General features: G+C 42.0%; 7 protein-coding genes across 8 annotated transcripts in view; 6 read left to right on the plus strand and 1 right to left on the minus strand.

Annotated features, from left to right (window-relative positions):
• The first annotated feature begins 388 nt into the window (after nt 1-388).
• On the plus strand, nt 389-6,212 carry metrnlb (meteorin like, glial cell differentiation regulator b). Its single transcript, XM_030417403.1, has 5 exons — nt 389-798; nt 2,245-2,428; nt 2,539-2,764; nt 4,849-4,908; nt 5,363-6,212. The coding sequence occupies exons 1-5, from the start codon at nt 710-712 to the stop codon at nt 5,677-5,679; spliced, it is 876 nt and encodes a 291-aa protein (XP_030273263.1). The 5' UTR covers nt 389-709; the 3' UTR covers nt 5,680-6,212.
• Nucleotides 6,213-11,324: 5,112 nt separating this feature from the next.
• LOC115593659 (polymeric immunoglobulin receptor-like) lies at nt 11,325-18,363 on the plus strand. Of its 2 annotated transcripts, none has more exons than XM_030437284.1 (9): nt 11,325-11,477; nt 12,316-12,362; nt 12,559-12,885; nt 13,676-13,996; nt 14,171-14,467; nt 15,122-15,220; nt 15,469-15,576; nt 17,110-17,180; nt 17,918-18,363. In XM_030437284.1, the coding sequence occupies exons 1-9, from the start codon at nt 11,422-11,424 to the stop codon at nt 18,056-18,058; spliced, it is 1,467 nt and encodes a 488-aa protein (XP_030293144.1). In that variant the 5' UTR covers nt 11,325-11,421; the 3' UTR covers nt 18,059-18,363. The 2 variants fall into 2 exon arrangements, with proteins under 2 accessions (XP_030293144.1, XP_030293208.1); XM_030437348.1 differs by having other exon boundaries at nt 11,434-11,477; nt 12,319-12,362.
• A 3,447-nt stretch (nt 18,364-21,810) lies between these two features.
• Nucleotides 21,811-26,170, plus strand: LOC115591262 (polymeric immunoglobulin receptor-like). The gene is made up of 7 exons (XM_030433104.1): nt 21,811-21,820; nt 22,052-22,384; nt 22,509-22,808; nt 22,900-22,983; nt 23,957-24,055; nt 24,150-24,220; nt 24,819-26,170. Exons 1-7 carry the CDS (start codon nt 21,811-21,813, stop codon nt 24,957-24,959), a joined length of 1,038 nt encoding a protein of 345 aa, XP_030288964.1. The 3' UTR covers nt 24,960-26,170.
• A 1,997-nt stretch (nt 26,171-28,167) lies between these two features.
• On the plus strand, nt 28,168-31,846 carry tekt4 (tektin 4). Its single transcript, XM_030411900.1, has 7 exons — nt 28,168-28,827; nt 29,856-29,926; nt 30,017-30,160; nt 30,237-30,323; nt 30,436-30,571; nt 31,258-31,412; nt 31,487-31,846. The coding sequence occupies exons 1-7, from the start codon at nt 28,300-28,302 to the stop codon at nt 31,698-31,700; spliced, it is 1,335 nt and encodes a 444-aa protein (XP_030267760.1). The 5' UTR covers nt 28,168-28,299; the 3' UTR covers nt 31,701-31,846.
• Nucleotides 31,847-36,216: 4,370 nt separating this feature from the next.
• On the plus strand, nt 36,217-57,029 carry LOC115592352 (lysyl oxidase homolog 4-like). Its single transcript, XM_030434982.1, has 15 exons — nt 36,217-36,343; nt 37,215-37,483; nt 37,561-38,216; nt 38,933-39,138; nt 46,160-46,198; nt 46,335-46,542; nt 48,104-48,284; nt 49,701-49,855; nt 49,945-50,112; nt 50,663-50,825; nt 50,905-51,148; nt 52,050-52,165; nt 52,505-52,641; nt 55,802-55,913; nt 56,013-57,029. The coding sequence occupies exons 2-15, from the start codon at nt 37,216-37,218 to the stop codon at nt 56,081-56,083; spliced, it is 2,724 nt and encodes a 907-aa protein (XP_030290842.1). The 5' UTR covers nt 36,217-36,343; nt 37,215; the 3' UTR covers nt 56,084-57,029.
• Nucleotides 57,030-60,539: 3,510 nt separating this feature from the next.
• On the minus strand, nt 60,540-65,928 carry r3hcc1l (R3H domain and coiled-coil containing 1-like). The gene is made up of 7 exons (XM_030415371.1): nt 65,775-65,928; nt 64,613-65,104; nt 64,270-64,457; nt 63,978-64,048; nt 63,523-63,618; nt 63,281-63,421; nt 60,540-61,902 (listed from the first exon to the last, which is right to left on the minus strand). Exons 2-7 carry the CDS (start codon nt 65,081-65,083, stop codon nt 61,850-61,852), a joined length of 1,020 nt encoding a protein of 339 aa, XP_030271231.1. The 5' UTR covers nt 65,084-65,104; nt 65,775-65,928; the 3' UTR covers nt 60,540-61,849.
• Nucleotides 65,929-66,038: 110 nt separating this feature from the next.
• Nucleotides 66,039-69,506, plus strand: part of crtac1a (cartilage acidic protein 1a) — a 6,083-nt gene continuing 2,615 nt past the window's right edge. Inside the window, exons 1-9 of the mRNA XM_030415361.1 lie at nt 66,039-66,283; nt 66,917-67,122; nt 67,217-67,413; nt 67,508-67,644; nt 67,714-67,870; nt 67,947-68,081; nt 68,906-69,042; nt 69,147-69,283; nt 69,386-69,468. Coding sequence (XP_030271221.1) covers nt 66,926-67,122; nt 67,217-67,413; nt 67,508-67,644; nt 67,714-67,870; nt 67,947-68,081; nt 68,906-69,042; nt 69,147-69,283; nt 69,386-69,468 — 1,180 coding nt within the window. The 5' untranslated portion in view covers nt 66,039-66,283; nt 66,917-66,925. The remainder of the gene's footprint in view (nt 66,284-66,916; nt 67,123-67,216; nt 67,414-67,507; nt 67,645-67,713; nt 67,871-67,946; nt 68,082-68,905; nt 69,043-69,146; nt 69,284-69,385; nt 69,469-69,506) is intronic.

Consider the following 69,506-nt stretch of genomic DNA (forward strand, 5'->3'; position numbering starts at 1 on the left):
CAGGCTCATACTGTTTGTCTCTGGCACTGGGAGCGGATTTAACTGAACACAAGGAGCTGATGGGCCGAATGGAAGGGAATCAAAACTATAAAAGTTGACCGTTTGTGTGATTTTTTTAATTTGTTGATTGTATTTTCTCTCTCCATCTCTTTATTGTGAACGTTTCAAACACTGCTCTAATTATTGATTATCACTGTCTCGGGCTCTGGTGGGTGCTCTCTACCATTCCATAGTCCGATTTCACGTGCGTAAAAGTTTGATGGCACTTTTTAAGTCTGAAATGAGAAGCTCGAGGGCGTTCTCTCTCTCTCCACACACACACACACACACACACACACATCTTTCAGTGGGAACATGTGGGGGTGGTTTGGAGCGGCCGCTCGCGTGTCACTCAAGTCAACTCCGCTTCTGGCACGCGCCCCCGGTGACGTGACGCAGAGCGCACGCAGCAGAAGTGTTTTTAACAGTCTCTAGTCCTGCAGTGCGCGCACACACACGGCTCCGTCTTTCAGACATCTCTTGTTTAAATGTTTTCCTGCCTCGGACGCGTCGTTTGCCTCGGCTGAACCCGCCATGTAGTCCGCGCGCGCCGAACGGATCTCGCGGGGGATATCTCGCGGCTGGATATTGCGGTTCGGGAGTTGCAGAGCGCGCGGGATCGCTGGTCTGCTGTGCGGGATCCGGGGACCGCCGGTGCGGACGGGCCACTATGCCGTGGGCTGCGCACTGGATCACCGCTGCGCTCCTGTGCGGGGCGGTGGCGCAGTACTCCAGCGACCAGTGCAGCTGGCGGGGAAGGTGAGGATGAGTTCAGGAGCAGATAACAAGCAACCGATGAGAGAAGGAGAGTGTACTGTTATCACTGGAGACAAAGAAAACACACCTATAGCGCGCGATTCAGGAATGTTATCAGCACGTTAGAGTCATTTTCTTCAGAAATAACAAAATCGTAAGGTTTTTCTGTGAAGTGGTCTTGCACTTTGATATACTTTGAACTCTCATCTGTGGATATTAAATTGTGTGGGAGTCATGAGAGGAGCTTCAGCTGTGTGTGAGAGGGAGGCTGCGTCTTTGAACCGGTTCTGTTGTGCATTACAGGGGATCTCAGCGGGCTCAAAGGGGTAATTAGACGCATGGGTGTTTGATTAAGATTTCCATATAACCCTCGGGAAGGGCAGTGGAAGGTCAGAGTAGAATGAGTGACTCACATCCTCCTGCAGATCTGCAGTGAAAGGCGGCGGAGGATGCTATTGGCCGCTTTGTGCCACTGCTTGTGGTTACTACTCTAGAAATCTTATGACGTCATATATCCGTAAATTCATGTGAGCATTTGTATTAAAGTCCTTTCTACTAAATCCGTATGTGAAAAGAACTGGTGAAAACAATTAAATGTAGACAGGAAGCACCTTTATTAAACCGTTTTGACAAGATTCTCCACTTTAAAGGGGCACTGTGTAGTTTTGGAGAAGAAATTCAACTCAGCATTGTAATAATTACAAGTGAGGTAATGATACAAACTCAACAGGATAAACAAGGAAGGAAAAATAAGGTCCCAGAACACTGTCTGAAGCTAGAAAGGCGGCAGGGTCCGCCACATATAAACAAAGTAAACAGTATGAATTTGTGTTGTCCTTTATGGTCAGTCTGTTTATTCAGGCATGAAAACAAAGAGAGTTTGATTATTTAGGTTGTTTAGGTATAAAAAAAAATGTAAAAACACAATCTACAATCCAAAACTACGTGCTGCACCTTTAAGATTATGGAACTGTCCTTGTGATCAGAGGAATGTCTCTGCTCCGGTTCCTATCTTGAGTAAATATGGCTATATGGGGCCTTTGATCACTCCTCCAAGTCCCCAAGTCATAAAAAATGACTTCGCACTGTGTGTTGTAAAGTTTCCCGGCCGCTGACTTCTAACGACTTAATAGCCCAATCAGTTCCTGGTGTTGAGGTAGCTTATGCACATCAGAGACGAGCGACCGCATCCGTCCAAATTGAGAGATTTTTTGGCAGGCAGCTGCGCCAGAGTTTCTCTTAATGAGTGTTGCAGTATCATTAAATCCCTTGCACGTGTTTCCATAACTCTGGCATTATAGATTTTTATGCAGGAACATTTTTTAGGGCTCCTGGTTCCAAGTTTCCTTATTGTTGGTTGCTTGATGGTTTTAGGCATTCGATCCAAATCTCCAGAGAGCAAACTGTTGTTAAAAAATGCGAAAATATAATCTGCCCTCTCGTCTGCAGCGGTTTGAGCCACGAGTCTCACCGTAGAGATGTGGAGCAGATCTACCTACGCTGCTCTCAGGGGTCTCTGGAGTGGCTCTACCCCACAGGAGCCATCATTGTCAACCTGCGGCCGAACACAGAGCCCTCATCTGGACACATGGCAGGTCTCCATGTGTGCATCAAACCCCACACGTACTCCCAGGTACATTATGACGCCAAGCACAGGAAATGAATGTTCAGAATATAACCACTGCAGTATGATGTATCAGATGGATGGAGCTCATAAGTGCGCCCCTGGTCCTTGGTGTTCAGGGTTCTCATGTGTATCTGGAGCGTGCCGGGGATCTGACGCTGCTGCTGGCAGAGAAGGACCACGCTCAGGGCACGGTGCACTGCTTCAGCCTGGCAGAGGGAGCTCTCTTTGTGGAGGCCATCCCTCAGACAGACATCAGCCGGAGGATCACGGCTTTCCAGTACGAGCTGGTGCCCAGTCAGGGGCCCGGGACACACATGTATCCATACCTGCACCCCGGTTTAGGTAAGAGAATTCATTATTGTTATTATTATTATTATTAGTAGTAGTAGTAGTAGTAGTAGTAGGAGTAGGAGGAGGAGGAGGAGTATTACATTATATCATTATTATTCATTATTCATATTTGGCCCTGGTTCTGTGTTGTTGGCTTTTATAGGCACTGAGACTTGTTCCACCAGGAAAAGTCACGTGGCATGTGATTTTTTCATGCGAACAGTGACAGTGAATGTTGGTATCTACTTGCCTAAATCTGTTTTTTGAAAGTTCAAGTCAGAGTTTCACCCATCACAAGTTCAAACACAAAGCATAATAAGAATTTGTATTTTCCCTCGACAGATCTCACAAAATGTTGCTTTATGTTGGGAACAGAAACTGTTTTCACTATCCTCTTCATGGAAAAATCACATACACAAGGCAAAGTACGAGCAAATGAGGTTGTTATGAAGAACAAGTTTTGAAAAACTAGCTAAGTGCATTTACTTAAGTATTACTTAAGTGCAACTTTAAGATACTTGTACTTCATTTTAATATTAGCCTACCATGTGTGCTACATCTTACCTCTACATGTCAGTGGGACCCCCCGCACAGGATTTGCTATTGTGAAGAATGGATACTACTATATACTCTCGTAATTATTTGTATTTATTTTTTATTTATTTATATTTTATTTGACAGGGACAGTACATATTAATAAACATTTCTGTAAATATACCAGATTTAGCCAGAAGGCTAGTTTTCATCTGCAGTCCCTGGCCAGATGTAACAATAGGCTCCCTAAAAGGCAAATAACAAGAAGGGTTTAAAAAAAACAACACATTAACTAAGATAAGAACAACACTTTCTGATAAAACATTAATCATAACCACATATCCTGTAAGTATTCAATAGTTCACGGCATAAAATACATAAAGCATGCAGGACAAACAACGGTCAGTATCAGACAAATTCAAATAAAGGTAAATAGAGAGAAATACAGAGAGGCATGCGCATCACATACAGGCAGTATCCCACCAGAGCAGACAGTACATGCACACAACAGGACAACATACAGCAACATTGCATAAAAACAAAAACAAAAAAGAAAACAACAACATGTCTATCAGTCATAAACAAACAAAAACAAAACAAAACAAACAAACAAACAAAACTAACCAAACCAAAAAAAAAACAGCACATAAGAACAAACTACATAGACGACCTAAGCAAGCAGGACAAAATCACAGACACACTGATAGTTATTCTTGATATACTGTTTGAATGAATTTAAACACACCAAAACCCAAATGTTTCCAACACCGCTCATTCTCCCAACTCCACCAGAAGAACTACAAACATCGGACAAAAGTCTAAAAAACCACTGCAGTAGATGAACTGCCTCAAGTGAGACTGCGTTTACTTGAAGTTGTTTTTCATACTGTCTGTTTATGAAAGAGTCGATTCAACTGGTTAAACTCCTCAGACCTGACACTGGCCGTCTTCTCGCTGACATGAAGTGAAGGTGACAAAAGGCCACGTTTCTGTTTCACCCCAGTTTCTTCATCTCACCTACATGCTCCAACACCCATACCTCCCCCACTTCCTCACTCCCACTCTCCCTTGTCACAGACAGACTTATGAAAACAAGCAGACCAATCCAAAGGTCACGTTAGGGGCAAGCAAAAGGGTTAGCCAATCGTCTCTCAACTGTCAATCAAGAACAGACTCCCCCCCCCCCCCCCCTAGAAAAAACCAAGACCCATATGAGTCAAGCGCTCTCCTAATGAGACAGAAGAAAGCCTGTGTGTGTGTGTGTGTCTGTGTGTCTGTGTGTCTGGACGGTTTATAGCTGTTTTTATAGCTGACGGGGTCAAGGGGTAATTCTGTGATTACGTCTACTCCCTCACCTGCTGTTCTCATTCACATGCTCTCTTGATGTCTCTCTTTGGTCTCGTAAGCAAAGAGAAAGAGAGAACAGGAAGCAGAGTAAGCGTGGCAAAAGTCACAGGATGATACAAACGCGACTGGTCAAAGAAAATGAATCATGGAAAAAAGAAAAAATGTGTTTTTTTCTTTTGTGAAAGTACTGAACGTTTTCATGTTTTCCATTTTAGTCACCTGCAAACCGTGCTCTGATGAGGAGGTCCTTATGGCTGTGTGCACCAGTGACTTTGGTAAATACACAAACACAGTCACGCATGTACACAACGAAGGAACAGTTTTTTTGGGAAACACACTTTTTCCATTTCTTGTGGCGAGTTGGATGAGGAGATCGTTAGCGCTCGCACGTCCCTGCGATATTGATAAAGCTCGAGCCAGAACCATGTTAGCTTAGCATAAAGCCTGGAAACAGTGGGAAACTAGAGTAATATTGTAATATTGAAACTGATAACAACATTAATGCACGTGATACTGAATGTTAGTAGAGTAGTATTGCACATGATATTGAGAGGTAGTGGTAATAGCGTAATAGCACGATATTGGTTTTATTGTTGTCAGTGTCTTTTGTTTCAGAAGTTTCAGTTACATAGGCACACACTTTCCTTGATTGATTGATTGATTGATTGATTGATTGATTGATTGATTGATTAAATCTCCTCTTTATCTCTCCTGTTGCTGTCTCTGTAGCCGGCAGTGGCACGTTTCAACGAGTGGCGCCGGGCACTAACGACCACGCTGCTGCCGTGGTGACTCTGAGTCGGCTGTTCCGACAGAAGAGCAGGGTGTTTGCCTGGAGTGGAGCCAGAGGAAGGCGCTGGAGTGGACACATCAATGTTCCAGCACAGTGTGGTGTGCATCCTGGACGGGATGAGTACCTTTTGACTGGCTCTGTTCATTTTGGCGAAGCCTGGCTTGGCTGCGCGCCTCGATACAAGGACTTCCTGAAGCTGTATGTAAGAGCGCAGAAAGCGGGAAAAAACCCTTGTCAGATAGACACGGACTGAGAGATCTCTTCATGGCTCTGGGTGACACAGGGTGGAGAGCCTCTTAAAAAAAAGTCAGCGAAAAAAAGACACTAAGCGGAACAGAGGAATAAACAGAAAATGGCCCTCTGGCCGTCATTCTGCAGCGTCATGAAACTTATTGTTGCCTTGCAGAAGAAAAGACAGTCTGAACATTTCAGTAGCCAATGTGCTGCCTGTGCTTTTTGTGTAAATGTGGTTGTGCAGGAGTGAGACAGTGGATGAATGAATGAATGAATGAATGTTTGAATGAACGAATGAATGAACGATGAGCTTAAATTAATTTTGTGCCTTACCGGTTTCTGTTTTTATTCTCGTGACGATACCGCTTGTGTGATCATTCTTGAAATGAAAGTTTGCTTTGTAAAAAGCTTTCTGTAAAGTTTAGGAGTCTTCTGACAGAAGTGAACAGTGTGCAGCTCTGTGAGTCTTCATGTACTAAGTGTATGTCTGTGTGTTTTGCTAATGAGTTCAAAGGGTCTATATATTTCCAGAAAATAAAAAGCCATCCTTCAGCTTGTCTTTCTGTTTAATTCACAAAAGGTGTATACAGTATGTTTGATTTTTCATTTCATTTAGGGGCCTTTCCTTATATTCTGTTAGCAACCCTGTCTCGTCACACACACTCTTTGGCACGGTGAGGCTCAGTGTGGTCGAGCTGCATATAATTAAAAGGGGACTGAAGTTAATAGTAGGGCCAAAAAAATGAAGCATCAAAAGTTACCAGCCTCTCAGTCGGTCCACATGGCCACAGACAAAGACGTATTGTCCACCTAACCACCCTAAAGAAAAAACCATTATGAGTGTTCGGTGACCAGAAGCTGGCAGGAGAGCAGCAGTGCGTCACTGCTGGCGTAGCTACCCCCATGGAGCTTTGACGAGCCACTGTTCTTGTTGGCATCCTCTAGCCTGTGTGTGTGTGTGTGTGTGTGTGTGTTCATGTATTCATAGCTGAGAGTGAGAGTAAAAGCAAGAGAGGCGATTATTTTTTCCACGTAGACGATCAGGTCGAGTTTAGTCGCTAATGTTTTTTCCCCTTGAGTTTCATGAGAGCCCACTCTTGAGGCCTGAAATATCGCACACAAAATGTAAGCAGAAATATAAGTCAGACTAACAAGAAGTTACAGGACAGTGATGTCGCCTGACAGCAGCCGAAACTCTCCTGTCAAAATGAAAACCACTGTCAGATGGATGGACGGCTGAGACTATGAGAGCTTGATGGGTGGAGAGCTGAAAGAAGAGGCGGATGTGTGAATGACCTTAGAGGGGTGTATGCCCACCTCTCCCTCCCACTGCTGTCAGCAGTTGTGTGTGTGTGACACTTTCCTCTTTCCTCAGGAAGAGTAAGAATGTGTGGAATGTCCCCTCCCACGCGCACACACACTTCCCTTTGCAGTGGCAAACGGTACTACAGAATAAAATCACCCTTAACCTTCCACTGTGTTATTCCTTATTTCCTGGTGTGCATAATTGTCAACATGGAGGTGAGTGAAAGCGGAGTTTCTGTGTGGTGTAAGTCTGCAGTAATGTTAGCCAGCATTTGCTAGCTAAGGTTGCTAATGTTAACTAATGTCGACGTTAACTAGCATTAGCAACGTTGGCGCGTGCACAAACCTGCAGCCACTTGGGGCGCTGTTTAGCTCAGTTGGTGGAGCGGGCGTCCCATGTGCAGGGGCTTTGTCCTCGCTGAGGCCCCGGGTTCGAGTCCGGGCCTGGGAGCCCTTTGCTGGTGTCTCTCTCCCCTCTCTCTCATCCCGTTTCCTGTCATATCTTCAGCTGTACTATCAATAAAGCCTATAAAAGGCCTAATAAATATAAAAAAAAAATAAAAAATCCTGCAGCCACTTGAGGGGGCAGGTGATTCGAAAAACAGTGGTGTTGTGACGTGAATGTGAGGGGGGGGTGGAATGGTGCATGAAGTGGCTGAATGGTATTAATAACACCTTTAAAGGGCCACTCCAAAGTATTGCACTTCATGAAGTTGATTATATAAAGAATGGCCAAAATCAAGGCAGCGGGCTGAGTCATCCTGACTTGTGCGTTCAGACAGAAAGCAAAGCGAGTTTTGGTTGCGGCGAGATTGCACACAGTGCAAACTGAGAGATGAATTCACCCGAGGGCAACAGGGATTGACACAACAGGGATTGACACAAAGTCCATGCAAGTAAAAAATGGTAGAAACTGAATTGCTGAATTTTGCAAAAGAAATCATAGCCATAGATGTAGCAGTCAGTTCTGACTGAAGTTAACTGACTTCCTCTGATGTGAGTAAAGTGTGTGAGAGTGAAGTCAAGAGAGTAAGACATAGAGGGAGACATGGCACATAGCTTTAAGGTTTAAGATAGGCCCTAAAGACTTGAGAGGGTCGCCTATATATAACAGTCCCCTCCCCTGTGTGTGTGTGTGTGTGTGTGTGTGTCTGTGTGTGTGTGTGTGTGTGTCTGTGTGTTTGTCTGTCTTGGGTTGTAGCTTGAGAAGACCACAACACACGCGTCCTGCACACTGCCGACATGCAAACAGGCCACACTGCAGAAACCCAACCCAAGGTACAACACCCAAAACCCCCCTTGGCAACCCAACCTGGCAACAGCTCAGCTCGCCTTGGCATCCTCGCTAATTCGGGACGCACTTACCCCTCTGCACAGGGGTCCTAATGTTAACCTTTCAGTGGTAGGGTGTGCGAGATATGGAAACAGTTTGTGCCGCAGTATGCAAGAGGCACAGCTGAGCGGTCAGCTGGAGTCAAGGGAATGGCTGAGCTCAGGGAAAATACACACATGCTTTCACCCACATATACCGCCACTGGCATTTTATAATGCACTGGCCAGGGTGGGGTCAGTGGTTGTAGCTGTGGCACAACATTTCAGGCTGTGAATATGTCTGGTTTCTACAGGGGGTCCGAGCTAATTGTGACATCTCATGAAGCTGTCCTCACAGAGACGGATTTAGCCCTGAAGATCTTCTTATTTAAACAAAACGTATTTTAACTGCAGATCTTACACTGCTTTTACTGCTAGAATAACAACTGCGATGATTCTTGACATTTTCAGTGTTTCTGTCTGAGGAGCTAAATGATTTTTGGTGATGTTTAGAATTCAGTGCTCAAGCAACGTCCGAGACACAATTCAAAACATCCTGCGTTAATAAATTGCTAAATGGATTTCTAAAATGATTTTTTTTTATATGTGATTTGTGATGTGATAGATTTTATATGAATTGGTTTTGTTGCCACATAAGAAGATCAAGAATTCCTACTCACACTGTGAAAACAGTTGTCTTGCAGTTTAAGCTTTAAGCTCTGATGAAAAAGCATGATGTCATAGTGATGCAACCTGTTTGATGACAGCCAGCGAGTAGCTGTCACCACAATTGGCTGCACCCTTAAAGTTCCTGTGAGGTTGAAATCGCTGTTTAACCCCTTAAGGAACACCGTTCCAACATAGGAACACCCTTCACTAAACGAACACCCTTCATAAAAACTAATAGTTTTTTTGCTAATAGTTTTAAGCATCAGATCTTAACAGTATATAATCACTGTTTGAAAGCTGAGACTGTCGTGAATTTCCAGACCATGTAATAGCCTTCTAAACTCACCATGACACAACATTAGAAAGAGCCCTCTACCGCAAGAAGCAAGTATGCCTACATACCTTCAGAGTGTTCCCTTTTTCCACAGCTACAACGTCATGCAACAATTTTTTTTCATAGTTCACCAAGAGTCCATAGAATGGGAATATCCATATAATTTTACCCAAAACTAGCTACAAGTGTCGAACAAGCAAGAAACCCCAGTGTCTTAGCTTTCATTTGAGACCAAGATTATGTTTCTAGGTAAAGGGGTTCTCAAGTTATAAGCCTTTGAATCTCAGTAGGCGCTCTTGGAAAAATAGGACCCAAGCAAAACGCACAGACATGCTTTTAGAAAAAAATTTTTATTAAGAGGTAAAGTGTTTTTATCACGTATGTCTTGCTCCATATCTCACCTATACACCAGTATCAGCCGCAACGGTGGCAAAAAGGCTGTCGTGAGGGTATTTTTTATGCTATTTTTGAGTCTGTAACTTCCTGAAAAATCATTTCAAATGTGGATGACTCATACTGCACTCAGGGGCATATGTCAATCTATTTTTGTTCTGTCCAATAAACAGTTTATTTATTTTATGCACTGTGATGAATGTATAATTAAAAAACAACTTTTTAACTTTATTCAGTGTTTTGGTGTTTTGGGTCTTGGTCATGTTCAATGCTGGTTTCCCTCTGCTGACCGCGGGCGGCTTTGTACAGATTGCTTACCTTGTTGCTAAAGTAACTGCAAGTTACTGTTAGCTGTTTGCAAGTAACTGTTTGCAAGTAACTGCAAACAGCTAACAGTAACTGATAACCAGCTGCCTGTCAATAAACAGCTCCAGGCCATACACAGCCTTCAAGAATGATGATGGAGGCAGAACCAAGCAGCTCCGGTGTAAAGACACACCAGCGTGTAATTCACACAGAAATCCTAAAGTGGCGTGCCGGTACACGTCATGATGCTGACGTCTGTGTGTTTTTTCAAGGTGTTTTCCCCAATGTCCTCCTTTTATTTTAAACACCTACCCGCTGACTGTTTATAATTATATGGATGCTGTTATATCCTGTTGCTGTTGTGATTGAGATCCTGACCCACCAAAACATCCTGGAAAGTTGTTTTTCGCTCTTAATTTCATAATTACATAATCATCATCAGTAAACTGGACGCTGTCTGACACACACTCAGAGGGAGGGAGGCTGTTTTCTGGGGGAAAGTTCACTGAAGTCTGGGTCAGGGGGGCTGACCTGATTTTTTCAAGACAGTAACTACAACAACAAAATAGTGGAGGGAGACAAACACATGGTGGGTCAAAGTTTTTGTCTATGAAATGTGACGAAGAGTCGGTGGGACAGACAGGATGACAGACACTTCTCCATGTTTAACTGTGCTTTCTTTTCCTCATATAAGTTACCAAAGACACAACCAGTTACTACGTTTCTGTTGTTTAGTCCAGTAACGTTGCTTTGTGGGACTTTTTTATTTTGTATTTTGTTGAGTGAACAATCTGTTTAGTTATCACACTGTGCGCCCTTGCTCCAGCATCAGAGCCACAGTGAAATTTCACCCCTCACTCCTTCTGAAACATTCACACAGAGGAGAATGCAGGGATTTCGGACAGGATCCCCATACTCAAAGGGCAGTGTGGATGGGGCTACAGATACCTGTAGCTTTGCTGCCAAAGCACTTACTGCTGTTATCTGCTGTTAGCTTGGCAAGTGGTTCTTGAGCCCGGGGTTGCCTGTCTCCCCAAACCTGGCAAAAAAACACCCCAGTGCCGTATTCCCTTGGCAAGTTAGCCATCGTCTTCTACTTGTTCTTCCATCCTGGGCAGATGGTGTCCACTGGGAACTTGTCTGGGGAGAGTCAGCATCGGTAACTCGTAACTCGTAACTCCCGAGTCAGTAAAAAGAATCTCGAGTTTTGAGCAATTCGTTCATGAATCGCACATCACTACCACACATGTGTGTTTCTCCTGTAAACTTGGGTGTTTTAACTTTGTGGGTCTGAATTTGAAGCCTGCCATTAGAAGAACTGCAGATATTGGTTATCTTCAGTCAGGGGCAGGCTCAGGAAGTGCGAGGGGCAGGGTGTTAAGCAGCATACAATATGTGTGATGTTAAGTGACATTTAATAGCTCCTAGCTGTTGACTTCATGAATGAGAGGTGTACAGCCCTCAACAAGGATGTTGCCGCCACAAAATAACAAATACAGGTTGGTAATAGTGATTATGTGTTTCATGTGGTCTGCTTTTAATGTATGTATATCTTCTTAAAAGACAACAACTACTGTGAAATACAGTATTTCTTTGAACCTGTAGTATTTCATTATAAAACCTCTGAAAGGTTAATTTGAAAGCCAGATGGTTACTACTTTATTCTTGCGTATTATGATTCAGACATGTTCATGTGCGAACTCGTAATTTGAAAGTGAAAGTGAAGAGTTCTGAGCACTCTGAAAATATTTCTGTCAAACAAGACAAAATATTGAATTATGTCCAGCAGATACCATGTTATGATTAATATTCCATGAGGACTAAAGTTCATTTACAAGCTTTATTTATGTACGATTTATTGTGTCAGTGTATGAATATATAGGGTTGGGTATAGTGCCCCTCTGTGGCAGCAGTGTGAACACTTGATTGGACTTAAAGGAACTGTTTGTACTTCAGATGTTAACAAGGATGCCATAAAATCAATGAATGCAGATACTAATTACCACTCCTCTGACTGGAATGAAGAGGAGCTTGTTTCCTCTGTGCCACGCAGTCATGTATACATATATATATATATATATATATATATATATATATATATATATATATATATATATATATATGTATATGTATATGTATATATACATACATGTATATATATGTACACACGCACATGTATATATATATGTGTGTGTTTGTGTATATATATAGATGTACCTATGTGACTGGTCAAGGTTGGTGATCAGAATGAGGAAGTGAGAGTTTGCAACACACATTGCCACCACCCTAACCCACAATGGCATTTTTAATATTAGATGTGTTTCTGTTTCTTCGCAGTAGAATGAGGATGTGGAGCCTTCAGAGCCTGCTGATCACCCTCTGCGGTACGTTCCATTACAGCAACTCGTGTTTCTGTCTATGATAAGATAGAAGATGACATGACAACAGATTCAAATGTACAGACTTTATATGTCCAGTGATAAATTGACAAGAGGCTGCTTAAACCTAAAATGAGAACATAACACAATTTTCAAGTGGTTTGTTTGTTTTGATGAATTCCATCTTGTCTACTCCTTGCAGTTGCTCTGAGCTGTGTGACCAGAGCAGCAGGTTTGATTCGTGTCTATGGATATGAAGGGAGAGAGGTTGATGTTCCTTGTCCCTATGGAGGGGGATATGAATCTTATGTGAAGTACCTGTGCAAGAACGACTGTGCCGACAAAGATGTTGTCGTCAAGACAGATAGAGCAGAGAAGAGTAAATATTCCATCAGAGATAACAGAACAAGTCGAGTGTTCACAGCGACCGTCTCTCAGTTGAGTCGTGCAGATGCTGGCAAGTACTGGTGTGTGGTGGAAAAGAATGGAAAGGATATCTACACTGAAGTAAAGCTGGAAGTAGAACAAGGTAAGTAAATTAAAATATAAAAAATACAATTAAATATGCTATTTTACCAGTATTGTATAGAGTACTTGGAGGTTGTATTTAAATAAAAGCGAATATATTGTTTTAAAATATTACTTTGGTAAGAATGAAAGTCATCCATACAAATAGTACTACAGTAAAAGTCGGAAAGTGTCTGATATTAACTGTACTGTAAGTCTCAATAGTAATTTCTGGCAATAAATGCACTTCCGTATCAAAAGTACAAGTACAAGCAATACAATCAGACGGCCCATAGTATAAAAGTGCATATTTACATATGCACATAGGTCGTCTGATTGTTTATCTGGCCAATTATTGTGTCTGATATTCAGCATATTTTCATGTTTTTTTTTTTGTTTTTTTTATTGGAATCTGTGTTTTTGTTGCACTTTCTATCCGATTGTGAATTAAGTACATGAATTTTAAAACATTCTAATTTGGCTCTGATGACGCCTGTAATCTACAAAGTAACTAGTAACTAAAGTTATCAGATAAATGTAATGGAATAAAAGCACAGTACATTCCGTCAAAATGTGGTGGAGTGAAAGTATCAAGTAGCAGAAACTGGAAATTGGAAATTTGAAGCTGCATCAAATCTAATGAATTGTTTCCAGTGATGTCACTCAGTGGCATTTTACGCATTTCACTTCAGTACGCTTTTTTTTTCCTTCTTATTTTACATTGTGACTTTGCTTCTTTTACTCCAATAAAGAACCGGAATATTTACATCTGTACTTGTGACAGTCTGTGATGTTGTTTATTTTACTGGCAGACACCTGCTGTGACCAATCCATCAAAGTTGAAGATCACGAGGAAGCTACAGTGTCCTTTGATTGTCCATATGAGTCTGGGGACCAGAACAACCAGAAGTACTTCTGCAGAGGCAACCTGCGCTCCACATGTCTGCAGCAGGCGTTATTTACCTCTACCAGCCAGCAAAGCGGAAGGTTCAGGCTTCAAGATGACACGAGGGTGAAGGCATTCAAAGCGACGATTATCAACCTAACCCAAGCAGATTCTGGGCAGTACCTGTGTGGTGTCCACAGAGACACCGGCCTGGATGTTTTCACTGCTGTTGACCTGCAAGTCAAAGGTGAGAAAAAATGGTTCTACCTCATCCTACAGGAGTAAACCATTACTCTACACGTGTTAAATATTTGAAAGAAAAGTCGAGCCATGCACGTCATTTCTAATCCGACATACAAAGAGGCTGCAGTGTTGTTAGATTCTTTAAAAAAATTATTGCTCTCATGTCCTGTTCTAACAGAGTGGTGCTGTGTAAAGTCACAGGAACTGAGCGGCACCGTGGGAGGTCAAGTAACTATGAGGTGTCCCTATCCACCACAGCACAGCAATTACAGGAAGTACCTCTGTAAGGGTGACCACCGAAAAAGATGTAGAGACATGATCAGTCAAAGCAGGTTCACAACGCAAGATCACCTCTCTTCAGGCTTTTTCTCGGTGACAATAAAAGCGCTGAAAACAAGCGATGCTGGGACATACTTGTGTGTGTCAGACCCACTGTGGAGACCCGCTAACTACACCAAGATTCAACTGTCAGTAGGTAAGATTATTAAAAAGAGACACTGATGGAGAACACAGCTCAATATATGACGGTGAAGTTGAATGTAGCTCTAAGTTGCATACAGGTTGGATGCCAGTGGCATTGATGCCTGAGGTTCAGTTGGCATCATGTCACCACGACATAATGGATTTAATCCCTCCTCCTTTCTCCTGGACTCCTAAAACTATGCACTATTAATCATCACGTAGACCAACATGCTTTCGCTGTAATTCAGTTACTTTCTTTCATCAAAACTCTTCATCACATTAAAGAAGAGAATCATAGTTTAGTATTCAAACATTCGCTACTTAGCAATAAACGCAAAGTTAAAGTATGCTGATCTTGCAGGCACTTGGTCGTAAAACAAACGTCCGAGCGAAATGAAAATGTGATCTGATCATGACAACAGATAAAAAGTCAAGGAATCTTTAAAATTATACATTCACTCAGTCATTCATCCAACAATTGTTGATATATTTCATGAAAAAGGTTTGTCACGATACTGACAATAACGTTGATATTTACAAATGAAATATTGATATAAAAACCTCCAGGGGCTGTAAATATCTGTACAAAATGCTGTGCCCTGCAGCTAACATGGCTAAAGATCAGAATATTTGTTGAGAGCATTAACAGGCTTTTTTCTTCTGCCAGATTCTCACATGCCGGGCAGCACTATGATCCCTCCCAACACTGTGGAGGAGACTGCAGGATCACAATCAACACTCGGCATCCCTGGCACACCTCCCAAAGGTGTGTGTGTGTGTGTGTGGGTGTGTGTGTGGGTGTGTGTGCACGTGTGTGTGTGTGTGTGTGTGTATGCGGGGACACATGGAGTACACATTCTGAATACATTAAATTATATGACACCACAGTTTCCAATTTTGGTGCTACTTCCCCTGTTATTTTTCAAAGACTGTGATAAGATTAGTGAGATGTTTGCTTCACAGTGCTGTGTTTTCAGAGGGTGTAAATTTTACTCTGTTCTTTTTTTGTTGCAGATGCAAAGAACACCCACCTTGTGGTTTTCATCGTGCCCGCTGTGCTGCTCGTACTGATGCTTGCTGTCCTCGTCTTCATTTGTAAATTCAAATGTCACAAAGTGCAAGGTATGTGGTCTAAATTATAGTGAATGCAGGCACAGAACCCGTGCACACATACACACAGGCATACACACATGTTCACAATAGCAAATGTTACTGTCCCCAAGCCTAGGGGTACCTGGGCCAGAAGCTCTTTTGCTGCACAGTCGTGGGTGGCTGTGCAGCTGTGAAGCAGTAAGGAACAGAGACAAGTTATCTGTCTGCGATCAACTGAGCGCCGTGTTTATTCTGCCTGTTGCATGGCAACAATACATTACAAAAATATTCTTCAGCTTTCTTATCATTAACCAAAACCTATTTCTGTGTCGAAAATAAGCACTTGAACTCATCAAATATAGTGTATCCTCACTAACAATAACAGTTATATCCCAGTCATAAAATGCGAATGTCACTAACCACTCAAAGTGGCCTGAAGTACTCAGTAGTGCAGTTTACTGTCCTCCCAAGTGAAAGGAAATGATCTAAGTTCCAGTATTGTAGCAATGGGTATACTTGCATGAAAACAATTAAACAGAACAGTTAAATAACAATAAAATCATACCACATGTATTTCCCTTTTACTATAGAGCTTCTTCAGTCCGTTTACAGAGAGCAAAATCCGGTGGTGTCCGTCTAAACAACAACTGACCGGGCCACAAAACTGCTACAAATTTACCATATTTTACAGAAATATATTTTACAACCAACATTGCCCCCAGTAGACCTCACTGTGCACTGTGCAATACAAACTCTATACACAACTCATTTCTCATTATCTGGTCAATTTTTTAATCCCCATGTTTGTTATTTGTAAATAACAATACACTACCACACTGTTTATAATCATATGTTCATATTGTATAACATTATTTTTATATGCATTTACAAGTCTATTCTATTTCTTAACTCTTTTTTTTCGTTTGCGGGACAATAAAGGAATTCTGATTCTGATTCTAAAAACTCATGAACTCCAAATTGAATAGTTTTTACCAAAATGTGGTTAGGAATTCACTACTCACCACCTTTTTAATCTCGACATATGTGTCCAACAAACATAAAGTATTGTTTTCACACAGTTAAGATGTAGCCATTTAAAGCTGGGCAGGTTAAAACAGTTGGAGCTACCTTGAGAAAATAATACACTGTACATCAAACAATATTCCAACACGGTCTCTGAGTGCCTACATCAGCCATAAAACCGTCTGAATATGTATCTAACATCCATGAAGTGTGATGGCTCATTTTAAGTTGCTTTAACCACATCTAACATGAGGCAGTAAGGAACAGAGACATGTTATCCGCTTGCAATCAGCTGGAGCGCCATGTTTATTCAGCCTGTGGCATGGCAACACGGGCTTGAGTGGTCCGTCCTCTATCTAGCCTTACAGCGACACCTACTGTGACGGGAAAATAACAGCAACAGTTCTCATCTATGTAAATAATACATGAAGAAAATAAGGGGGTGTCAGTTTTTCTTTCGCTTTAAATAGAGGCTATTTTTCCACCCTTCTACACAAGCAAACAAACAGTGTTACCATTTCTTCTGCTATGTGTCTCCAGAAGCCGGAGTCGTGGACAGCGGCAACAAAACCAAGGCAGTGCGAGCAGAGAAAGTGATCGATGTAGACGACGTAAGTAAACAAAGGATTGCTGGTAGACAAAAGAGGCTGCGGCGTTCATGGTGACGCCAAATACATGAAAGGTCTTTCTCTGGTGGCCATGAATGTCTACCGCAAAATAATGCTGTTTTCTTTTCTTTTTTTTTTTATGTTTTTTTATTGAAACATTTGTTGTCATGCAAGTGGCGTCACTTTAGGCTGTGATAATGTCGACCTGTCAGTTGGTCCACCTCTGTGGTCCGGACTTAAATATCCCAACTTTTAGATGAACTGCCCTAACTTTTTGTGCATTCATGATCTCAAGAGGATGAGTCCTAATAACTTTTCATCTAGAATTTTTATCTGTCCAAAACTTTGGTTTATCACCAAATACCGAAACTATCAAAACTTATGACATACCCACCAGCCTTAGCTGTACTTATGTTTAGTTCTAACTGGGGAATTGCGAATATGGTAAAAAAAAATACAATAAATTAAATATAGCTCACATAAGTACCTCACTCTGGTTTTTCTGTCAGTGGTTCTAGATTAAAGGTCTGAAGGTTGTTTGTGACTATCAGGAAGCATTTTTATGTACCAAGTACTGAACACAAAAACATAAAGCTGATCATTAGACCATTTTAAGTGGTGGATATTGTGGTGCATGTTGTTAAAATGTGTGCATACTATCTTGATTTCACTTCTGTGTAACACCACCCTCTTATCTGTTTAGTGATGGGCGATATTTTCTTTGCTTTTTGCTTTTTTAGATTTATGCAAATCAAGACGTAGTGTGCAAGACGCAGGGCACCTCCTATGATCACTATGACGATGCAGGTGATGAGTCTGTGTACCAAAACACAGCAGATGATGTCTACTGTAACCAGTTTCCAATGAAAGCCAAGAGATGAACAGCACACAAACCTGAGAGGAAACATCCAAATTTAGGACATACTTGGACACGTACGATCCTGTTTGTTTGGTCTCAACAGCTGGACAACACATACTCACACCTTGTTTAAATTTCTGAATGAAAGCTTAAGTAATCTGATTATTTGCACTTAATTTCTCTTTACCTTTACACTCGTTAAGATTGCTTTTTGTCAATGTATCAAACTGTCAAGCACACCTGCACTCCTTGTCAGAAAACCCTTTCAGCTTAATATAACATGTATATATGTATTTTATGTTTAAGTGAATAAATAAATAAAACCAAGAAAGTCTTTGTACAGCAGTTATTATTGGAGTGACTGATCAGTAAAGTTTTTTGCACCATATAAACAGGATATAAAAGCAATACTGTCACATTGTCAGTGACTGTCAGTTCGAGACGTGATGAACTGAAAATACAGTGGAGGAAAGTGCACTTATTCAAGTACTGCACTTTTTGTATTCAAATGGCTGACTTTGAGTCTTCTTTGCGTCACGGTATCAAGAGACTTTTTCTTAAACCCATGAAATACATACATTTCCACCGCGTTTGAATTTTGTGCAAGGTTTCATAAGTTTTTGAGTATGTTTAGCCTCTCAAAAACGCTCTTTACTTTGGCATAGAAATAATTCAGGTGTACCTGAGGTGTTAGCAGTTCTATCAAAGAGACATTTCCTTCTAAATTTATCAGATGGTTTTATTTGAATTACAATTTGAGACACGAATCACGTTATCCATAATCAGTCAAAAATATGGATAAGCATCTGTGTACTTGAACCTTTTCCTCTTTCCTCTTCCATTAATCATGTGAAGACCCCTCAAATTAATCTTTCAGGGCCCGACCCCCATGTTGGAAACTACTGAACTGAACTACTGAACTCTATATAACTGGCACTGTGTCATGTTACTGTATCTTCCACTGGGGCCATCAAAGTTATAGGTCTGCTGTGCATCAGACCAGTCCAACTCTAATGTCTCTGAGGCCGTATTGTTCATCCTGACGCACACGCAAAAAGACACACACACAGTCCAGAAGATTATTATATAGTTTTCTCAAGTAGTAGAATTAGAAACTGACTAACAACCTGAGCTGTAGTTCTCTGCAAAGGAGCCACATCCAGTCCCTCCAAAACACACACACACACACACACACACATTATTGTGTGTCTGCATGTGCCCTCTGCTGGTGCCCTTTATCATTACACTGAATCCAGTATAAGATCGTTGATCTACAGAATGAAGAATCAATAGGATATTTTCCAGATAGCACATTAATAACTAACAATCAGCCCACACTTTTTCCCTTGCAGGACCCAAACTGAATCTTACTAGTGGATCATTGCCCAAAAGCAAGCATGGTATTGTGTTAAGGGGCAAAATACTAATATACAGATGCCCTGAGGGAAAAGTGAGAAAAAAGATGGAGTAGTCCATTTTCTACGATCTTAACATGTGAAGATACTGCATAAACGTTTGTTTGAAGCTATGTTCATGTTTGACCACAATAAAAGTTGGAGGGAGGGAGTTAATAATACAAACTCAGAAATATTAATTTTTTCCCTCACTGAATAAACAAGCTGGTCCCAGAATACTGTTTGAAGTTAGAAAGGTGGCAGGGTCCGCCAGTAAAACAGTATGACATTTGGTTGTCCTTTATGGTCAGTTTTGTTCATTCAGTCATGAAAACAAAGAGATTTTGTTTATTTAGTTTGTTAAGGCATAAAAAAGATCTTTCTCTTCTGATCAAAATATCTTCCCCAAGACTGCACTGTGCAAAACATTTTGTACCTTAGTGGTGCTGTGCTCTGTGAATGTGGTCAGCGCTGCATCATGGCTCGATTTGTCACACACAGACGTGGTGACATTTCTCATGTAAACTTCACACGTCAAACAACTATCTTTCATATGAGCACCACAATGACCGAGGTGATAGAGAGCAGAAAGCTGCATGTAGGCTCAGGTTACTTAATTAAACACATATCATGCACTAAGATGGTTAGCTACACCTGCTTGCCTTTTACTGTCAAGAGTCAGGCCTGCAAACTCAGTGTGATGGAAATCTGCAGTCGTCCATTTTAGTTGCCTTAAAGGAAAAGTCTGACATTTTAGTAAATATGCTTGTTTGTTTTCATGTAGGCCAGGAGATGTTAGCTTTGTTTACCATGGCTATTGAAAGCAGGTTTGACAGAGCTAGCCCAAAAGTCCAAAAGTGAAAAAAGTTGGTGAGGCTTTACACTCATGTCCTTGTAATAAGCCCAATAAGCTTGAAAAGAGTTAATAAGTAATCAGCCCTTAGGAGGATGTATTATTTTTAAAAATCTCATAATCTTAATAAAGCAACAAAAATAACACAGGTTTAAAGGTGCAATATGTAAAAAGTTTTGTTTAGTGCATTCAAAGATTTTCTAAAAGAATCAACAGAAAGTGGAGAAATTACAGTTTCAGGTTTTGTCAAAGAAATCTATGTGTTGAAGAGGTAGCTAACAAAGTTAGCATGCAAACTAGCTAGCTCTAAGGCACTTTGTACTAGTCCAACAGTAAACAACAACACCACGTCTCCTGTGCACTGAGCTCCTAGTCCAGGCACAGCCAGATAACCCGACCGCTTGCTGCATGGTTAACTGAGCTTACACACCAAAGGTAGCTACATTTAGCTACAGTTAGCAACAGTTAGCAACAGTTAGCAACAGTTAGCGGTTTCTCTGGTGATACGCTGCCCCCCATTTGTTGAGAGTATTAATTTGACAGGTGGCAAGTTCTTTCATATTGTACCTTTAATAATGACAGAATAGGTGTTCAGTAAATGTGACTGCAAAGAAATTACAAACAACATAAGAAACTCATTAATGCTCTTAAGCTGTATATAAACTGTTTACAAGTTTCTTATAAGTTATAAGAGTTTATAGTTGATTATTCCTACCATAAGCAGTATCATGCTTTATTTACACCTATGTAGTCTTACTAACTCATAATGTTTATAACTATCTTTTAAGGACTGATAAGGCTGCTTAAATGATATTTTCTTCATTAAAATAAGTGTTTAATAGCTCTAAATTCCAACAGTAATCACTGTTATATAGTGTTGGGTCAGTAATCCATGTCCTTCCTACCCCTGCTCAACATCGTGAAATAAAGGCATGTTTGTATTTATTATTGATGACAGATTAAAGTAGGTTTATATGCCAGAGAAGGAAAAGACTGATACCATATTACGTTTGTACTTCAGCTCCCCGAAAAGTTTCGGGCCATATAAAGTAATAGTAAGTACAAGTGTGATAGCTGAGGCTGATAAAGTAGTTGGTCTGTAAGGTGAACGGAGAGATTTCAGTATTGATTTAATCTAAATGCATATAGTGTGATATTCACACATTTGAACACATGCAAGTTAAGCCCTAAAGACGTGAGAGAGTGGCCTAGATGGACCTCACCACAGTCCCCTCCCCTGTGTGTGTGTGTGTGTGTGCATGCGTGGGTGGGTGGGTGTGTGAGAGAGAATGACATCATAATCACACCTTCACAGCTACTTCAGCTTTAATTTCCTCCCTTCCTTGCATTATAATCAAGATGTGGAGCCTTCAAAACCTGCTTTTCATCCTCTGCAGTAAGTTCCGCAAATTACACGATGACCTTTGATGGACTTGTCAGAAATGTATTTTTAACATGCTCTTTTATGAGAATACACCAGGTATTTATGTCTATAGGACAATACGTACATCATACCGAGGCTGAAACATGCACAACTGTGAGATTTAAATGATGTTTAGTAATTTAAGCAGAACACTCATTTAGAGTGAAGAAGTGTAGAAAAACTCAAAAGTAGCCACACACTGCTATCTAGTTCTTAGTTCTTCAGTTTTCCAAACCTGGGTTAGATTTTCTTCTTTTTTATTGGTTTTTCTTTTCTTCTTTATTTAAGTGATTAAAATCAAGACCTGTATCAAGACTTCTATTTCCTTTTGCCTTCTCTTCGCAGTTCCTCTGAGCTGTGTGACACTCGCAGCAAAGACACTCCAAGTGTCTGGATATGAAGGGACAATAGTCACAGTGTCCTGTCCCTATGAAAGGGGATATATGTCTCATATGAAGTACCTGTGCAGGAATAACTGCGGCAGTGACAGTGATGTTCTGATTAGAACGACGGAAGCGAAGGGGAACAAATACTCCATCCACGATGACAAAGAGAAACAAGTCTTCACAGTGACCATCTCTGATCTTAGATTTACGGATGCTGGAAAATACTGGTGTGGCGTGTCCAAATTTGGGTTTGATGACTACTCTGCTGAAGTAACAGTGAAAGTTGAGCCAAGTAAATAAATCGAGCAATCATTATCATCATGAAGGCTTAAAATGCCAAAGAAGGTTTTAAAAATGGATAATAGCAGACGTTTTATCAGATGTGCAAAAACTTTAAACTCCTTCTGCTTTAACAGAGTGGTGCTGTGTGAAGTCAAACAAACTGAGCGGCATCGTGGGACGTCCACTAACTATGCAGTGTCCTTATCCACCACAACACGGGAAGCACAAGAAGTTCCTCTGTAGGGGAGTCCATTACAGCAACTGTACAGACATGGTGAAGAGTCAAAGCAGGTTCTCACTACAAGATAATCTCTCGTCGAGCTCTTTCTTGGTGATGATCACAGAGCTGAAGGCAGGCGATGTTGGGACATACTGGTGTGGGTCAGACCTACAGTGGGGACCCGGAGACTACACCAAGATTCAACTATCAGTCGGTAAGATTTGAAAACAACAGGAAAAAAGAAAAAAACTGATAAATATATTTTAATTCAAATCTCTGTGGAAACAAACAGTTCTCTGTGACAGTCTTTCCACAGCAGAGCAGCACTGTGACCCCTCACATCACTGTCGGATCACAATCAACACATGTGCCCGGCGACCCTATCAAAGGTATATGGGTGTTTGCACTCACGTGATTTAAAGGTATGATGTGTAACATTCTTGCATCGGACTGTGTAAAAACATCTAGACCTTCGTTATGTATTTTGTTAAGTTGTGTAATTAAATGTGTTTTCTTAATAATGTTCAAACCCAGAGAAATACACAAGTTTACTCAAGGTAACTGTGTATTTCATGTCGTTGCTATATTCGGGATAGGGAAGTCGGCAAACTTAATGGAACACTTAACTTAATGAAACAATTTGTGCCTGAGTGACTGATAAGATTTTCATCAGCAGTGCTGGTGGTTTAATGGTGTTTACATTAAGAGTAAAGCCAGTTTGACAGCAGAAACATTTGTGTGCATTTGTCCTAACCATGCAGTGTTCATCTGCCCCAAACAGCCAGAATACTTTACTCTACACTAGCTGTAAAAATAATTATAGTAACATTTACAAGTGACGGCACACACTGATGGTGTGTGTGTGTTATAGTGTGGTTAATTTCAAGACAACTCTTGGTGCATTCAGTTCATTTCCCCTCTAGCTCCAGTCAGCAGTCAACCTAACCGAACTCTAACACCTGAAAACGGATCCACGGATCACTGCTGCAGGTTGATAAAGAGGAGGGGAAGGTCAATCTGCTTTTTAATTCCAAAAATGTAAATGTAATCTCTGAGCTCTTCTCACGTCAGTTAACAGTTCCTGATCAGAGCACAATCTGAAGTGACCCTAGATGTTTATTTAAGGTCGTGCTCTAATCCAAAATCTTGAGCCGGCTCCGAGCAGTTGAGCAGAGCTCTCTAGCGGCAGAAGTTTCATTTTATTGTCCTTCTCTTTTGCTTTGATTGAGAGCAGCAGAAATTACATATCGTGCATTGAAGCAACAGTGAGGCCAGCATCCTCATATAACATGAACGTGAGAGTCGGGCTGCTGATGTGTGTTTTCAAGAAGTATTCTTCTCTCTGTTCTGCATTTTTTCTAGATGTTACATCCATGTACGCTGTGGCTTTCGCCGTGCCTGCTGTTGTGCTGTTGATACTGGCACTCGCCCTGGTCATGGTTTATAAATGCAAAGCGAGAGGTACGCATCCCACACAACATGCACAAACTCACACAGTCACTCGCACATAAAGCTGGGAATCACCATGTCGTGTTGTATACTTGTGTGTCTCCAGGACCTGGAGTCAACGTCAACCGGAAACTAACAAAGAGGAATGAAGCAGGGAAAAGGATGGATGTGACTACTGTAAGGGATCATGAGTGACACAAATCTCACAAGTGGTTACAAGAGGCGATAATGATCATTCAAAATCATGGCAAACGATGAAAAACATGCTGCTTATTCTGTTTATCCTAGAGACACTAAAGTAGAAGCCACAACTTGCTTTAAAAAAAGATTAATGTGCAGAAAATGGCATTATTACATACACCATATGGTCTTTTATACATGTAACTGAGTATGTATCTTCTTTTTCTATTATCTACTATATTTCTGTTTTCTTTACGTGTGATACTGCAGAATACCTGTGCGCATTTCTCATATTGGCCTCCATATGAACTAGAAATGAAACTAATATTAAGCCTGATAGTGATAATAAATCAAAAGTCAATAGGATGGAAAGATGTCTTCGTGAGGACAAACCTGAGGTAAGACACATTGATCAACTGACTGGCATCAAAATGTTTAGTCTCTGCTACCAAAGGGAGGCCAAATAATTACTTTTTTAACCATTATACACAAATTAGCACTCGGGAGCCAAATGTGCTACATGACTAGTACCTGTGATGTTACACCTCTCTCATAAGTGCAAGTGTGCCTGTTCATCTATTTCCTTCTCTTTCAGATTCATGAACTTGAAGACGCTGCAGTTTACTCAAACACTGGCCCCTCCAAGCAGGTCGAGGACCAACAAGAGTCTGTGTATCAAAACGTCATCATGACAGAAGGTATCTACTGTAATGAGTTCAAGACCAGATACACCTGAGCTGTGTTTATATACTCCCAGTGAACAGCTGACCAACACGTGTATCATTTGGTCAAACCTTTCTCTTGTCTGGACAAGGGCTCATTTTTTTAAGCATATTTTTTGGGCCTTTTGGCTTTTATTGACAGAACAGCTGAAGTCAGACAGGAAACAGGTTGAGATAGAGAGGGGGAGTGACATGCAGCAAAGGGCCCCAGGCGGGGAATCAAACCTGGGGCCGCTGCAGCGAGGACAAAGCCTTTGTACATGGGACGCCCGCTCTACCAACTGAGCTAAATGGCGCCCCCAAGAGGGCTGTCCTTCTGATTATTCAAACATAACCGCTACCTAATCACTGTGAAATACTTTAGGTAGTTTAACTTATATTCACTGCTTTTAACTTTGATTTTACACCGGCTCATTTACGTTATCATCACTGCTTAATGTTAATATAGAAGTTTAAAGATCATATTGATAAAACTTTTAAGTAATACATAAAGATTAAGAATAAAATAATCTCTTTTCCTCGACAAACATTATCATCATTGTGAAGAGATAGTTTTAAAATGTCTGTCGGGTCCACTATGATTGTTTTGTTTATCTCTGTACATGAATTCTAATGATTGGTTCCAGCTTCTAACAAGGTTTTTCAGCCAATAGTATAACACCGTTGGTATCACGTGGTATCAGTGTTTCATCAGGATCAAGAGTCTTGGTGGTTGCCAGTTTGTGGAAAGAAATCTAATGATGACTGATTTCTAGTGTGTGGCCAGCATACTGTAGCTACTGCCCTAACCTTTGCCAGCTAGCATTAGCAACATTGACATGTGCTAGCTGGCATTAACACCATTAACATTCAGTTAGTAACATTACCCACGTTAGCTAGTGTACAAACCTGGCAACCACTTGAAGGGGTGGATGAACAACAGTGATGTTGTGGCGTGAACACAAAGGAAAGTGGGAGATGGAATAAAATGCTTCTTTGAAAGTATGGATGACTGTTTGACTGTACATTGCACATGCTAACATGCTTGTAATTTTTCTATTTTCTTCTAAGTATATTTTATATTTTTGTGTTTTTATTTTTGTGTGAAGGGAAACTTGCAAATTAAGAATTGCATTGCCTGGTGCAAACTATGTGTATATGACAATAAAACATCTTGAATTCTTGAATCTTGTGTTGTCTAAATATCCCACATGTATATCTGCAGTGTATTTGCAACTTTTCTAAAAGTGACTAAATAAAGTAAACTCTGAGAAACACAGCAGAGTCATCGTTGAAACAACACATCATTAATAATCAGTGGTGGAAGTGATTGAGCAATTCAACATAATTCATCACAAGATATAAAGTACTGTGGTGTAACTCTGGGCTATTGAAGTGCGTTTGTTGGGGACTATTTTTGTTTTTTGGCAGCAGGGAGTGTATGTCCGATTGACTCAAAATCAAGTAGTGTGTGTGTGTGTGTGTGTGTGTGTGTGTTTTCCTGGTCATGAAGGGGAATGTCAGCCATTGCGTGACTGTGCCTGTGACTGCCTGATTCCCTGAATTTTAATGACACAGCATTTGGAAGTTTGTTGACTCATCACCTTATGTCTGTGGAAACAGTCTTTCTGGAAGTCTTTCTCAGCTTTATTACACTCAACACTTTATTTTCTCAGCATTCAGCTAAAACTCTGTTCCAACACAGAGTTTCTCCAACATGGGTAAGCAAACCTCTAGTGGTTCTTTGGAGTACTGATGGGGCAAATGAGATTTAAAGTCATAATATCTGAAATTATCATACTATAATAAGTTATATATAATGAATCTAAAAAAGTAATAATAATAAAGTAATAAAGTACTATAATAAAATTAAACTTTGAGAAACCACATTTGTATTCGGTATTGTCAGTTTCAATGCAACCATTACCTGTCTCTAGTCAACTACCATGACACCTCATGGAAGAAAAGAAAAACAACACGCGCCGTCATGTTTAAGATCGCGTTTGTTCGCTGTGAGCAGGAAGCCATTTTCAACATTTAATGACTGAAGAAAATCAAGATAGTCTGAATGAATATGTCAGCTTAAAATCCCAAATCTATTGTCCCTTTAGCGAACTGAACACATAAATAAAACTGTGAGGGTTAGTGCTTTATGACGCAACAATTCTCAGTATGACTGTCAGAACACATGGGTAGCAAACTCGTCTGATATCTGTTGTCAACATGATGGAGAAATGAATCAGATAAAACAGGAATATTATGGGGGAACTTTCCATTTTTATGTAAATTCTATATGCAAAAACATTTCCAAAACAGAAATGTCTGGTATATTCATCGGACTGCCAAGTATTTGCACCTTTGCACCCGTCTGTCTTGCATATCAGCATATTCCAAATTCATATTTATGAAATTCATTCCACGTTCAGAGCTCAAACTGTGAGCTCAACGCAAGATCTGCATGTGGGGTCAACACGTGTTAGATCAGATGTATGTCTTCTGTTCTGCTCCCCAAAGTGCACCAGAATGTTTTATCTGACACAAGACAATCTGTTGCCCTCCCGCCCTCTCTGGTCACACAGTCGTTCTACTGGTATTTGGGTTCAGTGCCCATGATGCTTTACATCTTTAGAGGTCGTGATGTTGCTTTACAGAACTTGTGGGCGGCTGTGGCTCAGGGGTAGAGCCAGCTTCTTGTTATTTGAAGATCGCTGGTTCGATTCCCCTGGTCTACATGCATGCCAAAGTGTCCTTGGGCTAGATACTGAACCCCAAGCTACCTCTGATGTGCTTGTTGGCACCTTGAGTGGCAGCCACCACCATAAATGTATGAATTACTGTAAGTCGTTTTGGGCAAAAGCATCCGCTAAATGTAACTCCCATTCATCATTTCACACAAATACAGTTTGACTGACAATGTAAATCACTATCTACTGCTGCATTTCACTAAAGGCCTATGTATCTCTACAATTTCACCATTTGAGGTTTGATTGTTCCCTTCTGACTGAGAAGTGCCCATAACACAGTAGGCCTACAACACAGACAACTACACGTGCTTTACTGATATTCTTGGAGAATTTTCCTTCCACGACTTTACCATTTGGCTTGATTAGACCCCAGATGTTTTCATTAATTATGATATGACTATGATACTGTATTCTCTTGTGCAGCAATATAGCATTGCTTAACTGCTATCAGCTCATTTGATCGTCTGTCACCCGAGCCTCCTTCCAACAGGTGTAACCAGGCAACACCAAACAAACACAGCTCTGCCGCAGGACAGTGAGAGCTGTGCATCACTCGTGCTGCTTTTAATTTGGTTCAAAATCTGCTTTTAACGCCTCATTGTTCCTGCACCTGTTGTTCAACTGTCAGGAAATGAGCTCCGAGGTTTTAGTGTCAAGGCCGCACTTTGACAGCAGGGCTGTGGCTCGGCGCGGCCCGGCCAAAGAGCCTCCGGTGAGGCTGGAGCTCCCGCAGCCGTCCTCGGGCTCAGCCACCGCCGGGTACCGCTCCGCTAAATACCGCCCGTCCGAGTGGTTCTACAACTACCACAGCATCCTCCAGCAGGCCGGTTCTGACAGCCAAGCGGCCAGGAGCGTCCAGCGAGAGTCCAAGGTTCTGTACCAGGACACCGAGGCGGACACTCTGAAGAACCAGGCCGACGGAACACGTCTCCTGGGAGAGAGGCTGCAGGAGATCCACAACTGGAAGTCTGAGCTGCAGCGGCACATCGACCAGCTGCGGGCCGACACCGAGGCCCTGCTGGCGCTCAAGAAGAGGCTGGAGAAGGCGCTGGACGCCTCCGAGGCTCCGTATGCCATCGCCACCGACAACCTGACCTGCAGGGTCAGAAGACTGGGGCCAGACCTGGTCCGGGACTCTGTGGAGGAGGAGCTGTTACAGGTGAGCAATGAATATATAAGACAGGGCTTGATGTGGTCTAAGAGCAGGGGCGCACACAGACACTTTGTGTAGGGGGGCCAGAGGGGGCACTGAAAGTCTTGAGGGGGGTCCTATAAGGAGACTGTATAGACCAAGTGAAGCTGTGTATGAAAGTGGAACAGGACGTCAGTGAGGGACACTTAAATATATGTAATGTGAAACGTTTAAGCTAATAATAGGCCTACTTTAAATTAATAAATGATAAATAAAGACTTTTATAGTAATAGTATAGTATATACAACCTTACTTTCAATTTAATAGGCTAAGAGTAGTTTGCTATATTTGTTAGGAATTGTTCACAACGTTGATTTGTTGATACTCTAATGGTTGATTTTGGGAATGTAGACATTCATACTTAGTCTATTCATCGCATACTTCTTAAAATCCAAATACCCGAGCTGCAACAATTCGGCTGTTCAAGGTAAAATTATTATTTCATCCATTTTGATAACAGATTTAAGGTTCTTTTTGTAAGAAAGTTCATTCTTGGGGCACAACTGTTCAAATAGAGGCGCTTTGGGATGCCGACCAACCCTTCCTACAATCCCAAAGCGTCAAAGGGGACGCAGTGGGAATGAGACACATAAATCATCTTTGTGACACATATGATCTTCAATAGACTCAAGCCCATTTGCAAGCAAAAATAGCAATATTTTCTTAATATTAGATTATATTAAATTCATTATATTTGGCTTTTGGACTGTTGTTTGATGATATCACCTTGGGCTCTAGAAAATTGAGAGCAGCACTTTTGACTTTTCCTTAAATACAGACCAAATGATCTGTCAAGCAACCAAAAATGAATCAGTGGATAATTAATGATAATAACCATTAGTTGCAGCCCTTTTGAATAATAATTCAGTTTCTCTCCAACAGTAACACTCTCAGGATCAAGTGTCTGATACTGTATTCAGTGTAACTGTAAACATCACCAGCAGGGGGCTCATCGTCACACACGTTAACATGAAGTGTGGCTGTGTGTTTTGCAGGAGGTGGACTTGATCAGGAGCGTCCAGGCTCTTCTGAAGAGGACTACAGCTCAGGTTGTCTCTCAGATCAAGTGAGTGTCAGAACAAGTCAAACTTTCCTATAATGTCCTCCTTCGGTTTGAAGCTCCTACTTTGTGTTTGTGTCTTCGTGTGTGTGTCAGGATGAACAGAGAGGCCAAGCAGACGTTGGAGATGGACTGGTCCGATAAGTACCAGGCCTACAACTTAGATGACCTCAGTGGAAGATACAGTAACATGAGCCCAGATACACAGCACCACCCCAGCTCAGCCACCTTGCAGGACCAGTGAGTAAATCCAGCACTGTAAAATAAGAAACAGATTAGATGATTTTAAGACAACCTGTCCTCTGGTCTGCTGCAGGGTGTGTAACTGCACATCTTGGACACAGTTTACACAAGACAACCTGTCCAAGGCGATGCAGGAGGAACAGGCCACCAACAGTCTCAGGTCAGTCTGTTTAATCTGCCGCGGGGTGATGGCAGCTAAACATGACAGTGTGACGCTTTATTAAAGGTTTTCAGTTAGATGTAGTGAAGCTGTGTGTGTGTGTGTGTGTCAGACTGCTGGTGGAGCGAGTGCTGCAGGACACCACAGAGGATCTGAGAGTCCAGTGCTCCAGAGTGGACCGAGCCTTCAGCCAGCGCTGTGTGGAGCTGATAGAGGCCAAGACCCTGCTGGAGATCAAGCTCCCCCAGGTGGACAGACAGACAGAAAGACAGACAGACAGACAGAAAGACAGACAGACAGACAGACAGTGGTGGAGGAGGTTTTTGGATAATTTCCTTCAACATGCTACAAGGAACTTTTATTTGGTTATGAAACATTCTCAATGTTTCCTTTATTTTCCTTATAGATTCAGGAAATTCTGATAAAAACAGGCACGTTTTCACAATACTTGTTCTGTGGAACCAAAAGTTGTCAATAATAAACTGCTAGATTATTAAAAAAAAATCAAAGTTTTTACAATTATTACAAGTAAAAGGTTGTACCATGAAATCTCTGTACCTGAAATATGACTCAAGCCATCATCAAAATAGTTTGTCAAATCAACTAATCACGTTAGCTTTACTTGTATATATTGATATGTACTAACATCATTTTTTATAAGCTCTTGAATGTTGTTGTATATAGAAATCTTAGTTTGCAAGGTATCAATGACTTAAGCTGTCAGATAAATGTGTATTTTGTAAAAAGTACAAAATATTTTCCTCTGACAGAAAGTGGAGTAAAAGTATAAAGTAGCATAACAAGAAAGTACACAAGTGAAAAATGTAAATCTAAGTAAAGCATTTTAATTATTCTACTTCGTTAAATTCCACCACTGCAGACAGAGTAGCTAACTGATTGATTTTTGTTGTATGTTTATTGATGGTGTGTGCAGATCTTGGAGCAGATTGGGGCTCAGGAGAGGAACATCGTAGCTCTCCAGCAGGCCATCCACAACAAAGAGGCTCCACTGAGAGTCGCTCAGTCCAGACTTTACCTGCGCTCCCTCAGACCAAACATGGAGCTCTGCAGAGACCAACCCCAGCTCAGGTACAACCAGTCTCATCTCATTCTATCGTCTACCTCCTTTACCTCTGTCTTCACTTTGTTTCCTGTGTCTGTAGTTTGGAAGGGGAGGTGAGGCAGCTTGATGCCACGCTGGCGTCTCTGCACCAGCAGCTGAGCGAGGCCAGAGGCTCCCTGTCACACCTGGAGGAGTCCCGCATCATTCTTGAGAAGGACATAAACTGTAAAACTCACTCGCTGTTCATCGAGAGGGACAAGTGTATGACCCACCGCAAACGATACCCAACAATATCCACACTGTCAGGATACTGAAGACGGCGACTCAACGTTCGTTTGGGAATGTGCTTTGGATTTGCTGTTTTAAAAGTTAAAATCCCAAATTGGTTTGTCTCTTTGCTGTGATGGGTTGTGGTGTAATATTTCAGTTTATCAAGTTATTAAAAACTGACAACCACCTACATGGTGATTTCATACCCCCCTATATGTATATAGAGGAAACACTAAGCTTATATTTGAGCAAACAATGAGAAGGTTGGACGATATGTGCTGATTTGCGGTTCATTGAAACCATACACACAGTAGAAAATGTGACCCTAAATTACATAGCCTGACCTCAGTTGGTTGCTCTGTTCAATTTGTTTTAGCTGGGTTGTATTTGATTCCAGTAGAGATCTTCCTCTGCAGTGAAGTCTTTTATTACATAGTCTTCCATAACTTCCATATATTAGAGGCGCAAGTTACGATTATCATATGTAAATCTGCCAAAAGAAATAGAAGAGAAACTGCTTAGAATTTACTTGTGTGATATATGGCACACACATCATAATCTCATGAGTAGTCATGCATGCATTACAATTTAAATGATATGTCTGTAGATAGAAAAACATTTTTAAAATGACCCCAATATCATTTGATTATAACATTGTTATATTTTCCGATAAGCAGTTAGTAAAAAGCTCTTCAATACATTTCCAGAAAATTAGGCTGCAACGCCTGACTTCAATTTAGGGACCTGTTGAGGGGAAGTTAATCAGAAACAAAAGGGAAGTTTCCTGGAAGTAAGTAAAAGCAGCCTACAGTAAAATAAATAGATAAATAAACAAAACCTTTATTAACTAATTAGATACTTTCCATGCTGTTTTGTGGCAGTAAAATTCTTCAGGGATGTGATTATTTATCTGCAGTGTGACACCAGAATGACTCCAGATGTCTGTAATGGTTTGAAAATTGGTTCCTTTAAGCTAACTGTGGAAGGGAATTAATAAAGATAGAGTGATTTTATTTTAAACTTTTATCAGAGTCATGAACTGACTCATACACTTGAATGAAAATCTGAATTAGAATCAGAAATACTAGATTGATCACTGAGGGGGAAATTGCCTGCGTTACAGCTGCTACGGAAATACACAGAAAAATATCAACTACAAATAAGCAAAAAAAAAAATACAAATAAAAAAAGAAGACAAATGTAAGAAATGTACATTCTACTAGAACATATTCATATATACAGGGTATATATGAATACTAGAACATATTCATATATACAGGGTATATATGAATATGTTCTAGTAGAATGTACATTTCTTACATTTTTCTTCTATTTTTATTTGTATTTTTTTTATATATATGAATATGGGTATAGTCAGGGTATAGTCCTCCTGTTGAGTGTCTGTCACTCAGAGCGAGGAGTTGATGAGTTTGATGGCCACACGCAGGAATGATTTCCTGTGGCGCTCTGTGATGCATCTCTGTGGGATCAGTCTAGTACTGAATGTACTCCTGTGGCTGAACACTCACTGACACCCCCACCACCAGCTCCTCCCCCATAATATCACTGGCCTTGCAGTCTACCCTCAGCCTGCTGCCCCAGCACACAACAGCATGGAGGATAGCACTGGCCACCACAGACTCCTAAAACATCCAGAGCATACTCGTGGAGGGCGTCAGTGTGCTTTACCCTGTCCAGTTAATTATCTATGTGGACCCACTGATACTTATAATCCTCCACAATGTCCGCACTGACCCCCTGGATTGAAACCGGGTCAGCGGCAACTTGGTCCTCCTCAGGTCCACATCCAGTTCCTTGGTCCTTGTCACATTGAGCTGTAGATGGTTCGGCTCACATTGTGCGACAAGGTTGTCCACAGCAGTCCTGTATTCATCCTCAGCACCCTCAATGATACATCAAACTATTGCTGAGTCATCCAATAACTTCTGGAGATGATGATGAAGTCTATGGTGTAGAGGGTGAAGAGGGAGGGAGCGAGGACAGTCCCCTGTGGGGCCCCGGTGTTGCTGACCGCTCTGTCTGACACACAGTGTTGCAAGCGCACAAACTGTGGTCTGCCAGTCAGATAGTCAAATAGTCAAAAGGATGTAATGAAATATTTGTGCTCTAATGTTACATATAATGGTATATTGGCATATGACAGCATGTTGTAAGATCCAGTGCCTTTGAAGCTTGACCAAATTATTGACTCAATATCAGGATATTTCTGCTTCTGCTCAAATTATACCCTTCTTAATTTACTGTAATCTTACTAAGGGTAATCTGCTGTAGGACAACTCTCTTAACCTGTATGTATTTATATTCTCTCTCTGATTATATATTAAATACTCTCTGATTTTGATTGTCTTTTCTAAATGTGTGTTCGCTTCAATTGCACAAATTGATTACTTTATTTCGCTAAATTGCTTGTGATTAAATGTTTTGCTGCACTTTTTTGTGACATTGACCAAGGTTGTGAAGATGTTTTGTTTCTTTGTCTGCCTTTAGCCTATTTTCTTAATTTGTTATGTATGAGACTGATGTTCAACAGTATTGACTTACTCCACTAGAGCGAGCTCTTGAGCCTCAGTATTTAGTCTCCTGGCCCTCCTGATCACAGGGAGCTGTCTTCCACACAAAAGTAGAATTAAAATCTAGTGGAGGATCCTATGACATGTAAAACTGCTCACACATAAAGAATGTACTCAGTTGTATACTCATGACATGTTGATAAGTTCAGGAGTTTCATAGGAAAGTTTGACCCAAAAATGAGAATTCAGTCATTATCTACTCACCGCCATGTCAATGTATGGTCAGGTGAAGTTTCGTAGTCCACAAAACATTTCAGGAGTTTTCCAGCAAAACAGCCTCCTTGTAGATAATAGAAGTAGATGGGGACTTCTAAAATCCCCAAATCTAAAAAAAAAAAAAACCCCCCAAAACACATAAATGGTCTCCATACCACTAGTCCGACGTAATCCAATTCTCCAGAAGCCCTGAGATCCCAAATTGATTAAAAAAGACAATATTTGCATAATGGTGCACTCACCTCAGGCGGGATGTGTGCTAGTGCTTCATTTTGGGTGAACCTTTCCTTTAAAACTCCTAAATGTATCAATGTGCCACAAGTATACAATTTGCAGTAAATTCTTATGTGTGAGCCATTTTAACATTGACACTAGCAGTATGAAGCCATTTTTGTGTTTTATCTGGTTGTTTTTTATGTTTTAAAACAAGTCCCCATTTACTAAACTTATATAGGAGATCGTCATAGTGCTGTTTTGCTGTGAAGCCCCAGAAATGTTTTGTGAACTACAAAAATTCACTTGACTCTCTGAAAGCATTGGAGTGAGTGGAATAATGAATGAGTTTTAATTTGAGGGTGAACTTTACTTTAAAAAACAGTCATTCATTCATGTTTAATCTCTGCTGAGCAGCACCGAAACCTACTTAATACTGGAGAAGAAGCTATTCCAACATATGAGATATGGAAACACTTTCAAAAGAAGACTTTGCTTGACATTCCTGCCATTTCTATAAAACACTGTGGATCTTCTGTTACATTTTCATCCGTTCTAGATTCAGTTCGGTGACTGTAAGGCACCATAGCCTCATTTTTGGGAGTCGCTTCCCTTCTTCATTTAAACATGGAGCCACCATCCGTCTCTATTCTTAGAGAGAGCTTCCTTTAAGTGAGGAGGTGCCACGACTGAGGCTCTTATGAAACTGAACTTTATGCAAAGAGAAAGAGTTCAGACAGGCAGCTCCGCTCTTACATAGTATTTATTTCATGACACCACTAACTGTGGGCATGGGATGGTGCCAGCGCCGTGTGTGTGTGTGTGTGTGTGTGTGTGTGTGTGTGTGTGTGTGTGTGTGTGCGCGCGTGTGTGTGTGTGTGTGTGTGTGTGTGAATGTGTGTGCATATGATTTTGCCATTGTGTGGGATGAAAACGCACGCCCTCACAGTCTCTCAGACTTCAGAGGGGAAAGTGATTTCTCCTTTTTTTTTACATTGAGGTCTACAATTAGATGAGACTGAGGATTGGGTAAAACTTTGATTCAACATTCAATACACCAACAGTAAAACAAATATAGATGACTGACCCGAGTGTTTAAAATGAGGAGGAAAAAAAAAAATCCTTATGAAATGACAGTCTTTTATAAGTCGGGCTCACGTGTCTCGTGGCATCCCGACCACGTGACCAGCCTGGGAGAAAGAGGTCGGTTTGATGCAGGACTACCTGCTGCGGAACAGCAACATGCTGCGTGTGGACGAAACAAGTGTTAACAAGTCTGTGTTGGATGCACAATTATAATTATTACAAAATCATTAAATCTAAGTAGTCTGGAAGAACAAAAGATGAAATTCATTCCTTGTGTCTGCATTGTCTTCCCTTGGTTGCTTTAATTGATTTTGGTGGTCAGTTTAGATTTTTTGCACATTTTCTTTGATGGACGGGACAAAACGTGACTCGTTGAAAAGGGAGGGGGAAAAAAATGTTGTATAAATGAAGAAAATGGGAGGGATGGATGAAGAAGCAGATCTGAGGGAGTGACAGAAAAAGAAAGAGGGAGGGAAAAGAGGAGAATAGAGAGACAGCAGGAGAAAACTCACTGCCTTCTTTCCCTCCGGTGCTCGCTCCCTTCTTTCTCCCAGTGACTCCAGCCTGAGATCAACAGATAGGTGAGTTCTGCTTCAGCATTATTCTCTTTATTCTATTTGATTTTATTTCAAATTTTCCTCCAGAGGTCATCACTGATTTCATCCCCGCAGCTGCCAAACCTCATCCACATGTATCTCTCCTTCAACGCCATAAGTTCACCCCTCATTAGTCACATTACTTTTACTGACATATCTGCTTGTACTAAATGTAGGTACATGGAAGGCAGAATTTGTCTGACCCCTGTGTGGGTGAATCTCATCCTCCGGTCCTCCTCTCCTCTCGCTCTTATCTCTCCAGTTTCTCTGCTGCGTGAAGCAGGTTTCAGGGGTGGCCTGGGGATGAATTAATTATTGCTCATTAACCAAAACGTCTCTCACAGGCGCAGACCTGCTGCTTTATTTATGTGTGAGAACATTTTTACGACGGTGTTTATTTGCTTTTGTGTCTGTTGGCTAAATGCATGCAGCTAAGCCTGAGGGTTTGCGGAAAGCCAAAGTTTCCGTTGGCTGGATGGAGGGGCTACTTTTAGCCTCGGTTATTACTCCCTCTGCCCTGACTGGGCCACGTTTTCACAGCATTTCTCAGGCCTCTGACTGTCTTTGAATGACTGATTATTTTAAAGGATAAAAAACACCTATCAATCTTTCATTTTCAAGTGGAATGTCCCATTAGGGTTAGAGGAGAAGTTTCTAATTATATGTTTTGTCAGAGTATGGAATGTGAGCTTGATGGCCTTGTGTGATTTTTGGGATTTTTGTGGTAACACGTGTCTATGGGGGGGCTGCAGCTTTACATGCAACTTCTCAGTTTTCAGTCCTGCCTTGCTTCTCTTTTCCCATCGTTGCAGCACTTTCATTTCCATCATCCAGTGTTTTTTTCTTTTCCCTCCAGGATGCTGTGCCTCAGCTCCCTCTCCACACTCCTCCTCCTGCTTCTCATCTACCCCCCTCCGCTGTCTGCCCAGGGGGTGCAATTGCGTCTAGCAGGCGTGGGGCGGCGCGGTGCAAACGAGGGGCGTTTGGAGGTGTACTACAATGGCGCATGGGGCACGGTGTGTGATGACGAGGTGGATCTCAACCTGGCCAATGTGGTGTGCCGACAGCTGGGCTTCCAACGCGGCTTTACATGGGCGCACAGTGCCAAGTTTGGCCAGGGACAAGGTATGTCCAGCTGATGGTGTTTAGCTTTTAACGCCTAACTGAGAAAGAACAACTAATGTACTTCTTTTTCTTCTTAGGTTTGATCTGGTTGGACAATGTGCGCTGCAGGGGCTCAGAGGCTTCCATTGCAGACTGTCAGTCCAATGGTTGGGGAATCAATGACTGCACCCATGCTGAGGACCTGGGGGTCATTTGCAGCCCAGAAAGAAGACCCGGCTCTCCACCTGTCACCCTGGAGGAGACCCCATCATCCTCCAGGCAACAGTCAAGCCAGTCCAGACAGAGAAACCCACCACAGTCTGTGTCTCCTCCAGCTGCCCCGCCAGCCCCAGCCGGCATATCCTCTTCTTCCTCAAGAGGCCATGAGATCGCCCTCAATCGCAACCCAACGGCTGCCCGCCGCGGCAACGTCACCCCGCAGGAAAATGGCCACGAGATCCAGATCTTGCGACGGAATCGAGGCGGTTCCAGAGCAACTTCACAGGTCAGCACAGCTCTGCCGCAGGGTCACCAGCTGCCTCCACGTCTGGCAAACGGTGCATCCTACAGGCAGAGACAGGAGACGGCGAGGACCAGTCCACAAGCAGTGAGACGAGACGCAGGGGGACAGGTAGACAGGCAGTCCCAGCCGGAGCGGCGAAGCGACAGGAATCAGCAGCTCAGTGGGAACCATGTCGAACCTGAGCCTGTTTATCCAGACATGGGAGTGGAGACAGATGCACAATACACACAGGTAAAAAACACACACATGGACACACAACCTCTAGTACACACCCAAAAAAGTAGCCCAATCGAGCTTTATTCAGACTCCCATACATAAATGTCATTTGCACAGCCACAGGCCAGAGGACATGTATAATTAGAGGCAAACCTAAAACCAGACCTTCTCCAGAACCAGCTCTTGGGCAGCAGCATGACTTTAAGTTTAGGACCAAACCACCAGAAGATCTACAGCCCCGACTCCTCAAACACACAAGAAAGTCAGATGAAAGGAAATTGTCACTTGTGTTTGGCTTTCTTCCCTTCCAACTTGCAGAGTTTACACTTTCTTTACCATTTTGTGATCACCATGACACGTACTCAGTCACATTAAACAAACTGTGTTTTCTGTTAGTTTCCTTCCTGCTGCCTACAGTGCATACTATGGATGATTAGAGAGTGTGATGATTACAGACGTGGCGTGTCATCTTATCACGTTATTCTCTCTCGATTGCGTGCTGTCTGTGCCTGTAAAGTTAAACAAAGTCCTGTTTATTGACTCAAGTCAATCCTGTTTTAGAATGCAGGACAAAAGCCTGGTTGATGTGGGCTGAGGCTGAAGCCTTCTTAAAGTCTGACAGAGATCCATGTCTATCCTCTGGCAGGGAAGAAGTCTAAATAAACGTCTTAATTTAGGATAAATACAGAGTTATAAATCATCTTTAAAACTGCTTGTTTTCTCGTGGACAGGGATCTGCTCACTTGGAGGAGGCTCGTCTCCGGCCCGTGCTGTCCGGCAACAATGGCGGCCTGGTGACGGAAGGAGTGCTGGAGGTGAAGAATGCTGGGAGGTGGCGTCATGTGTGTAACAATGGGTGGGACCTCAGCAGCAGCCGTGTCGTCTGTGGCATGTTAGGATTCCCGGATGCAGAAGCGTTTGACCAAAACGCCTACAGGTGAATGTGTGAGAGTGAACACAGGAGAGTGGCAGAGAAGAAGTGTGTGTGTGTGTGTGTGTGTGTGTGTGTGTGTGAGTGTGTGTGTGTGTGTGTGTGTGTGTGTGTGTGTGGGTGTGTGTGTGTGTGTGTGTGTGCGCGCGCATGTGGTTATGAAAGGGATGGAAAAGTGTGGTGGAATATCACGGATTAGGCAGCCCCATGCCTGGACTGCTGCTCGCCACCCCCCGTAGTAGAGGTTAACCACAACTGCTGTCATTAGTACAACCACACTTGGCATGACAGGTCCGCTGTGGCCCGTTAGGCCAGGCCTGTCTGCCCCATCGGCTGACTGGGCCTCACAGAGTCCTTTAAAATAGTCTCAGAAGTATATTATTAATGTCAGATCCAGACTACAGGATTATCATCATCATTATGGTGTGTGTCGTTACGTGAAACCCTCATTACAGGGTGTCTAATCTCTTATAATTAAGAGCCCCCGAATGGAAACTGTGTGCAGCAGCACTTTCACATAAATACAAATAATAACTGTATAGCAACTTTCATGCATAGATGCAGCCCAAAGAACCACAACAAACAAGATCAGATGAACATATTCAGGAATAATAAACAATAATAATAATAATAATGATAATAATAATAATTATTATTATTTATCATCTTTATTATTATCATCAATATCATAAAAGGTGAGAGAGAAAAAAAAATCCCAAAACAGTTACATTACATGACAATGAAACATTAAAAATGATACCAGCAAAGTTAACCCAAACTAAAAGCCAAATGAAAAGGATATTTACTTTTTTAAAATACCAAGGGAGAATGCTGTTCTAAGATTGATGGGAAGGGTTCTGGACTCTGAAGGAACTTCTCAAAAAAAAGTAAGCGAAAGATCTGAGAGTTGTTTCCGGGTGTCAAATTGAAAGGTATGCATTCTGGCTGCAATGAAACCACCGTGGCTGCTCTAGACAATGCTTGTGATGCCGACAGACTCGCCATAGTGCTCGCCAGAAGTGGCTGTCTGCTCGGCTCCGCTTAACGCAAGCAGGAGGGCTGGAAGTAAGAAACAGGAACGGCAAAGTTTAAAAACATCCTCTGCTGGCTCATGAGCAGAATCGGCAGAATCATATACCACATCACTACATCAAAATTAGGCCAGAAGCATGCTCTACACAAGTACACGACATTGAGTCTTCAAGTGACGCAAGCTGGATTTCAATCTTTCTGGAATGCGTCACCTGAATCTCGTATGTCGGCATGTTTTACGTCAACTTACAGTTATAGATGCACATTTAGCTGAACATGTATGCAGAAAACCTGTTTAATTACGAGAGCTAGCACGGAGACTAGGTAGGAAAGGAAAAAGGAGCTTTCAATTTCTTATATTTTTATTACACTTATATACTTTTATTGTCCCTCAAACACAAATAATTTGCTCAGCTAACAAGGTCAGGTTGTCAGGCTTATTTTGTCCCTATAAATCTGGCTCATCCGTCTAACTTTAGCCATAAATACCCACACAAGCACCTACACAAACCTTCAAAGCCCTTACACAAATACCATCAAAACCCCAATACCTCACTAACACACACACACACACACACACACACACACACACTAATACATCCCTCCCTCCATCCTCGTTGCGCAGCATCTTACGAGACGCTGCATAAACAATGTACAAGATTCACATGCACACACATAGGCTTGTGCACATGTGAATGTGTCCATCTGTCTGCCCACAGAGGTCTTTTTATGGCTTGGCTAACAGAACGACTGTACTGACCGCTGACCTGCCCTGTACCATCTGTCTCCCCATGCAGCCAATAATTACCCCTTGTGCCCTGCTTGGCTCAGCTCTGCTCTGCTGCAGGATACAGGCTGCTTCTCCTCAGCTGCCCGGTTCACCACCACAGCCACAGAACTAGCGATGAATAACTCTCTCACACAGTGTCTTATCCTTTAAGGCTTCTTCAGAGCCGTGTTGTTCAGATGCGGCGATGTGAGAAACTTTTACCCAATTTATCCTCACTTTGTTATTCAAGCTAGAAGCTCTTTCAGTTCAAGGAAGGAGCAGAGATGTAATCAAGTCTTCAATCAAGCCAAGTCTTGTTGTCTATTGCTCTAACTTTCTAAGTCCCATGCTAATGTGGACAACAACCCTGAAAAACACCTCAGAGAACACCGTATTTCTGTGCCAAGAACCCAACCAGCAGCCTGTGTAAAGACTGGAGCAGGCCAGGGGAATGTTGTTTGTTTTTTGTAAACCTCCACCCAGCTACGTGGGAGACGAACACAGTAGCCATTTTTGTCCGGCAGTAAACAACTAAGGGGAGAAGAAGTTTTTTTTCAATAGAAAGAACCAGAAGCAAGAGATGGATCGTTGGCATCTGGTAGATATTTATGCTGGGTGTTTTTGAAAATGTTTCCCGAGGTAGAAGTTCTCAGAAAAATTTTTATACAGTAAACAAGCAACAATAGCCATTTTTAGTCACTTTACCGGCATTGCCCTCTGGATGACTGGTGGTGTCTGTCAGTCCCCTACTTTTATTTGCATAAAGTTTTGTACAGACATTCATGGTCCCCAGAGGATGGGGCCACTTGGGCTCACATCTTAACAGCTCCTTGATAGACCTCAGTATCAGAATTTGAAACAAACTTCACAAATAATGTCCTCTAAGGACTTTATCTCCTGACTTTTTCTCTAGTGCCACCATGAGGGTTGATTTGTGTTGAAATTATACGACAAGAGCTTTTGATTGGATTGCCATGAAATCTGGTTTCAATGACAGTCAGGGTCTCGTTAGTTTAATTATAATTATCCCTTGAAGCAGCTACAAGGCACTTTATTTATTTTTTTGTTGATTCTGGCGGCCCCTGTGGACAAAAGTGGTACGATCACCACCACCTCGCTTGCTAGCCAGATCGAGAACTTCTGGCACGATCGTGCCAGAAGTTCTCGATCTGGCTAGCATGTGCATTTGTTCTGGAAGTGAGTGAAAAAAACAGGGCAACACATTTTTAATAACATCTTATCTTTAAACACAGCTGTTTGCGGATGAATAGCGATGAGGTAACAAATCTATTTGGGGCGATGTTAGATTAATAAAAGTAACATATAAAAAAGTTAACCACACCACCAGACTACAGCGCAGCTTCTTTGCTCAGGCTGTGGGACTGCTCACTTCAGCCTCTGCATGAAAAAAACTGTTGGAACCAACCCAGCAACAGGCATTAAGAATGAATATAGGCGTGTTTGAGAATGTTTCATTATCAGGTATTACTTAGTTCTAGTACATGCCATCATTGGGTCAAAATTTGACCTTGGTTTATTATGTACCTGCTGATATCTCCTTAGCTGGATAACTTAATGATAAGATGGTGCTCATGGCAAACATACCTGCCAAACTTTATCATGTTTGCACCGTAATGCAAGTATGCAAATGTTAGTATTTTGTGCTTTACTACAGCCTGACAGCTGCACAGCGCGGCTTCAGGCTCTTGTTTATATTGATCCCTACATGCTAACAGTCACGTAACGTCTTCCTGGTGCAACCCGCTGTGCTGGCTGTGGTCCATTCCGGCTCTTCGTTGGGGTTTGTGTCCACTGGGACGACTATAATTATGGTCTGAGGGATCCTCTGATCGAGAATATTCTCTCGGCTGAACCTGCTGCACACCCTTTGCTGTGTCAGCACTCCCCTCTCTGGCTGTGTGGTTGTTTTTTTTTGTGTGACTGGCTTTGTCTCAGCCTGTTAAGTTGCTCAGCGCATTTTTACAGATGTTTAAATCCTCCCCCACTTTGCTGCGCTTACAAAAGGCAAGAGCTAAAGCCATTTTCCAGCTCCCGTGTTTCATCACATCAACGCTCTCTTTGAGGCTGACAGTAACTTCTTCAGCTCAATTGACTTTAACCCCTGTTCCTCCTCCCCTCCTCACTTAAAATACTTCTGTGCCTTTGTGGTAATTATACTAAAAACCACATTTCATGGAAAGTACATCATTATGACCCCTATGAGTTTTCGTTCCATGAGGGATGATGGGATTGTCTAGAGGCTGTTGTGGAGTCAGTGTGGCAACCTGCTGTCTCCTTGTTCCAGTCAGGCAGCTTTGCATTCATGCGGTGTAATAACAGGTTATCGCTGCTTTCCTGACAGTCCGCTCCTCTCTCCAGAGCGGCTTATGGTACTGTGTGGTCAGAGTTGCATAAAAAACCTGGCACCAAGCTGAAGATCCTGAGAAGTAAGAAAGTCCTCAACAGTGCTGTGGTCACAACCTGTTTGTTGCGCCTGAGGCATGATGCTGTGGGTTCCTTCCCTTCCTTTAAAACTCCGTATAAGAGCAGGAAAGTCATAACTCGGCTCCGAACCTGTGTGAAAGGTTGAGCATCACTGACCGTCTGAGTTTTCAACTCTAAGTAGGACAACTCAAATGTGTCAAGGGCAACGATAAGGAACATGATTTTTTGTCACCGTGTGAAGTTAGGCGACGCTTCTAAAAGTCGCCAAGTTCACAAAGGGTTCAGACTTACATCACGCGCTCCATGTTTCCCAGCATGCAGTCGTAGCGTTGGGTAACGACGCCGGGGTTTTAAAGGGCTTTGTTTTTACAGAGGCAAAGGCAGGGAAAGCTGATATGTGAGTGCATATTTCCATGTCTGGTGTGTGCGAACCGACATGCTACTGCTCGACCGCACTGCAGACACTGCCAAGCAGAGCAGGCAATTATATGGGTAGCACTCCCCCCTCCTCCTCCCCCTCCTCCAAACCATGAACCAACACCCCCCCAGAGTCTGTCTCCCTCATTTTGATTTACCACCGAGTTATGAAACGTTTTACAGTGTGCAAACACTCACAGGCTCACACACACAAAAGAAACAAACAAATAACTTACACTCACATGCATGCATACAACACATATATACTGATTTACATTCCCCTGAGGTGGTGGGAAGGAAGGAGGGAAGGAAGGAAGAAAGACAGAAAGACAGAACGACAGAAAGAAACAAACAAACAAACACACACACAAGAGCAAGAAAGAAAGATAGTTATTGCCATGATTCTCTTTTTTTTGTATTGTTTTTATTATTTTATCTAAGTTAGCAACTAACTTTAGTAGCAACTAAAGAAGCTAGAACCTCAATTGTATATTTTTCGCTTCAATGTAGTGTACAAGTATAATGACACACAAAATGGGAAGTACCTAATCAATACTTTCATATCAATATGTAGGCTAACATGTCTATAAAATTGTTTAGTTCCCTTTAGCTGTAAGGGCTGTTTTAGCATCTGTAGAATTGAGATATGTTTTCCGTTTTACTTTCAACCTCAATCCCACCAGAAGTTGTTGTCATGTTCTAGTAAATCCACTGTAAGCTTGTTTAGCTGCTAAATTTTCCTTTGCATTTAGCAGCTAGAAAGCCAGATTTTTCGCTCAGGAGTTGGTGGAGAGCTCAAAGAGAGTGAAATCTCATTCATCAGGTGGAGATGATGATAATGTTGCGACGTGACTGCTGGATGGATAAATAAGTCTCTGTTTGCTAACTCTAACTCTACAGGTCATGTTGTCAAAATTGCCTAGAAAATCATTTTTCGCAGGTTTAGGATATGTTTGCTACAATGCAAAGAGAGCCTAGTATTTGGTCTTTCTTTGCAGGTTTTTTACCACATTGAGTGTGTTCATTGCAGAAGAGGAAACTTTATTCCACCTTAGGAGACCAGTTGTCTTGACCAGACTGGCTGCCTAAATTACATTTCTCGGCTGGACAGCAGCAAACATCCCAAAATAATGATATGTAACCGTGTAAGTTTATCTGAGGATGGAAATTTCCATTCATAGTAAAAGAAATACACAGTTTGCACTTCACTGTCTGGCCTGATTGTAAGTGATTTGTGTTGCACGTGTTCCACAGTTCGTCTGACTCAGGCTTGCTATTGTGGGTTTCCTTTTAAGTCTTCCCAGCCTCAAACACATTTCTCATCGAGTGTTGGGACAGTGCATAATAACCTGCGGAATACCAGGATACTTGGGTTCTCCTGGAGAGGAAACATCTCCGGTTTGCCAAATATTTAATTGCATCATGGATCTGGTTGTACGGCAAAGCGTCCTCCTGTCTAAACTTGGTGTTCTGACTCATTTAATTCCGGCACATTCATCAAGGGCGGCAGTCACGCTGCACCTGTCTGTGGTCACACTGGGCGATGCGAGTGGTCAGCTGTAGTGAGTGTGTGTGTGTGTGTGTGTTTGAGGGTGTCACAGTGAGACACTTCCCAGACTCTGCCTTGTGTGTGAATCATCCTTTTATTTATTCTTCTTCTTCTTTACTTTTTAGGTTTTAAATTGGTGTGTGTGTGTGTGTGCGTGTGCGTGCGTGTGAGTGCGTGCGTGTGTGCCTAGGCATATAGGGGCCTCATTTCGTGTATACACAGTGTTTCCCTTTAGGATTTGACTCCAGTTTAAGGTAAAATCCATAAAACTACACACAGTTTAGAAAACCCTGTTGGAGTTGGCAGACCTCAATAACACTTCTCGCAGGGATTAATGTATAGTGGCTCATTCGTATTTATAGTTTCTTTTCCACCTGGAATCCCCAAACCAGACATCAACCGTAGACATATAGACAAACACTGAAACAGTAATACCCTTGAATGTAGAAATGGAAGATCTAAAAAAAAACATGAAAGTGGTGGTTTGAGAGCAAAGAAAGGAGAAAGAGGGAATTATGTGATCCGTTATTGTAAATCTGCCTGTCTCTTACATGAGGGCTATGTTTATCCAAAGACGCACACGCCCTATCCAGCATGTTGTGTCTCCTTCGCAGCATTCAATTTGTTTATTTAGGAGTTGATAGTCAGAGTGGGGTTGTCAAGGAAGAGAAGAAAGGATGATTGAGGGGGAAAGAGGAGACTGGGAGGAGGGACGAGAACATGAGGAGACTGTGGGAGTGTGAAGCACAGCTGGTTGTTTAGTCTATATAAAGGTGCACAGCTCAATCCAGAGTGTGATCTTTCTTTTCTTTCAGGAAACTCTGGGACTCCAAGTTGGCCGATCCGTCCTCCAGGTACAGTCTTCTCTTTGAAGAACATAACTTTATAACATAGGTATCATATCATGAGTCATGTGACAAATCATATCTCAAATCAAATATATCTCTTACCTCTGTTTTCCCTTCCTCCTCCACTGCCTTCCCCAACCAGGCTGAGGACACAGATCAGCAAGAAGGCCTACTGGGTGGAGAAGGTGCAGTGTAAGGGTGCGGAGATCTCTCTGGCGCAGTGCCAGGCACAGCTGTCCCTCCCCAGGAGTGACGTCCCATGCAGCGGTGGCATGCACGCTGTGGTCCGCTGTGTCCCTGGATCCCAGTTTGCACGCTACGGCAGAGCACCTGCACCACCTGCTGTGCCAGTGAGTGTGAAGGGAAATTATGAGCACAAAATAGAATTATATTTTAGATAATATGCTTAGCAATTTTCATGGAGAAGTTTGGGGAGATTTATACAATAGGCCACTTAAAAGTGTGTGTTAGCTAAATAGTTGAAGCGACAGCCAGCGGACAATTAGCTTAGCTTAGCATGAGGGCTGAAATCAGAGGGAAACGGCTAGTCAGGCTCTGGGCCTCAAGGCGGGCTGTATTGAAAAGTAAAACAATATATCTGATTACCCAGTAGCTTCTGTTCGACAACAGCTAACGTTAGCGTCCAACCAACTAACATTACTTCTAGATAGTGTTACACCATACAAAAGAAAAAGCATATAATAATTCAAAAATATCAGCACACATTTTGACCACATTTATTTAAGCTTGGAAGCGGAACATGCTGGATGTAATCAAACAGTAACATTGGCTAGGAAGTTGTAAAATGCTAACCTTAGCTAACAGCTAATCAAATATGTTGCTTCCCTTGAATTATGGCCTGATGTCCCTCCAGATGTTCACTATCCATTATCCTTTCAGTTGCAAACAGATCAGGTAGAGGTGAAATGATAAAGATATGGCAGACTCACATTTACAATCTACAACCTGGAATACAGCAGTGTAACATGATCCCAGCATTAGAAGGTACACAAACCAAACATTTACAAAAGACAAGTTGTGGTTGAGCATCTTACATGTCTGTTTGTGTAGAAATTAGATATAATGTGTTAATTCATAAAATAAATAAGTGCTATAATGTTGATTTTCATACCTAAGAAGTCAAGCTAGCTGTTTCACCCTGCTGCCAATGTAGCCTATATGCTAAGCTAAGCTAATCAGACAGAAGAAAGGCTCTGAAGCCTTCTCATTACACTCTTATTTTTCCATACATGTCAAACTGTTCCTGTAAAAATAGACTTATTAGAACACATGTTAAAATAGTTATGGTTATGACTGCAGTTCCTACATTTAACGTCATTAAACACTTGCAGAAGGCTAAAAAGAGCAAGAATGCTAAATTAGGGTTACATCAAGAAAACAGTCTGTGCTGAGGGGTGACATAAAGATATAGTTTGACATGTTAGGAAATGCTTCTTTGTATTCCTGCCTACTGTTTGACAAGCGGACTGATTTCACATATCCCTGGGCGTATGTTTTGTTTTTTATTCTTTAAGAATTGAAGTGTTAAAACGTCAAATTGCAGTATTGCAGTATCTTTTTGAGGTGTGCTTTAGACAGAAGCGCTAGCAGTCTAAGCTAAGCTAACCATCTCCTGGCTGTGGTTTTAATCTTCTCTCTTCTCTCTTACTCTCAGCATGAAAGCTAGCAGCACTATTACTTTAGAATTTGAATTTTGCTTGTGCCATTCCGCTAGGTTGAGAAAAAAGGAGTTTACAAAAGAATATCTTCTGGACACAATCAAGTTAAAATATAGTTAGCTCTGAAAATGTATAAGCATCCAGATCCAGAAAAAAATCGGAAAAATGAAACATTTCCAGATTAATTAACAAACTGCCATTTCTCACCTAATTTCTATCGTTTTCCTTCCAGCCGGTCGTGCGTCTGAAGGCCGGGCCCCGCATCGGGGAGGGCCGTGTGGAGGTGCTGAGGGAGGGGAAGTGGGGCACCGTGTGTGACCACCTGTGGGACATCAATGCAGCCACCGTGGTGTGCAGAGAGCTGGGATTTGGGACAGCCAAAGAGGCCCTCACCAAGGCTCAGCTGGGACAGGGTAAGATGGCACACACACTTTAAACATAGCCACACACATAGTGTACATGAAGTCAGACTATCCTTTTAAGTCTATCTGGTGCTTTCCAGTGATGCATTTACTCACCGTGACCAGTGACGTCAAGCTTAAATTTCCAGAGTCTAAACTTGACCTCTGGCTACTGATCTGATATTAAGTTATGCACTGAAAGTTACAGACTCTGCATCAGTGCCCGTGTTCACCATGCACTCTGAGCATGATCATTTGAGCTCAGCGATCTTTTAGACTAAACACTTATAAGTCTAAATGTCTGTTGCTACACGCAGCACTCCAAGAACCATGCGCCCAAGAAGACAAATAAACCCAGGGAAACTGTTTACATCCTGATTTCTACTTCTATCGCAGAAGTTGATTGTTGAGGGACTCTACCCATGACCAAAGGACAAAACAACGGCATGTGTTGCTGTCAAAATAAGCCTGTTGTATGTGAGAAGTCAGCGCAGCTTTGAAACCAGGATGTCAGGCAATCAGCAGCGAGCAGGACAAACATTCGCAGGGCTTGTGATTATGTTGGCACTGCTTCTGTTGTGGGCACGAAAATATAGGCCACTAAATGGTCTAGCAGGAACAGAGTTAAACATTTTCCGAGGAAATAGACCCCACTTTCACACACTTATTTACTGTCTTTTTTTTTTTTTTCTTGCCGTACCTCTGCAGTGACTCTGTAATCACGTTAATTTCCTCCCATTATCTTTCGGCCCAAATGAGCACATAGCATGTCCTATAATGGTGGGTGCATTTCCTTCTCTCTACTTTATTTAATGAAGTAATTCATGGGAACCACTGCAGTGTTACTTTTAGGGCTCTATTAAAGTAGGTGCTATGGTGCAGTTTTGTGTGAATTATGAACACGGTTAAATGGCAAAATGGAGCATTGTGGCTTTTAATGTCTCGGGCCATTTTTGCCAGAGTTGTGCGAGCATATAGCAGAGAGGAGATGAATCTGTGTGTTGCAGGAGCGGTGTGAGGGCTCATGGGTAGACTGGATGACATCACTTGCTATTTAAAGGCCAAATTATAGGGCTTTTTTAGGGCTTTAGCCTGGGCCCCACACACCTCCACAAACAGAGATGTGTTCAGAGATTTTCCTCTATTTTGCCATCTATCTATTTTGGTTCATAAAGCGCGGCCCTGGTGCTCAGCGTAGAGTCATTTAGACCGAAAGCTCTCTGGGTAAGCTCAGTTTCAGAGCCACATCAGAGGTCCTGATCATGTCTGGGCTCTTAATTCCACTCTGCGGACATCCGTGGCAAAAGATCCATCAGGTTTTAGAGTCTTTTATGTACCATGTGTGTAGGCTGTCGTTTTGCATGTGGCTTATGGTCGGTAGGACACATGCGAATCAATCGACTCTCGCTCCCCGCCCTTCTTCTGTAGGTACCGGTCCAATCCATATGAACAGTGTGCAGTGCACAGGCAGGGAGAAGTCCATCACGGAGTGCCACTACAGACAGGTGCCCCTTTACAGCTGCAAACACAGCCAGGACGTGGCGGTCCGCTGCAACATCCCCAACACCGGCATGAAGACCACGGTGGGAAACACACACACACATGCACACAAGTGCATTTAGCTTTACCATAGGACTGACAACGAAACACTTCCTCCTCTCTGAACTATCAGGTGCGTCTGGCAGGAGGCAGAGAGCCATCAGAGGGCCGTGTGGAGGTTCTGATGGAGGTCGGAGGGGTGAGGCGTTGGGGTTCAGTCTGCAGTGAGAACTGGGGCATCAACGAGGCCATGGTGGTCTGTCGACAGCTGGGCTTGGGTTTCGCCTCAAGAGCTCATCAGGTAAAGAGAAGAGTAGAATCTGTTTCTTTCTTTCTCTCCTCTTCTGTCCCTGGGCTTTTGTTTTGTGTGCTTCTGTATTCCCTTCTCCACCTCTCTCTCTCTCTCTCTCTCTCTCTCTCTCTCTCTGTTTCTTTCTCTCGTCTCCGTCCTTCTGTTTGTGAGTCTGTGCTGTGTTATTACCGAGGCCTGAGGTAATTACAGGCTTCTCAAACCTCCACTTCCAGCACACCGAAAATAAAAGAGGGAAAGTGAGGCGAAGAGAGATCGGAAGAAATTCACAGAGCAAACAAACTGAAAATAGAACTGTGCATGGAAAGGGCAGCCTGAGTGTGTTTTGAGGGGGGGGCTGCTGGGAAACATTTTACAGGCTGTTTTAAAATTGCGAAAGAGAGTGGAAAATGTGATCATGTGTACTGATAGTTCCAATAAAAAAAGGGGGCTTTCTTTGTGCACAGCAGAGGCTGCTATTGACCTTCAGCTCTGACATATTTTCTGCCTGTCTGGAATGATTTGGTGAGTCAATTTGTTATCTTCTTGCGTCTCTGTGCAGGAGACCTGGTACTGGCCCGGTTCTTCAGATGCTGCTGAGGTGGTTCTGAGTGGAACTCACTGCATTGGCACCGAGATGTCCATCCAGCAGTGTCGCAGAAACACCAACGTCTACTGCCCCAGAGGAGGAGACGGCAGAGCTGCCGGAGTCACATGTGTAGAAAGTGAGTCAAAACCGCGTGAGCGCCGTCGTATTGTTTGCTCAGTGGGAGCGCAACTAACTCTGAGTCCTGACCCCCACAGCTGCTCCTGACCTTGTACTGGATGCCCAGCTCGTCCAAGAGACGGCCTACCTGGAGGACCGACCCCTCCACCTGCTGACCTGCGCTAATGAAGAGAACTGCCTGTCCTCCTCTGCCGCCAGAATGCAATGGCCCTATGGACACCGCCGCCTGCTGCGCTTCTCCTCCCGTATCATGAACATGGGCCGCGCTGACTTCCGACCCCGGGCCAGCAGAGAGAGCTGGACGTGGCACCAGTGTCACAGGTAGGACTGAGGGGAGGAAGGCTTCATAACCTGAACCAGACATTTGCAGGGTTTTGTCCCAAGTAGCTGTGTCTCTTATGAGGCGCTTTCAGGTTTTTCATTTGCAACACAGCAGCTGCTCATTTTACGCCTTCAACCAGATAGGGAGTAACTTTGCGGTAATTTGAGCTGCTGCAGGGTTCAGTTGGAAAAAAAAAGCTGTATAATAAGACTGGGCATCATTACGAAGTGGGACAAGAAAAGGAAGCAATTTTGGGTGTTGCAACCAGAGGTCAAACAATTGAATGTCTGCAGCAGAAGATGAATAGGCATTTAAGAATTAAGATCACTGGGTGCAGTGATATTTTTGAGATGTGGACTATAAATAGCCAAACACACACGAAAGTCTGTCATTTCATGAAATGAACACAATCTTTTATTCTCCAAAATGATGTTTACAATAAACATCCTCCCCGTCGGTCACCCAGTTGTTACAGTCAGAGCCATGACTGCGCTCAGAGCAGCCTGGCTTCTTATCTCAGCGGTTGTGGTTCAGTGTCCCAAAACGGGAGGCACAGCTCTGTGTCCTTCCCAGCCGCAACCCAATCACTACCTCCGCGAGCAGCAAACACATGGTTGGACTTGCAGTTTTGGTAAAGTCTGGTCTGGGAATGGTTCCGTAATGAGAGAAAGAGCGACACAAAACTGATATCTATCTGCCCACTGAAGTGTTTTTTTAATTGTCTGTGTCTGTTTGTTTGCTTCACAACAGTGTAGCTTGATATACGGCTGTGACATTTCAAATTAACGTCAGAGTTTTTTTTTCACAGGATGATTCACAGCAAATATAATGGAGATCTTTCTCCCTTGGTTTATTTACTTCCTTCACGTATTAATCTTGCGATCCTGATCCAATCCTCAGGCACTACCACAGCATCGAGGTGTTCACCCACTACGATCTGCTGACCCTCAATGGGTCCAAGGTGGCCGAAGGTCACAAAGCCAGCTTCTGTCTGGAGGACACCTACTGCCCTGACGGTAAGGCAACATAAATCTGCTTTTTTGAGGGCGGTCTGGAAACAAGAGCCCGTTCGTGACAAACAAGGGAATCAAGAATACATACAAGTGCAAAGCTGAAATCCCATAATGAGCACTCAAAGTCAGCAGCGGGCTGTAAGATCAGAGGCCAAGCCTAAATTGATCTTGGCTTCGCAGACACCCAGACAGTTTTACGCAGCTTAGATCCTTTCTATTCTTTTGACAGTCCCCCAAAAACAGACCAGATAATTTCAGGCCCAGACACTTGACAGAAAATGTACACATCATAGTCCTCTTTTTGTCTCTCCTCATGTGTTTCAATGTGTTTGTTCCCACCAGGTATCCACAAGCGGTATGCCTGCTATAATATGGGACAGCAAGGTATCTCAGTTGGCTGCTGGGACACCTACCGCCACGATATTGACTGCCAGTGGATCGACATTACTGACATACGTCCCGGTGAATACATCTTCCAGGTGAGGAGGAAAAAAATATACATCTACGCAAGACAAAGTGTCAGCTGAGTCTATAACACAGTCTGCTCAGCTGTCTGAAGAGTTAATTTTGCAATCGTTCTGCAAGGGAAAAAAAAAAAAGAAGCAGAGAAAAAAATAATCCACCTCTCGATCTTCACGGCGAAACGGCATCATCTTAGGTGCTTACACAGCCTCTCAGATCGGCATTAAAGCGAGAAGAAATAAGCAGCAAACACAGGGGTTGGTGTTTCAACATCTGAAGCCGCACACGAGATAAAAGCTGCGATAATAGACTATAATTTCAGTAAATGGCTCTTGGCTGTTTCAGGTGTACAGCATGTATGTAGTTTAAGGGTGTGTGCGTATTTAAGGAAAGTGAATTTAGTCTGGATTTATATAGAAAGTAGACCTGCTATTAGTCCACCCTTTCAGAAAGTACAGGCTTATTGGCAGTTGGGCAGCTCTGTCAGCACTTTACATTTGTACAGACCGGGTTTTATGTTTAAAAGAGGAGTTTGTTGGCTCGACGACCTCTGGCTTCTAGACACCCAATCTGCTGCGGTGACCTACTAATCTGTCCTCTGTGTCATTTGTTCTATTTTTTCCCCGACAGCTCAGTGGCAACAAAGTGATGATGTTTACAGTTTCTAATTATTTCTGAAATAAAATCAAGATGTTTGTCTTTGCATGCGTGTCTGTAGACGGTATGTAAAGCACAGCACACGCAGCAGCGGTCCATCCGCACTGTGTGATGAGCCACGTCTTAAGAGGTAAATCGACATACATGTCATAAAGAAGAGATCCACGCCTCTGCCAAGACGACGCGACCTGGCAGCACTTTGCGGCCGCGATTGCGGTTCGACAGTAGTTGAGCTGCTCATAAATTTGTGTAAGAATTGAGAGGTAGAGGGAGGGCGCAGATTCTCGCTTGTCTTTCATGCAGCAGGGTGAGTCTTTACCGAGAATGGCAGGGTGGCAGCCATTTTTAGGACCATACATTTAAACCAATGAGTCACGTCCACCTCAGCCTGATTGCTGCTGAGTGCTCCGTCATTTAAAAATCAGCTGCACAACCTCACAGGCTTTTACATGACAGTGACAACCTTTCATTGTTCTGTAAAACCGGCTCTGGGCCCTTTGTTTCACATTATTACAAGAGCTTTTAAAAGGGCATCAGCTGCCACCGAGTTAATATAGTGTTTTACGCCGGGACTATAAAGTATGTGCTGAAATCGCTGGCTGCTCTCGACATGCAATCAAAAAAATATATGAAGTTTATATTGTCACCAAATTTGGCTGAAAATGTAATGAAAAAGAATTATTAATATTATGACTATTTTTTTAGCTGTAAATATAATTGGTACCACAACATTTATACAGTATATAAAAAATGAAACTGGGCTGCTTGGTTGAATATGTGGTCAGGTTATCTGTTTGATGTGTGCATCAGGAAAATTCATTTGTGCGCTTTTTGTTATATATGGTGCGGGCAGACAGACGGGGTGGAAAACAACAAACCATGGCAACCAACCATGGCTACAGCCTAATGATAGGCTGCAACTTAAATCCAAACCCAAAACTGTCATCTGCATCTCTAGCCCTTTTTTCTCCTGGGTCGAGATAACAGTGGAAAGTGATGTCATGCAGTGCCTGAACCCCCAATTTATACATTATGATCCATATAGAAAAGGACAGAACAATAATCCTGTGGCTTTGCAGTTGGCCTTGTGGAAAACCAGTTGTTTCCTAACTGTCTGAAGTGTCAGTTTCTCCCAGAGTCCCAGTTTAGACTTAGATGGAAACTTGCTTGTCTCCAGGCTCCCAACCAAGAAATGGTTCTGCACATAGCCCCCCACAGAGGGGCCAGTAGGCAGCTTTTTTCAATCTTTGGGCAGATCCAGCTAAGCAGTTTACTCTTGTTTCCAGTCTTTATGCTATGCTAAGCCAGCCTTTTCTGGCCCTAACTTAATATTTAGCATACATGTAAGATTAAGATAAAGATGAATACAACTAGCCAGGTCTGGAACCCTGTCACATTGTAGTAAAACCTTCAACACAGGTATTAGCAAGACAATAGGAAACCTTTCAAAACATTTGCAAGAATATTCTCATTATTTTACCACAACAGACTGGGAGGTTTCTGTCTAATGTCAAAATGAAATAAAGATTTTCAGCTATGTTCCAACTCTGACCTGCCAGCAGAGGCACTAACAGACTCTGTTCTGTGGTGTACCCCAAAGTTCTGGCCTGGGACCACTGCTGTTTGCACTGTACTTGTTACCTCTCAGGCAGATAATAAGCAATTTTGATGGTATCTCCTAGTATTGCTATGCAGACGACATTCAATTATACTTATAGTTTAAGCCTCATAATGTTTCAAAACGGTCTGTTTTACTAAATTGCTTCAATTATATAAAAGATATGAAAGCTGGTAATTGTCTACAGCTAAACTTAGACAAAACAGAAGTTCTTATTTTTGCCCCAGATGGTGTTGTCCCGAATCCAGTGGAAAAATTTGGCTGTTCAATAGCTGCCCCTGGTAAATTTACCTTCCACGAAATAGGTGTTTCTGCGGAAGACCTGGATTCTCCACCAACATGTGAAATGTTGGGCCCACTCCTGTTTTAACCGGCAGAGAGATACTGCTCGAATCTGGCCCATCAGGTGCCTCTTTCGTCCTGTCTTGATTACTGTAACTCCCTCTTCGCCGATCTTAGCAAGACATCACTGTTTTCTCATCAAATTCAGAATCCAACTAAAGGTTATTTTAATCCTGTTTAGAGCCTTGCCCAGTCGGGTACCTGGCTACATAAAAGAGCTACAGGCAATATAATACCAGTAGGAATCTGAGGTCCTCTGAGTAGGGTTTACTGGTTGTTGCTCGCTGTAGGCACGGGACACTTTGTTTTACTTATGTTTTTGTGTTGCCTCTTGTTTCTAGCTGGTTGTCTGCTTTTTTGATGCTCTGTTACTTATTTTAGTTGTTGTTGTTGTTGTTGTTCTTTTTCTTTATTAGGAAATAGGAAAACACTTTCAATCATACTCATCTTTGGGTATACTTCAATCTTTGTGTTCATTATTTGTTAATACATTATCTTTTCAGCAAGGAACAGTACAGAACTATGAGGAGGACTCATCTCAAGTCCGTTCTCTTTTACAGGTGGAGGTCAACCCTTCCTTAGACATGGCTGAGTCCGATTTCCAGAACAACGTGATGCGCTGTCGATGCAAGTACGATGGGGCTCGAGTTTACATGTTTGGATGCCACGCAGGTACAGTGTGAAGATGCTTTCAGTGTGCATAAATCCTCTCAATCTCATTACTATTTGTTGCCATGTGTTCCACTTCTCTTCATTGTCTGTTCTCATCAGGTGATGCCTACAGCGCCGAGGCGGAGGACTTGTTTGACCACCAAAGTCAGATCTCCAACAACTTCCTGTGAATTAAGCATCATGCATATTTAAGGACATAACAACTGTACAACTCCTCACCACACCTCAACGTCATGGGGAAGAAGGTTGAATGACAATGACTTGTCAGTAGATAAAAGATGAGGGTCAGAGGGAGGAGGGGGGGAAAATGGGATGGTATGGGTCGGTCTTCATGCAAAAAATGATTAATTATTATCCCATGACTGATTTGTCATCATCCGTGACTGTTCTTGTACGAAAGTCTATAAGATAAAAGGATAAATGTAGAAAGAGAAGACAAAAAAGGAAGAAAAAGACCAAACAAGGCCGTCTCAAGCATCATGTCACCTTGATAAAACATAGAGTAGTTAACAATTTAAAAAATGTGTCTGGAATTTTGTAACAAGTTTAATTACCTTGATCAAAACATAAACCACAATAAACCAAGTAATGACATGAAGGCACATGAGAACAACAAGTCCTTTACTTTGACAGCACATGAGCAGACTGTCATCTATGTAATATCAACCCAGCTAACAAACTCTGTGCGTGCTTCCGGTGCTTTCACTGTTCACATTACAAGTGCAGTATTTCCTGTTACAACTGTGTGGTTTTTAGTTTTGAATGAGAATTGTTTATTTTTCTTTATTATTTCATGGTGCTATTTTGCCTTATTTGAATAAATATTGTAATGTATTGCAAGTGTATTGTCATGTACAGTTTTATATTACCTCTCTGGAATATTGTTCTTTAGGTCTCTTAATTTATGCAGAATTTTAATGTACTTTTGAATTGAAACTTGTCTCTGTCTGGCTGTGTTTTGTATTGTCGATTTTATGATGAAAATATTTCCACCTGTTTGTTCTCTACCTGTTCAACATCGGTAACATCAGATGAGATCTGGTTTTACCAGGGTATTGCAGCTTTAACAGTACTTGGTAATGGCAATTAAAGAATAAACGTCAGATTGACAAACTATATGGTTATTTGAGGTATGGTTATTTGACTGCAGAGTCTGATAAGTTAAAAGAGATTCCCTCATTTAACTGACTATAGTATACATAGTTTATAAGATGCATTATTCATATGCCATTTATCTTTTTATCTCATATGAACTGAATTAAAAGTAGTTACCTCTCGAAAGCAATTCAGTTCACGGCAGCGTGTGGACTCCATTGCCTCCCTCAGCCCATTTAAAAAAAGATCTAGAAAGATTAAACAGCGACTGGGTTTGCCATCTTTTCCCAGGGAGCCTGAGCCAACCCAAGTTTTATGGTTGTTTCCAACCTCATTCCCGCTGATTAACACATACACACACTGGAAACTCTCACAGCTGCCCATTGTCACATTACATAGGCTATATTTTAAATATGTGTCTTACTATGGCCTTATTTTTTTTCCCTTTTATGAGTCGGTGTAGATTATAATTTTCACGTCCCTAACATAAAATGGCTAATTAAAATTGAATGAGTGATAAGTACATGAAGAAATTGATAGAAGCTTTTTAGTGACATTGGCAGCACTTGGGAAAGTGCTGCAGTTGGCTGTGAGTCAAGGAACCTAAAAAAGAAGAAGGGGTCTTTACGTCACTAAACCTTGGTGCCGGACGGTGGTGACAGCTGTATTGAAGTCTATGGGAGATGCATGGTTAAGGTAAACAATTTGTCATATTGGGTACGTTTATACAATTTGTAACCTGGAACACAGCAGCATAACATTATCCCTGCGATTGAGCCTCCCACCCTGAGCTTGACAAAATAGTATATTTATAAATGGGTTGTCAATGCTACTGTAACAGAGGCACCAGTAGAGAAGTGAGTAAACCAAATTAGTTATTTCCATTATATAGGAATAGTTAACAAAATGTGCCAATATTAGTTAACTTTGGCCACCATGAACTACCAGAGCAAGAAAACACACTCAAGTACATACAGTACAGCGAAGTGATGGCAGAAATTAGGTAGCAGCTTAGCTAAACCTAGTACATGTCTATGTATGATCTTTGTATGAGATTAATGCTTTTTGTACATTGTTCCTGGCAATTAAATGTAATATAATAACATCAACAACAATAATAATAATAATAATAGTAATAATAATAATAATAATAATAATAATAATGGTGAGACACCACCGACTGCTGAGGTGGTGATCCTTAGTGTGTCATAGCAAAGCTTTTCATTGAAGAGGAGGGTGATGTACGTTAGGTGTGTTTGGTGAATGTGTTTGTTGCTATGAAAACGCACCATTCTCCCCGACTCTAGTCCTTTATTGTGGCGGGACAGAAAGATTATTCCTTCATTTGGACCATGCCTCACATCTCATTTGCTCCATGACATAATAGTGTTTCTGCACAGCACATCTAGGGCTGAGTTGGCACTTAGACCCGCTACTTGCTCAGTAGTGGTTTGTGTTTGTGTAGTTAATCTAATGATTGTGTGTGAGGCACGCAGCAGGCTGCTGTGCAGCACATCAGCCCCTCGTGAAGCCACAGCCAAGCGTGAGATTATAGGCAGGCCTCAGATCTCACACGATGATGGTAAAGAGCAGCTACCGGCTGCATATGTAGTTCAGCTGCAAGAACAACAGAGTTCAGGGAGGTCCACTTCTGTTCTGGCAGACTCACGATGACAATTTGTCCACATTTGGTTTTATTCATCACTGGAAGTAATTTAGGTCATGAAAGAGAAAGTCACGTGTGCACTGAGAGCAGCTGCCACTAGAGGAGACCACGGCAACCATGATACAACCACTGCGCAAAGGAGTTGCATATGCATGATGCACTTCTATCCGATATTTTACGTATATTGGGTATACTGGGTCACGGTATTTTTCACAATAGATCACATGAAAGAAAATAATGAATACATAGCCAGCCAGCCGAAAGTATATCAGTATACAGTTCCTTAACGCTTTCATAGTTTTCAAATAGTCTACATATCACAGCAGAATACCTGAAGTTAAGTCATGGCTTTTGGGTTTGGTGTGCCACCGGCTGAGATGTGGCTTCACCAATAAATAAAAAAAATCAAGACAAAAATGTGACAAAACCAGGACAAAAAAAATAAATAACAAAATGGTTAAACAGGAGGCTGAACCCAGAGACAAAGAGCTGAACTTCAAACATAACAAAATAAAAAAATGCAGTATCTTTTTGTTTTGTCTTTGTCCTGAATTCTTAACAGTGATATGCATGAAGTGCAAGTGAGAAGGAGTGAAACCACACAGTCATTTACTTGTGTCACTAGAAGGGTAGTACTAGCAGTAGCAGTAAATAGTATAGTTGCTATAGTTGACTTTAAATCTCTTTACTTTAATTTCCTGGAAAATATTACCTCCCTCGTTCAATAAAATAGCGTCTCTCTCACTGGTAATCCTTGCTGGATGACCTGCCCTTGTGTCCATAAAAACACACAAAAGACTTGATTTAAAGCATTTTCATTAACTTTAACAATGTATGAGAACATCACACTCTCACTCCCACTGCTCCTTTTGTATAAATACACCTCTGCAAACAAGGAATGTCTGGAGAGAGAGATATGAAGAGATTGTATTTGATGAATGTGAATTTATCATGCTCATTGTGAACTACTGACTACTGATCTAAAAAGAAATGAGCACTACAACATGTAACGGTGCCTCCTCTGAGGCTGCTGCACTTTAATTAGCCCACGATGAGCCACGTGGCACTATGTCTCACTGGTCCTCTGTCAGTGACCTAAACATTCTTAACACTGCGCTGATTTGGATATAGCACTGGTATGGTTACATCTCACACAAATACTCTGATTACATAATGCATGCCAGCAACATGCTTTAATATAAATGATCACCATTTCAAACATGGGTTCAAATATTGTCATGTTACAATATGTTGCCAACTCTTAAAAAAAATGTTTAACTTGAAGTTGATATAAAGTTCACTAACTTCCAGTGAAAAAACAAATATGCCGTGATTTCTCCAAACCAGGAGAGCGAGACTTAACTATTGGCTGAGGGGGTGAAGGAGACACAGTGCCACATGGTTTGTGGTCAACTGGGTGAAGCCTCAAAAGAGGTCTCCTGAGCCTCCTGGATGCGTTTGATTCAGGAAGCGAAATTATAAAAGCTGACTCCGAATCCAAGGTTGAAGTTGAACGTTTAATTAAATAAACATCGTCTCTCTCGAGTGTCGAGTGAAAGCTTTTTACAGTCAGGAATCTCAGCTTTCCAAAAATAGAGAAAAACTACATGTTGAGATTGCCAACCTCACATTTGTTGTCTAAAGTTTGAAAGAGTTGTGAAAAAACCCAAATGGTGCAGAACTTTCTCAATAGATCATGTTATACTTCAAAGCAACATTATGTAACTTTTCTTTACCTTAAAATAACAGCCTCAGCCACTCCTCCCTCCTACCACTTGTCTCTGCACTATTTAACTTCAGTGAGAGGGTAGGATCAGTGTTACGTACATGTTTACTTCCAACATACAAGATTTCAACACATAACATTTTTATGACATAACAGTTTTATTTGTAGTTAGCACCCACATTGACAAATTGACAAATTGTTACAGACCTGGGATTTGGATTTACGACAGTGGTGTTGCATTCAGAAACTGTGGGGGGGGCGCCAAAGCGCACATAATGCCAGGTTCTACATAATGTTGCTTCATCTGCAATCAGATCAACAAGACTGCCGTTAGAGTGAAAATGGTGACCTCAGTTCTTTAAAACATTATTTTTTCCACAGTTTATTTCATGAAAGCATTGCAGTTGGACAAATTCAAATGTAAATACATCTGCTCAACAGTTTCACTCAAGTTTACAGACCCTCGATTTAATACTATGCAGGCACGCTACTCATTTTCAGGATGTATTCTTCTAATGTACCAGTACAGGAATATTCACCAGTTACTGACAATGTCTTCAAAACATAAAAGGAAAAGTTTTCGCTATGTCTCCATTAATGGATGCATAAATTACAGTGGTTGTTTTTTTGAATAGGGACAAAGTAGTCTCTGCCAAAACAAAACCTGGCAAGCAACATGAAGACAAAATCTGTCAACTAAAAGTTTATTTGGTTGAAATTTGATGACTACTTTATAATCATCATCATCATCATCATCATCATCAGTCCTGCTTAGACAAAAAGACTCAGACAGAACAGCCATGCTGGACCAGAACAGCAGCAGCAGCAGCAGCTTTGGCTTTAGACTTTTCATTTTACAGAAAATCTTTGATAAGACAATCCAAGGGCTGGTCATCAAACTAACTGTAAACAATACTGCTTTTTCTTTTAAATGACATAACTTTTTATCCAATAACTCAAATAGAGCCTAAACTCAAAAATATCTTTGTGTGCAGTACAATGTACTGTAACGTCAGGACTGAGTTTAAGAGAAAACATTGCTGCCCAACATTTAAAAACATTAAAATAATTCCACATAGGGACAAACGTGAGGCCTTAGATCTACACAAAACATTATTATCTCTAAGTATGGTTTACCCTTTACAAATGATTCAACTCAGTGCTTCACTACAGCCTGTGGTTACAATGTTAGGAGTTAGGAAAACAGGTGTGTTAGCCCTGGTCATGTCACAGAGGCAACAGTCCCTGCTGGGTCAAGTATGAGCATAAAGGTGAGGGAACATTGGCAGAATGCTTGCATCAAATGTTACACTGCGGAAAACAAAAACATTTCTGGGAAGTGTGGCTGTAGGAAGGAGTGGCCAGTTGAGAAAAACAGAGCAGACCATTGTGTCTGCTGAATCAAGGAATCTAACCAAAACAGACGGAGCAGGGTAGTCTTCTGTCCCGTCACCTCCCCTCCCAAACATCCTCCTTTTGTTTGGCTGCCAGGCGCTTTTGTTCTGAAAGGTAAATCGCAGAGACACAGTTAAATACATCAATCAACGAAAGCCCTAAACCAAATAACAGGTACGTGATATGATGTTCTAAATGTGTATAGCTGTCTTTCCCACATGCATGGCAGTGAGGAGCTATACTGTCTTTAAATGCATCTCTGGTTGCCATGACCATACGTGGCGCTCCATCCAAGGACACAGTGTTCAGCACATGTTGCACTTCTGCTCTGACAGTCACTGTGCGTGTTCTGACCTTAAATAAAAAGCTTGCCGGGAACAAAGGAGCTGTTTTTAGTTTTCTATACTCAATTCCCTCACTTCCTGACTGGCTGTTCAGTGGACAGCCATTTGTGGTTTTCTGCGCCTATATACTTATGTTCCATCTGTGAAGGGAAATGGCTGCTGTACTGATTATAGACTTGCTATGATCTGCACAGCAGCAGACGAAGAGCAACTTCTCTTGGCATCAACTTGCAACAAGACTTTCCATTTACTTCTGTAAAGTAGAAAAACAGCTCCCACTTGTGGTCGCACCCTTGTGATGCAAAAAACAGGAAAATCAGGTGTTGTATGAGTTAAAAACGTATTTAATCATATTAACCCATATTATTTCTTAATGATAACCTGTTTGACACTTGCATATATTAAACCAAATATTCACAGCAACACTCCAGCCAAGATGAGGACCTGCAGTATTTCAAAAGTCAGCTTCTTAAACTGGTGTAGAAGTCACACTTTAAAGGGTTCCGCTTAGGGATGCACGATATATGGCGCCAATAAATTATAAAATAAGTAATGTATGTCATGAAATGAATATTCTCACCTTAGAGAAAATATATATAGGCTTATATAGATTTTAAAAATTGCTTTCATTGACTTAACAGGCACAGAATCTACACACTCTAACACAGTACGTGGCGGTATGCACCTTTAAAGTAGGTGTGAGCTCTGCTAATAAGAAGAAAAGGAGGAGGAAGAAGAAGAAGATTAAAGGAGGAAGAGAAGGAGAAGGAGAACAAGAAGAAGGAGGTAGAATAGGAGGAGAAGAAGAGCACAAAGGCAGAGCCACACACTGTAGACAACAAAGCCAAACGTGTTGTCGTCGATGTGGAAGCTTATAACACACTAAATCTTATTAGAGCTGTGGAATATTATATCACCCATCTTTGCTCACTACATCTGAGCCTTCCCTACCCTGAGGTGTGGATACACTACAGCATAGGAACATCTTTTTAAAAACAGAAATGTTTAATTATCAGATATCTCATCAGTATCGGTAGTGAGAAGCAGGTAATTATCAGTTATTGGTATACTGTCAATCACTAGTTCCACTTGTAATAAATTTAATCATAGGCTGAAAATAACATCTCTCTGAATAACGCACCTCTGGCCTCCTGCAGTTTCCTCTTCTCTGCATCACGCTGCTCCTTCGTCACATTGCTCTTCACACCAAGGGCACCAATGACAAGCTGGCGAGCCAGAGCTGCACTAGTCTGAGGTCTCTCTTTAGCAGGCAGGAGGTAGTCTGGGCGACAGGAGGGACACAGGTGATGTTAGTCCATAAAGGCATGAGCTACTGACAACAAACAGATGATGAACTGGCGAGACGGGCGAGTGCATTTGTACCTGAGCAGCTACGAGCTTTGGCCTTTGTGGCAGAGGAGGATTTGGAAAGAGGTCGCAACTTCATCAGTGGATGTTTGGATCTTAAAGCTTCACGGGCTGAAAATGGAAAATAAATAAATTGCAAATGTCAACTTGTTGTTTGGCATTACTTTAATACAAAAGTTCATTTGTAAGTAGATGTTATGAAGAGATTCAGAACCGTTTCCCTTACCATGAACAATATCAAATAATAGCCCAGCACTGCCGCATAATACCTACTTAATTATAATAATGTTGAGTTTGTCAGGCAGTTGGTTGGTCAGAGTCTACTCATGTACACTGACTGCTTTATTGAAGAGCTTTCCTCCCATTGTGGCAGGAAAAGGTATAACAACCATTATATTTACCAAAAAGAATAATGTATTGTAAGGTACACATCCAAAACCACCTTTTATGTGAAACAGAGCCTCACTTACCTGGTATGGGGCTAGAGAAGAGGCCCAGAGCATGTTTGTCATCCACCCACTTGATGTCAAAGCCTCTCTCTCTGAAAAGACGATAAAGTCAGAATTCGAAAGAATTTGTTACAAGAAAAAGGAAGACACAGTTCAACTGATACTTCTGACTCTAGTGGATCTTAGAAGCAATACATAATTGCTGAAAGGTTTTTATTGTGAGGACTCAAATTTTGGAATAGTTGCAAGAACAAGAATCCTGAAGTACAGTGTAGCTTTCAAGGCTAGCAGTGGTACAATGAATTATACATACTGGTAGCATTGAAATAACTTGAGAAGATCCTCCGTCTTGAAGTCTGTCGGGAAGTCGTAGATCTCTACGATGTGAGAAAGCTCATCCTCGCTGAGGTCAATCTCATCATCGTCATCTCGGTCCATGTTGTAGTAATCAAACCTGGCCTGCTGGATTGACCCCTTCTTTTTACCTTCCTTCGCAGCCAGCTGGAAGGGTGAGAGAAGCAAGGACAGGTTGTAGAGGATTGAGAGAGATGGGGGGCATACTTTCTAACTAGCTCTACAAGTAAACTGGCAAACAGGTATACATGGATTTGGGGAAGATTATTCAGGTTATTGTGTGACCTTCATCAAGCTCTCACCTCCTCAAGCAGGTGTGGTTCCAGACAGTCTCCATCATCATTGAACAAGGTGTCCCAACTCTCCTCTTCCTCCTGTTCTTCCTGAAGAGACATTGCTTCCAGGTGCAGGGAAGATTCTGCCTCAACACTGGTCGAGTCACAGTTCCCATTTACCTGCACATCTGCATCCTGTAACTCCTCTTCCTTCACATTGGACTTGTTGTCATCATCTTGTACCTCCCCACCAACAGATGCTCCCTTATCCGCTGCTCCAGCCTTGTCCTTCTTGTTCCTGGCATTTTTCCTTGCCTTGTCTGTGTAGCGAGGCCTGGGTCTTGGTTTATCTCCTGCCTGAGTCTGAGCTTTGTCTTTGGAGCCTTGAGGTCGTTGCTTGGGAACGTAAAGAGCCTGACTTGGCTTCTTTGACTGAGACGGAGGTGTTGGTGTTGGCTGGGCTAGAGCACCTTCTTCTTTTGGCTGTTCAGACTCCATTATTAAATTATTTCAACACATCTGGACCACAAAGGAGAGAAAACAGGGTAAGAGTCAGTGCAAAAACAATACCTAATATCATGTATTACATTTTAATAAACCACTTACATATTTGTATGACTTTAATGACAATAAACCTTATTCTTTATTCCAATGAACTAAATTTTTCTGCTTTTATGTTTTTACATTTTGGCGAGAAAAAAAATATCGAAAAGCAACACAAACACAGGAGCAATAAATCAGAGGTTGGGAGACAAAAAGATACAAAATAATTACATTACATAACAAAAATGCAACTCCTCTTGACGAGACTTCTGCTTACAAGGTTCGTGTTATTATTTACTGTACTGCTTTATATGTAAAACATTCTAACACTTTGTATACCAAGTGCCTGCTATGTATATATTATATGTGAGTGGCATGAACTAGTTAATTCCTCCAACAGAACTGTCTGAATATCAAACCAATAGCATTTAAACGACTAACGTTACATTGCTTTTCTCCGCAGTTAGCATGCAGATTTAGCTAGGTTAGCTTAACAAAACGCCCTCTCTAAGGTTGTAATGATCGTGTATCGAGGACACAAGAATACCGTTCGTATCGATACACAATAAAATGTAATTGTGTTATTTCATTTCGAATTAAATCATTTGAGTAATATAAAATAATTGTTACTCTCAGCTCAGCTTACCCGTGTTCGGTTTGTTTAGCAACAGATCTTCGTCGCACAACAGACGCAAAGCGTATGACAACGCAAAGTATTCTGGGAGATATTGTTCTTGTCTGACGCTTCAGCTGAACCGTTCTAAAAGGAGAGCACGTTTGTCACGTTTGTCCAAGTTGTTTTTATCAGAATATTCCTTTTCTATATCTGTCATGTTTTCTACCCCGGCAATAATTTTTAATGTACCGTCGCTTCAACGTTTTGGTTTTTGTAACGTATTTGTAGAGCATCGCATACAAAATAGAGCAGACTTCCGCATTTCATGCGCACAGAGTCAGCTATTGGTCAAGATTTTAATTATTCACACAAGCCTTTGCTGATTGGCCAATCTTCTACACGTTACACAAGCTGTTTCGTAAATTTTAAAAGCATATGTTGTGTAAATCGTGCAGTTTGGAACAAACGGTGCTGAGTGGACTCACATCGGTGCATCTAGGTCTGATCATTTAATTTCTACATACAGATACTGTTGTCAGGTAAGACTGGTTTTAAAGTAACGTGATCTCTGCATGCCACTGTGCTCAGGAACAAGCAGGGATGGGGAATAGGCATCAAAACGAAAGACTGTCGTGCATCTGCAATTAAACAGGATATAGTTCTAATATAGGAAATGTCATTAATAGTAGAGTATAGTTGTGTGCAGATGCTTTTTATTGTTTCTGGAGACTTTTTTCATGATACTTTAGTCTGTTCTGATGATTAATTTGAATACTTTCAGATAAATGTGTGTTTTTTGTTTATCTCCTTTTGTATGAATTGAAGGTCAATTAGAGGTATTTAAAGGTACATAAACAAATAGTCAAAATGTGTCAAATCAATGTGGTCCAACTCACCTTTAGATGACTCAAATGCTGGAAGCTGGCTCTTGCTTTACTGATGGATAATTCTGTGCTGTCTATCATGTCATGAATATACTTTTCTTAATCACAGCACATGCAACTGCCTCAGTTGTTTCATAAATAAACTGTTACATTCAGGCACACCAGTGCAACTAATGAAAATGTTTAATTGCACTTCTTTGGATTCATGGGCGTCAGAAATAGCGTCGCCCTGAAGCCCTGATCAGCGTATTGAATTAACTGACGCAGCTCTGTGCTGTTTCCCACCAGGTGGCAGCAATGTGGGGCTCAGGTATGTTGATCCTCCTGGTCGGACTCTGGAGTCGGTCCCACGCCCAGAGCTCTGAGCCCATGTTTCAGGTGGTAACGCAGACGATGCTTCCCCCCGACAGTCTGCACAATCCCACACAGCTCAATTATGGGATGGCTGTGACAGACGTGGATGGCGATGGTGACCTGGAGGTGGTTGTGGCAGGGTGAGTGTAAGAGTGATGGCGAGACAGTTTCTGTTAATTGGGTCTTTGCAGAAATTCTTTGGGCAAAACCAAGCCTTTTAATATTCTCTCTCAGGTACAATGGGCCCAACCTGGTGCTGAAGTACGATCGCACTCAAAACAGGCTGGTAAATATTGCTGTTGATGACAGTAACTCTCCATACTACGCCCTGAGGGACCGGACAGGGGCTGCTATTGGAGTTACCGCCTGTGATGTGGACGGAGACGGACGTGAGGAGATCTACTTCCTCAACACAAACAACGCCTACTCTGGTAACACGTGCATTCCTCATTCTCATGAGTTCTCAAAATTTTTGCCGCCCACTGATCGATTTCTCCTCACGATCACTGACTTTTTTTAATGCAGGAAGGGCAACTTACTCAGACAAGCTCTTCAAGTTTCGGAACGGCCGCTTTGAAGATCTCCTGAGCGACGAGCTCAATGTGCGTCGTGGAGTCGCTAACCGCATGGCAGGACGCTCTGTTGCATGTGTTGACAGGAAGGTCAGTAAAACTTCTGTACTTTTCTCAATGTTTACAATTCCTTCCCCTCACACTGTTGTTGCTCTGCAGGGAACAGGCCGTTACTCAATATATGTGGCCAATTACGCCAGTGGCAACGTTGGTCCCCACGCTCTCTTGGAAATGGACGAAGCTGCCAGTGATGTGAATGCGGGCATTATCGCACTGTCGGATGTGGCTGCCAAGGCCGGGGTCAACATGTTCACAGGTCAGGAGTCGACCTGGAGGAGTGAAGTCAGTGATGTATTGAGGTGTGCTGAATCAGCAGTTCACTTGTTTTACAGGTGGACGCGGGGTGGTGATCGGACCAATCCTGAGCGAGTCGAGGTCGGATGTGTTCTGTGACAACGAAAACGGAGCCAACTTTCTGTTCAAGAATAATGGAGACGGGACTTTTGTTGATGTGGCCAGACGGGCAGGTGGGAGTTTGTAGAGAAGCTGAAAGCAGAAGTAGAAATACTTTTAAATACAGGTCCGAGTACTGAGTTTCCTGAGGTATTTTCAAAGGTAATAGTTCTGTTTTCACACCTAATATTTTTTGCCCTAATGGAGAAAGCTGTTCAGACTGCTGGCTGCATGGCTAACTGAGCTAACTAGCTAATAGCAGCTACAGTTAGAAGCAGTTAGCGATTACTGGTGCAACAGTTAAACGATCCATCCATCAGGAAACTCATCACAGAAGTTGCCAAGTTATTTGGTTCATTACATTTTAACCAGTTTCACCAAAATAAGTCAATGAAGTGCTTCAGATTTGTTTGTTTTTTTTGTGCGCAAGTTCACACAAACTGACTTGCTTTAAGTAGATGCAGAAAGTCCCCAAGGCTGAAATGCAAAAACAGCAACAATAGATGAAAATGGAACTTACATACAAAATAGCAAAGTACAGTAATAATTTTCTTCCCACCCTATTAAGTAAAAAATAAGTAAACAGTCAAGAAATGCACATTAATGCAGGTCATTTGTAGATAAACCCAACCTACAAAGTAGAAAACTCATCGGCTAATCTAATCTAATCTAGATGATTTATAGATATAATGGACATCATAGCTGAAAAAACACATTTATTGTTGACAATGTCTTTTCTATTTTCTGTGTTCTCTCTAAACACGACACAAAATAATTTAAAGCCGTAATTTTAAAGTAAAATAGCTGCATTGTGTTTCTTTAAAAAATATTTTAGATCCATATACAGACTATCATTTATCCAGCGCTAAAGCTTTGAACCTTGTGTGAACTTGTAAAGGTGTGGAGGACAGGTACCAGCACGGCAGAGGTGTAGCACTGGCAGACTTCAATGGCGATGGGAAGACGGATATTGTGTATGGCAACTGGAACGGCCCGCACAGACTTTTCCTGCAGGGCAGCGACTCTACATTCCGGGTAAGGAAGGAGAACAGGACAGTGAAGGAAAGCGGGGTGACAATTAAAAGTCTGTGATATAAAGAGTTTGACATTGCGAGAGCTGACGACGTTCTTTTGTGCAGAACATTGCTACTGGAAGATTTGCTGATTCTTCACCTATTCGCACAGTCATCGCCGCCGACTTCGACAATGACAAGGAGCTGGACGTGTTTTTCAACAATATTGCCTACAGGGGCAGTGCCCCCAACAGGCTGTTCAGGTGACGCTTCAATTATCACATGAACCCAAGGCCAAATAAATAACCACTAGCAGCAAAGAAAAAAGAGATCCGGATACTATTAGCTTGTGTGTTTGCTTACAGGGTGTTGAGGAGAGCCGATGCAGATCCTTTGATCCAGCAGCTGAACGTGGGAGACGCTGCAGAGCCACAGGGGCGAGGAACAGGTCAGCCCCCTCTAAACTCAGAACAGACGACATTTGAC

Source organism: Sparus aurata, chromosome 1, assembly GCF_900880675.1.
Source record: "Sparus aurata chromosome 1, fSpaAur1.1, whole genome shotgun sequence".
In the NCBI taxonomy this organism is placed as follows: Eukaryota; Metazoa; Chordata; class Actinopteri; order Spariformes; family Sparidae; genus Sparus; species Sparus aurata.

Bases quoted from the DNA above. Each gene is read 5' to 3' on its own strand.
- tekt4 (XM_030411900.1), top strand. From the start codon at position 28,300: ATGAGCTCCGAGGTTTTAGTGTCAAGGCCGCACTTTGACAGCAGGGCT. The intron at 30,161-30,236 runs GTGAGTAAATCC...GGTCTGCTGCAG, and splicing joins TCAGCCACCTTGCAGGACCA to GGTGTGTAACTGCACATCTT. The intron at 30,572-31,257 runs GTGGACAGACAG...TGGTGTGTGCAG, and splicing joins TGGAGATCAAGCTCCCCCAG to ATCTTGGAGCAGATTGGGGC.
- r3hcc1l (XM_030415371.1), bottom strand. From the start codon at position 65,083: ATGGAGTCTGAACAGCCAAAAGAAGAAGGTGCTCTAGCCCAGCCAACA. The intron at 64,049-64,269 runs GTATGTATAATT...TCGTCTTTTCAG, and splicing joins AAGTTATTTCAATGCTACCA to AGAGAGAGGCTTTGACATCA. The intron at 61,903-63,280 runs GTGCGTTATTCA...TTTACCTTTCAG, and splicing joins GAAACTGCAGGAGGCCAGAG to AACAAAAGCGCCTGGCAGCC.
- LOC115593659 (XM_030437284.1), top strand. From the start codon at position 11,422: ATGAGAGGTGTACAGCCCTCAACAAGGATGTTGCCGCCACAAAATAAC. The intron at 12,363-12,558 runs GTACGTTCCATT...TACTCCTTGCAG, and splicing joins CCTGCTGATCACCCTCTGCG to TTGCTCTGAGCTGTGTGACC. The intron at 12,886-13,675 runs GTAAGTAAATTA...TTTTACTGGCAG, and splicing joins AAAGCTGGAAGTAGAACAAG to ACACCTGCTGTGACCAATCC.
- metrnlb (XM_030417403.1), top strand. From the start codon at position 710: ATGCCGTGGGCTGCGCACTGGATCACCGCTGCGCTCCTGTGCGGGGCG. The intron at 799-2,244 runs GTGAGGATGAGT...TCTCGTCTGCAG, and splicing joins CAGTGCAGCTGGCGGGGAAG to CGGTTTGAGCCACGAGTCTC. The intron at 2,429-2,538 runs GTACATTATGAC...CTTGGTGTTCAG, and splicing joins AACCCCACACGTACTCCCAG to GGTTCTCATGTGTATCTGGA.
- LOC115591262 (XM_030433104.1), top strand. The intron at 22,984-23,956 runs GTATATGGGTGT...CATTTTTTCTAG, and splicing joins GCCCGGCGACCCTATCAAAG to ATGTTACATCCATGTACGCT. The intron at 24,056-24,149 runs GTACGCATCCCA...GTGTGTCTCCAG, and splicing joins TTATAAATGCAAAGCGAGAG to GACCTGGAGTCAACGTCAAC.
- LOC115592352 (XM_030434982.1), top strand. From the start codon at position 37,216: ATGCTGTGCCTCAGCTCCCTCTCCACACTCCTCCTCCTGCTTCTCATC. The intron at 46,199-46,334 runs GTACAGTCTTCT...TTCCCCAACCAG, and splicing joins TTGGCCGATCCGTCCTCCAG to GCTGAGGACACAGATCAGCA. The intron at 51,149-52,049 runs GTAGGACTGAGG...TCCAATCCTCAG, and splicing joins ACGTGGCACCAGTGTCACAG to GCACTACCACAGCATCGAGG.